This window comes from Hemitrygon akajei, chromosome 24, assembly GCF_048418815.1.
Source record: "Hemitrygon akajei chromosome 24, sHemAka1.3, whole genome shotgun sequence".
Classification (NCBI taxonomy): domain Eukaryota; kingdom Metazoa; phylum Chordata; class Chondrichthyes; order Myliobatiformes; family Dasyatidae; genus Hemitrygon; species Hemitrygon akajei.
The window spans coordinates 47,368,400-47,432,312 of NC_133147.1; the positions used below are offsets into that span (position 1 = coordinate 47,368,400).

Genomic DNA, 63,913 nt, shown 5'->3' on the forward strand with positions numbered 1-63,913 from the left:
AGCCAACTCCTCGCAGATCGGATTTGACGCAAACAATGCACTCGGTGGACAAACAAAACTAATCTTCTAACTTCTGAATCCAAATCACTCTAACACACACACAAACTCAGCAGGAAGGCCAGCGACTTTGGAGAGGAATGAAGTTTCAGGCCAAGACTGGAGAGGAAGGGGTAGGGAGGCAGAATGAGAAGGTACAGGTGGAGGGGAGTCCAATTTAACTGGCGATTGGTGAGAGCAGGGTGGGAATGATGTAAGAAGCTGGGAGGTGATAGGTGGAAGAGTGAAGGGTTGAAGAAAGAGGAATCTGATAGGAGAGGAGACAGGGAGGGAGAAGGGGCGCCAGAGGGAAGTGATGTTGAGGCTTTATAAGGCACTGGTAAGGCCACACTTAGAAGTATTGTTAACAGTTTATCATAGAAAGGATGCGCTGGCATTGGGGAGGGTTCAAATGATGCCAGGATTGAACAGCTCGCCACCTGAAGAGCGTTTGATGGCTCTGGGCCCCTGCTCACTGGAATTCAGAAGAATGAGGGGTGACCTCATTGAAACCTACTGATCGTTGAAAGGCCTCGACAGAGTGGATGTGGAGAGGATGTTTCCCATGGTGGCGGAGTGTAAGACCAGAGGGCACAGCGGGGGGTGGCGACCAGGAGGAATTTTTCTTTGGCCAGAGGGTGGTGAATCGGTGGAATTCATTGCCACAGGCAGCTGTGGAGGCCGAGTCTTTGGGTATGTTTAAGGCAGAGGTTGATAGATCCTTGACTGGTCAGGGCCTGAAGGGATACGGGAGGAAGACAGGAGACTGGGGGCTGAGAGAGAAAATGGTTCAGCCATGATGAAATAGCGGAGCAGACTCGATGGGCCAAATGGTCTAATTCTGCTCCAATATCTCCTATCCCATGGTATTGGGTAGGTGAGGAGAAGAGGAGACAGAATGGTGAATGGAAAACATGAAACGATGGTGCTGGAGCTTCCAAATCACCACAGACACCGTGCATCAACCTTCAGAATCAGCCTGCCATGAGGGAGCTCATCGAAGGCATTTACTAACATCCAGGTGGACAACAGCCATAACCCTACTCTCCACAATAACTTCCTCGAAAAACTCAGATGGGTACACACGGCCTGTGCCACACACAGCCCCTAATCATCCACCAGGTTTTTCCGAACGGGAATTCCCAACATAACAGGCTGTTCTTCAGTGGGAAGCTACAGGCCATTATCCAGATTTGAACACTCCAGCCAGCAGAGGATTCCTTACATCTGTAAACTCGATTGGCTTTTTCCCAGAGGAGTGAGGCAAGAACTCCTGGCACTCTGTTGCCGTAGATTCAGATGGCTCGTAACTGTGGTAAAAGAAACGGATGACAGTGGTTATAAGGTGAATCTCCCTCCACACCGTCCCATCACACACTCCCGGGGTCAGACACAGAGTGAAACTCCCTCCACACCGTCCCATCACACACTCCCGGGGTCAGACACAGAGTGAAGCTCCCTCCACACCGTCCCATCACACACTCCCGGGGTCAGACACAGAGTGAAACTCCCTCCACACCGTCCCACCACACACTCCCGGCGTCAGACACAGAGTGAAGCTCCCTCCACACCGTCCCATCACACACTCCCGGGGTCAGACACAGAGTGAAGCTCCCTCCACACCGTCCCATCACACACTCCCGGGGTCAGACACAGAGTGAATCTCCCTCCACACCGTCCCATCACACATTCCCGGGGTAAGACACAGAGTGAAGCTCCCTCCACACCGACCCATCACACACTCCCGGGGGTCAGATACAGAGTGAAGCTCCCTCCACACCGTCCCATCACACACTCCCGGGGTCAGACACAGAGTGAATCTCCCTCCACACTGTCCCATCAAACACTCCCGGGGTCAGACATAGAGTGAAGCTCCCTCCACACCGTCCCATCACACACTCCCGGGGTCAGACACAGAGTGAAACTCCCTCCACACCGTCCCATCACACACTCCCGGGGTCAGACACAGAGTGAAACTCCCTCCACACCGTCCCATCACACACTCCCGGGGTCAGACACAGAGTGAAACTCCCTCCACACCGTCCCATCACACACTCCCGGGGTCAGACACAGAGTGAAGCTCCCTCCACACCGTCCCATCACACACTCCCGGGGTCAGACACAGAGTGAATCTCCCTCCACACCGTCCCATCACACACTTCCGGGGTCAGACACAGAGTGAAGCTCCCTCCACACCGTCCCATCACACACTCCCGGGGTCAGACACAGAGTCAAACTCCCCCCACACCGTCCCATCACACACTCCCGGGGTCAGACACAGAGTGAATCTCCCTCCACACTGTCCCATCAAACACTCCCGGGGTCAGACATAGAGTGAAGCTCCCTCCACACCGTCCCATCACACACTCCCGGGGTCAGACACAGAGTGATGCTCCCTCCACATCGTCCCATCACACACTCCCGGGGACAGACACAGAGTGAAGCTCCCTCCACACCGTCCCATCACACACTCCCGGGGACAGACACAGAGTGAAGCTCCCTCCACACCGTCCCATCACACACTCCCGGGGTCAGACACAGAGTGATGGGGGAGCGGATGAGTGAGAGAAGAGTACGATGGAGTACGGGGTCAATGGGGGGTGCAGAGAGAGGGGAGAGACAGTGGGGGGGGGAGGGTCTTCACTCACCTGTCTGCATATATCAGTTTTTCATTGGTCACCACACTTTCGTTGTCCAGGTTCTCCGGCGCATCCACGTCCTCCCATGATAACCGTTCCATCTCCATTCTGTTGCCTTACGTGCGTCGCTTCCACCAGAATCCGCTGACGTCTTGCTCAGGGACAACAGGAATTCAGGAACACCCTGGGCTGGAATGAGAACAGGGGTTTCAGTAATGCTCAGGTGGAAAGAGTGGACAGGTCAAATTCCTGCAGACATCCTGACCGGAATCATATCCCGTCTCCAGTGATCGCATCCCTCACACTAACAACTGAGACTTCAGGTAGGACCATGAATCTGCAGACTCACCTGTCTATGACACACCGTCCCATCACACACTCCCGGGGTCAGACACAGAGTGAATCTCCCTCCACACTGTCCCATCACACACTCCCGGGGTCAGACACAGAGTGAATCTCCCTCCACACTGTCCCATCACACACTCCCGGGGTCAGACACAGAGTGAAGCTCCCTCCACACCGTCCCATCACACACTCCCGGGGTCAGACACAGAGTGAAGCTCCCTCCACACCGTCCCATCACACACTCCCGGGGTCAGACACAGAGTGAATCTCCCTCCACACCGTCCCATCACACACTCCCGGGGTCAGACACAGAGTGAAACTCCCTCCACACCGTCCAATCACACACTCCCGGGGTCAGACACAAAGTGAATCTCCCTCCACACCGTCCCATCACACACTCCCGGGGTCAGACACAGAGTGAGTATCCCTCCACACTGTCCAATCACACACTCCCGGGGTCAGACACAGAGTGAAGCTCCCTCCACACCGTCCCATCACACACTCCCGGGGTCAGACACAGAGTGAAGCTCCCTCCACACCGTCCCATCACACACTCCCGGGGTCAGACACAGAGTGAAACTCCCTCCACACCGTCCCATCACACACTCCCGGGGTCAGACACAGAGTGAAACTCCCTCCACACCGTCCCATCACACACTCCCGGGGTCAGACACAGAGTGAAATTCCCTCCACACCGTCCCATCACACACTCCCGGGGTCAGACACAGAGTGAAACTCCCTCCACACCGTCCCATCACACACTCCCGGGGTCAGACACAGAGTGAAACTCCCTCCACACCGTCCCATCACACACTCCCGGGGTCAGACACAGAGTGAAACCCCCTCCACACCGTCCCATCACACACTCCCGGGGTCAGACACAGAGTGAATCTCCCTCCACACCGTCCCATCACACACTCCCAGGGTCAGACACAGAGTGAAGCTCCCTCCACACCGCCCCATCACACACTCCCGGGGTCAGACACAGAGTGAAAGTCCCTCCACACCGTCCCATCACACAGTCCCGGGGTCAGACACAGAGTGAAACCCCCTCCACACCGTCCCATCACACACTCCCGGGGTCAGACACAGAGTGAATCTCCCTCCACACCGTCCCATCACACACTCCCAGGGTCAGACACAGAGTGAAGCTCCCTCCACACCGCCCCATCACACACTCCCGGGGTCAGACACAAAGTGAAACTCCCTCCACACCATCCCATCACACAGTCCCGGGGTCAGACACAGAGTGAATCTCCCTCCACACCATCCCATCACACACTCCCGGGGTCAGACACAGAGTGAAACTCCCTCCACACCGTCCCATCACACACTCCCGGGGTCAGACACAGAGTGAAACTCCCTCCACACCGTCCCATCACACACTCCCCGGGGTCAGACACAGAGTGAATCTCCCTCCACACCGTCCCATCACACACTCCCGGGGTCAGACACAGAGTGAATCTCCCTCCACACCGTCCCATCACACACTCCCGGGGTCAGACACAGAGTGAAACTCCCTCCACACCGTCCCATCACACACTCCCGGAGTCAGACACAGAGTGAAACTCCCTCCACACCGTCCCATCACACACTCCCGGGGTCAGACACAGAGTGAAACTCCCTCCACACCGTCCCATCACACACTCCCGGGGTCAGACACAGAGTGAAACTCCCTCCACACCGTCCCATCACACACTCCCGGGGTCAGACACAGAGTGAAACTCCCTTGACACCGTCCCATCACACACTCCCGGGGTCAGACACAGAGTGTATCTCCCTCCACACCGTCCCATCATACACTCCCGGGGTCAGACACAGAGTGAAAGTCCCTCCACACCGTCCCATCACACACTCCCGGGGTCAGACACAGAGTGAAGCTCCCTCCACACCGTCCAATCATACACTCCCGGGGTCAGACAGAGAGTGAAACTCCCTCCACACCGTCCCATCACACACTCCCGGGGTCAGACACAGAGTGAAGCACCCTCCACACCGTCCCATCACACACTCCCGGGGTCAGACACAGAGTGAAACTCCCTCCACACCGTCCCATCACACACTCCCGGGGTCAGACACAGAGTGAAGCTCCCTCTACACCGTCCCATCACACACTCCCGGGGTCAGACACAGAGTGAAACTCCCTCCACACCGTCCCATCACACACTCCTGGGGTCAGACACAGAGTGAAACTCCCTCCACACCGTCCCATTTCACACTCCCGGCGTCAGACACAGAGTGAAACTCCCTCCACACCGTCCCATCACACACTCCCGGGGTCAGACACAGAGTGAAAGTCCCTCCACACCGTCCCATCACACACTCCCGGGGTCAGACACAGAGTGAAAGTCCCTCCACACTGCCAGCAGTGATCACATGACACATCGTTCCTCTGGGCAGCTGTCATACAAACATGAGAAGCATTATCTATGCACTATTTATAACTCTCGGCAAACGCAAGTGACTTCAATACACTCGATTCTCATATAAGCTCTGTTTATTCAGTAAACAATGGAATTAAAGTGCCAGATTGTTACTTTTGGTGTTCTGAACCTTTATCACGGACCAGGTATATAACTGAGGGCTGAGCTGATAATTCAGGTCCTTTTATATACAAATTATTAATTTATGGGGATCTGAGATGGAATCAGTTCTTCGAGCCTAGCAACCGCCCCCCCCCCTCCCCCAAATGTAATCGCTAACCTGCTAACTGGTACATCGATGGAGAATGTGAGAAAGCAGGGCGCCCAGAGAAACCCACGCAGACACGGGGAGGACGTACACACCCCAGACAGGCAACGGCAGGATTTGAACCCATGTCACAGGTACCGTAAAAACCACCATGCAGCCCAACTCCCACCTACCTGTGTGTCTGCGTGTGTATGTGTGGTTCTGTGTGCCACTGACCCTGTCTGTCTGGCTCAGTGTTCCTGTGTGTAGGGGTGTGTGTCTCTCTCTCATATTCACACCAAGAGCCACAGCCAGCAAGGGGAAACCTGCCACACACACACACACACACACACACACACACACACACACACACACACACACACACACACACACACTCACACTCACTCATCAACACCGACAAGACCTGCCCCGATTCTTAAAAGGAACAATGTACAAAGTCATAAACTATTATCAGACCCCATCCCGACCGGTACCGTAACCCGGTGTCACACAGTGACGGACCCGTCCCCACCGGTACCGTACCCCGGTGTCACACACTGACAGACCTGTCCCCACCGGTACCGTACCCCGGTATCACACACTGACAGACCCGTCCCCTCCGGTACCGTACCCCGGTGTTACACAGAGACAGAACAGTCCCCACCGGTACCGTACCCCGGTGTTACACACTGACAGACCCGTCCCCACCGGTACCGTACCCCGGTGTCACACAGCGACAGACCCGTCCCCACCGGTACCGTACCCCGGTGTTACACACTGACAGACCCGTCCCCACCGGTACCGTACCCCGGTGTCACACAGCGACAGACCCGTCCCCACCGGTACCGTACCCCGGTGTCACACAGTGACAGACCCGTCCCCACCGGTACCGTACCCCGGTGTCACACAGAGACAGAACAGTACCCTCCGGTACCGTACCCCGGTGTCACACAGAGACAGAACAGTACCCTCCGGTACCGTACCCCGGTGTTACACAGAGACAGACCCGTACCCTCCGGTACCGTACCCCAGTGTCACACAGAGACAGACCCGTACCCACCGGTACCGTACCCCGGTGTTACACAGAGACAGACCCGTACCCACCGGTACCGTACCCCGGTGTCACACAGAGACAGACCCGTACCCTCCGGTACCGTACCCCGGTGTCACACAGAGACAGACCCGTACCCACCGGTACCGTACCCCGGTGTTACACAGAGACAGACCCGTACCCACCGGTACCGTACCCCGGTGTCACACAGAGACAGACCCGTCCCCACCGGTACCGTACCCCGGTGTCACACAGAGACAGACCCGTACCCACCGGTACCGTACCCCGGTGTCACACAGAGACAGACCCGTACCCACCGGTACTGTACGCCGGTGTCACACAGAGACAGACCCGTCCCCACCGGTACCGTACCCCGGTGTCACACAGTGACAGACCCGTACCCACCGGTACTGTACGCCGGTGTCACACAGAGACAGACCCGTACCCACCGGTACTGTACGCCGGTGTCACACAGAGACAGACCCGTCCCCACCAGTACCGTACCCCGGTGTCACACAGAGACAGACCCGTACCCACCGGTACTGTACGCCAGTGTTACACAGTGACCGACAATCCCCACCATACGTCCCTGAAAAGTTTCTACAGATGTACCATGGAGAGAATTCGAACTGGTCCAGATCCTGCCGCAAGATCGGATCGTCTTCCTTGCTTTCCACTACAACCCTCATATTGGTGTCGTCTGCAAATTCTCTGATCTAGTCAAGTCACTTTTATTGTCATTTCGACCATAACTGCAGGTACAGTATACAGTGTTACGCCTGTGTCCCCCCTCGTTTTTGAGAATCGCAAGATCGCTATTAAGTCAGGTCAGGAGACCCAGGAAATGAGAGAGAGAGACGCAGAATCCACAGGGGGTTTGGAATGTCCTGGCCCCTCAGCGATACAAAGCTACGGGAACCGGCCATTGTCTCTTGGAGACGGAATTGTGTATTGAGCATTGCGCTATTCATCGACGTCCTCAAGGAATGAGCAACGTGGGCTGGTTGGGGGGATGGCATCCTCCCAACCTGATTGACATCTGAGACCCCGTGAGTAAGGATAAAAGAGGGTCTGGGGAACAACCCCTTTCAGACGCACCAGGAGAAACGACCGAAATCCCGTGACAGCGTAATAGCGAAAGCCGGTGGAAAGCCCACGTGCGTCCTTTTCCATTTGCCTCAGAATTGGTGGGACTGACCACGGAAGACGGCTTTGCTAAAAGGAAAAGGACACCAATGACATTTCGAAGGATCGACATCATAGAAAGGAAAACAGGCAAGTTCTAAACCCCGTCTCTCTCTCCAACCAAAAGCTGCAGCCTAAATGAACTTGAGTGACTTTTATATTTCCATCGGACAATACATTATCCCCTAGACAACGATAGAGCTATTTCTTATTGATTATTATTATACCCGCGCTTTTAGATTTAGTATTGACGACGTGTATTATCTGTATGTTTGCATTGATATTATTTTTGTGTATTTTTATCAATAAATACTGTTAGAAATAGTACCATCAGACTTCAACGGACCTCTCTATCTTTGCTGGTAAGTGACCCAGTTACGGGGTTCGTAACAACAGTAAAAACGAGACAACGTTTTTCAGGACCATGGTGCTACGTGAACAATACAAAAACTACACTGAACTACGTAAACCAACACAAAAACTACACTAGACTACAGACCGACCCAGGACTGCATAAAGTACACAGAACAGTGCAGGCATTACAATAAGTAAACAAGTCAGTAGGCACAGCATAGCTCAGTGGGTTGGTAGTCCGATGTTACATAAATAATCAGCTGAATGGTGGCGTCTGGGATTCCGTCCGTTTCTGTACTCCCGCCGAGTATTTCGTTACCACAGATGTAGTCCAATTTAATGTCCATTGGAGAGCTAGGGCTTTGCATTTTTCCTGGCACGGATTCCTGCCCTCTCACCTCGCTCCCGCTTCCTCGCACACCGTTTACGACGTCCCCACCTCCGGCCACCGGCATCAGGCTGCGGGCCCGATTCCCTCAGCAAGCGGACATTATCGTCCAGACCGTTGAAACAGACAACAACGGACCAGTGCCGATCCCCGCAGCACTCCACTGGTCACAGGCTTCCAGTTCGAGAGGCAACTATCTACTACCACCCTCTGGTTTCTCCCACGGAGCCAATGACTGGTCCCGTTTACCACCTCAGCCTGAATGCCGAGCGACTGAGCCAATGACTGGTCCCGTTTACCACCTCAGCCTGAATGCCGAGCGACTGAGCGACTGAGCCAATGACTGGTCCCGTTTACCACCTCAGCCTGAATGCAGAGCGACTGAGCGACTGAGCCAATGACTGGTCCCGTTTACCACCTCAGCCTGAATGCCGAGCGACTGAGCGACTGAGCCAATGACTGGTCCCGTTTACCACCTCAGCCTGAATGCCGAGCGACTGAGCGACTGAGCCAATGACTGGTCCCGTTTACCTCAGCCTGAATGCCGAGCGAGCCGAGCGACTGAGCCAATGACTGGTCCCGTTTACCACCTCAGCCTGAATGCAGAGCGACTGAGCCAATGACTGGTCCCGTTTACCACCTCAGCCTGAATGCAGAGCGACTGAGCCAATGACTGGTCCCGTTTACCACCTCAGCCTGAATGCAGAGCGACTGAGCCAATGACTGGTCCCGTTTACCACCTCAGCCTGAATGCAGAGCGACTGAGCCAATGACTGGTCCCGTTTACCACCTCAGCCTGAATGCCGAGCGACCGAGCGACTGAGCCAATGACTGGTCCCGTTTACCACCTCAGCCTGAATGCAGAGCGACTGAGCCAATGACTGGTCCCGTTTACCACCTCAGCCTGAATGCAGAGCGACTGAGCCTTCTTGACCGAACTCCCGTGCGGGATCTTGTCAAACGCCTCGCTAAAGTCCACGTAGACAACATCGACTGCCTTGCCTTCATCAACTTTCCTGGCAACTTCCTTGAAAAGCTCTATCAGACTGTTTGGACACAACCTACCACGCGCAAAGCTATCACTAATCAGTGAATTCAATCCCAGTACTTACTTATGCGGCCCCTTCTAATAACTTCCCCACAACTGCTGTCAGACTCACTGGTCTATGATTTCCTGGTTTATATTAGAGCTTTCGTAAACAGCAGAACAGCGTTTGCGTCTCCTCACTTGTCTCTAAGGGTGATTTAAATATCTTTGCAGGAGCCCCTGCGATTTCTGGACTTGCCTCCTCCAAGGGAGCACCCTGGGATTCACCCTGATTTGCCTCAACACAGCCAACATCTCCTCCTCTGTAGTCTGTACAGGGTCCACAAAGTTGGTGCCCCTTTGGTCCTCCTCTGTGTCTGTCTTCTGAGTAAATATAGATGCAAAGAATTAATTTTAAGATCTCCCCCGTCTGATTTGGCTCCACGCACGGATTACCACCCTGATCTTCCAGAGGGCCATTTTGTCCCCCGCAATCATTTTGCTCTGAACTTATCTGTAGAAGCCCTTGGGATTCTCCTTCACCTTGTCTGCTAGGGCAACCTCATCCCTTCTTTTGTCCCCCTTTCTTCCTCCTAAGTGTTGCCTTGCATTTCTTACACTCCATAAGCACCTCATTCATTCCTACCTGCCTATATCTGCTGTGCATCTCCTTATTTTTCTTAACCGGGGCCTCAACCTCTCAAAAAAAAAACCAAAGTTCCGTAAACTTTTAGTCCGACGGGAACATACAAGCTCTGCACTCTCAACATTTCACTCCTGAAGGCCTCCCACTTCCCAAGTACACCTTTGCCAGAAAGCAGCCCGTCCCAGTCCACGCTTGCCAGATCATTTCTGATACCATCAGCTCTGGCCTTTCTCCAGTTCAGAATCTCAACCCCTGCACCATATTTACTTTGAAACTAATGGCATTATGATCACTAGGTGCCAAGTCTTCCCTACGGAAACTTCTGGCACCTGCTCTGTCTCATTCCCTAATAGGAGATCAAGTATCGCACTCTCTCTCCTTGGGACTTCTATATACTGATTAAGGAAACTTTCCAGAGCATATTCCTAGTCGAAATGCAGAAAGTTTAAATCGCCTGCTGCAACAACAGCAGTCTGCAAAGTCGTTCCTCTCAATCTCTCAGATCTGTGATAAAGCTCCATTAACATGGTCGTACATTACTTACTTCTCAGTTCCCCCCATAACACCTGGCCAGGTGAGTTCTCCAGCCTCTCCTGACTCGGCACTGCCGCGACATTTTCCCTTCCTTTAATCCCTCCGGCTCTGTCACGTCGAAAACAACGGAACCCCGAATATTGAGCTGCCAGTCCTGCCCCCACTCAACCAACTCACTAATATCACAATTCCATGTACTAATCCACACCCAGAGCTCTTCTTGCACTGAAATATACATAGGTCACGACGTTAGACCCACCTTTTGGTCCCCACCTTTGTCTGAAGTCTTAATGACATACGACTCCATAACCTTTCCACCAATTGTTCTGGCACTTCTGTTCCCAACCCCCTACAACTCCACAGTAACTGATCAGTTACAGAATTTTAAAATAATTTTTATATTTTATTTTGTAATACATTTTAATTTTATTATTTTAATGAAAATTTTTTAAATCGCACATGTTAATTCATACTTTTGTTTTTTTTTAAACTTTGATTATCTTAAATTATAATTATATGTAATTTAGCATTTTTTCGTATTGCACTATAAAACAACACATTTCACGGCGTATGTCAGTGATAATAAACCTGATTCTGATTCACGTTTCCAAGGGAACAGCGAAGCCCGCTCCCCCCACCCCCCGTAACTCTAACCACTGCCTCAGTGGCCTTCCAGTGAAGGTTAATGATCAAACAGCCTTCTGGTTCATTCTCAGCACAGAAGACCACAACTGCAAGAACTTTTCTGAACAATTCCTGAAACTTGATATCCCACATTACCCAGGAAGACCTGGGCATTTACAGTTTTACACTGATCACACACTCCCCCGGGGTCAGACACAGAGTGAAGCTCCCTCCACACCGTCCCATCACACACTCCCGGGGTCAGACACAGAGTGAAACTCCCTCCACACCGTCCCATCACACACTCCCCCGGGGTCAGACACAAAGTGAATCTCCCTCCACACCGTCCCATCACACACTCCCGGGGTCAGACACAGAGTGAAACTCCCTCCACACCGTCCCATCACACACTCCCGGGGTCAGACACAGAGTGAAACTCCCTCCACACCATCCCATCACACTCCCGGGGTCAGACACAGAGTGAATCTCCCTCCTCACCATCCCATCACACACTCCCGGGGTCAGACACAGAGTGAAACTCCCTCCACACCGTCCCATCACACACTCCCGGGGTCAGACACAGAGTGAAACTCCCTCCACACCATCCCATCACACTCCCGGGGTCAGACACAGAGTGAATCTCCCTCCTCACCATCCCATCACACACTCCCGGGGTCAGACACAGAGTGAAACTCCCTCCACACCGTCCCATCACACACTCCCGGGGTCAGACACAGAGTGAAACTCCCTCCACACCGTCCCATCACACACTCCTGGGGTCAGACACAGAGTGAATCTCCCTCCACACCGTCCCATCACACACTCCCTGGGTCAGACACAGAGTGAAGCTCCCTCCACACCATCCCATCACACACTCCCGGGGTCAGACACAGAGTGAAGCTCCCTCCACTCCGTCCCATCACACACTCCCTGGGTCAGACACAGAGTGAAGCTCCCTCCACACCGTCCCATCACACACTCCCGGGGTCAGACACAGAGTGAAACTCCCTCCACTCCGTCCCATCACACACTCCCGGGGTCAGACACAGAGTGAAGCTCCCTCCACACCGTCCCATCACACACTCCCGGGGTCAGACACAGAGTGAAACTCCCTCCACACCGTCCCATCACACACTCCCGGGGTCAGACACAGAGTGAAGCTCCCTCCACACCGTCCCATCACACACTCCCTGGGTCAGACACAGAGTGAAGCTCCCTCCACACCGTCCCATCACACAATCCCGGGGTCAGACACAGAGTGAAGCTCCCTCCACACCGTCCCATCACACACTCCCGGGGTCAGACACAGAGTGAAGCTCCCTCCACACTGTCCCATCACACAATCCCGGGGTCAGACACAGAGTGAAGCTCCCTCCACACCGTCCCATCACACACTCCCGGGGTCAGACACAGAGTGAAACTCCCTCCACACCGTCCCATCACACACTCCCGGGGTCAGACACAGAGTGAATCTCCCTCCACACCGTCCCATCACACACTCCCTGGGTCAGACACAGAGTGAAGCTCCCTCCACACTGTCCCATCACACAATCCCGGGGTCAGACACAGAGTGAAGCTCCCTCCACACCGTCCCATCACACACTCCCGGGTTCAGACACAGAGTGAAACTCCCTCCACACCGTCCTATCACACACTCCCGGGGTCAGACACAGAGTGAATCTCCCTCCACACCGTCCCATCACACACTCCCGGGGTCAGACACAGAGTGAATCTCCCTCCACACCGTCCCATCACACACTCCCGGGGTCAGACACAGAGTGAAACTCCCTCCACACCGTCTCATCACACACTCCCGGGGTCAGACACAGAGTGAAACCCCCTCCACTCCGTCCCATCACACACTCCCGGGGTCAGACACAGAGTGAATCTCCCTCCACACCGTCCCATCACACACTCCCGGGGTCAGACATTCTAGCTACTGAACACGAGTTGCTCTGGAAGCCACCACGTGTCAGCAGGTACATTGAGCGGGACGCCATCGCTTTCCCTCAGCCCGAAGTCACTTCAACCCCACCTGAATTTATTACCCCCAAACAAAAGCTGAACACTGCAATCGCCAGGGAAACTCAGCATCTTCGGAGGGGGACGAAGAGTCGGGACCCTCCATCAGGGACTGGAATAGACGGGGGCAGACTCTATAATTCCCCTGCTGGCTGTCTATCTCAGTGTACATCTGAGCTCCAATTCCCGCTCATCTCCGGGGGGGGGACCTGCGTACAGTCTTACCGAAGTGATCACCTGGGGGTGATCCAGGGTGCCCCGGGGGGGGGGGGGGAGGCAGAGCGTCGCCACTCTTCCAGCCCCAACACAGCGCGCCCAGAGACTTACCAACCCGAATCTGTGCATCTTTGGACTGGGGGAGGAAACTGGGGGGAGCCCACACCGTCATGAGGTGGGGGGGGGGGGGAATAAACGTACGACCGGCGGCAGGAGTTGAACCCCGGTCGCTGGTGCTGTAACCTCTGCGCTGTGCACCACGGTTCCCTTTACTGCCAAATGTGACAGCAAATGATCTTTTTACAACCCCGGAGATGTTTGTCACCGTTGCTGTGGCAACTAAAGTCTATTAGTAAAATGTGTTATTTTTCTGTCCTTGGATCTTTTATGAAAGGGCACCAAAGTTTATAATTTCGTACATTGCACAAGGGACGATAGCAATACTATTTAGAAATTATGTTATATTTCAAGTCATTTTTAAAGATCAATATTAATAATTTTTGAACATTTCTATAATGATTCTGTCTGTTATATTTTACTAATGGCCAAACAATAAGTACACATAAATAAGCAAATGGACTCTTTTTAAAAAAAAAATAAAGTCCATAATTAGTGTAACTAATTCATTAATTATCATCTCTGCTCAAAGTTACCGTGGCACGAGACTTTTTTAAATTACTCCCAATTTGGTCACATGCTCTCAAAGGGGCTCACTGCCTCGACTCAAACCCTAACCCCTGAACATGGACTCCCACCTTCACCCCTCATCATCTCGGAAGCAGCGCGCGGAGCTCAGAACCCGGACAAGCTTTGCGGCAGATTGTGACATCGAAGCCGCGGGCAACACACACACACAAAACGCTGGGGGAGCGCGGCAGGCCAGGCAGCACCTACGGGAGAAAGTACGGTCGACGTTTCGGGCCGAGACCCTCTGTCAGGACCCGGTCTTGGCCCGAAACGTCGACTGTAGTCGTTTGCAAAGACGCTGCCTGGCCTGCAGATCTTTCTCTTGTTCGAAACAGCGAGCCATCAGCTCCCCCCACCCCCCCCGCCCACCGTCTCTCCCCCTCGATAGTGAGGGGAGGTGTCGGAGTGTTGGGGTGGACAGTAGTTTCTGACGGACTCTGGGGGCTTTGCTATTGCTTACATGGGGGTGGGGGGGTCTGCTGCTTTTGCTGGAGCAGGAGGGGGGAGAGGGTTGACGCTTGCCACTTGTGCAGGGGTGAGGGAGGGGGGTCTTTGAGGTTCTAAAGGTTCTGCCATTCATTCTTTCGGGTTCTTCCTTTTCCGTGGAAGTCAGTGAGCAGGAAGTGGTCTTGGTGATGGAGTTGGCCTCTCCCGTGCCCAATCCTTCTCCAACGTTCCCTCATGATGGTGGTGGTCTTGGCGACACTGAGGGAGTAGGGCGTGGCGGGAAAACGCCGAGGGTCTTCTAGCGGCTCCTGGAGTGGAACGACGACAGCCGGGCACGCTCGTTCCCTGTCGCGCGCCAGCGTTCTGCCCCGTACCAGAGTGTGGACAGGGCACGGCCTCACCGTGGTGTGGAGGCTGTTCTTGGCTGATAGGGCAGTCTAAACCTCTCCTGCCCATGAACCTGCCCCTGCCACTTCCTCTGACGCCACCACCCTCCGTGTGAAGGAGTTGTCCCATCTCACCTTAATCCTGGGTGGACAAGGTTTAGACTGCCCTGCCCTGAGGCAAAGACTCTATCAATGGTGTTATAACCTCGGGGTAGCCCCTCTGGCGATGGGGCTGATTCTGGGGCAGCTCTCCCACCTCTGGTCCCCACCAGCCACTCAGCTCTCACCTGTGGTTCCAAGTGGCTGTTTGCGTGTGACAGCGGCCGCACCCGGGTACAACACTTTGACAGACGGGCTAAACCAGGTGAGGGTAGTCAACCCAGGTGGGGTAGGGACCTGCCTGTCCTAGCACGCGAAGTCAGCTCCGGCAGACCTGGGGGGGGGGGGGGGGGGGGGTGGCGGGCGGCTGAGATCCACCGTGAGGTCCGACGGCCGGGAGTTTGGCACGGCGACGCTCCCCGGAGAGCGAAGAGGAGACGAGGCACAGGAGACGTCACGGTCATCCACTGCAACCAAGGAAGACACTGGACCAGGCTGAGAGAGTGGAGCAGCCCCGGAGGAAGGGGCACTCTCCCACATAGGTCTCCTGCCATTGCTGCATGCGACTGACAACCAACGTCTGTCCTCGGCCTCGCTCGCCCCAGGAAGATCAGTCCCTGCCCGTCCGATCTCTCATCAAAATCTCCGGTCCCGGCAAATCTTTCCTGCCACCCCTCCCAGCTTAATGACTTTCACCCTGTATCCGGGTGGCCGGAACTGCACACAGAACCAAGTGTTCGGTCTCAGCGGACTCTTCTACGGGTTTAATACAACGTCCCAACTCCTGTACGCGATATTCTGACCGAAACGCCTTCACGGGTAAAACCCTGCCAACCATCGAGCACATCTACATGAAACACTGTAATAGGAAAGCAGCATCCATCATCAGAGACCCCCACCACCCAGACCAGGCTCTCTTCTCGCTGCTGCCATCAGGTAGAAGGTACAGGAGCCTCAGGACTCGCACTACCAGGTTCAACTACCCTTCAACCATCAGGCTCTTGAACAAAGGAGATAACTACACTCACTTGCCCATCCTTCTCACTTTAAGGACTCTTTATCTCATGTTCTCGTTATTTATTTATATTTGCATTTGCACAGTTTGTTGTCTTCTGGTCTTTCACTGACCTTGTTGTAGTTACTATTAGCTGAGCACGCCCACAAGAAAATGAATCTCCGGGTTGTATATGGTGACTGACGTACACAGTTTGATAATAAAGTTCACTTTTAAACTTTTTCTCTCTTCGTCATTCTGTCGGCCTGCGCCATCACTTTTGGGGACCCGCGTGCCCGTACGCCGAGGTCTCTCCGTTCGACAACACCCCCCAGGGCCCTAGCCATTCGCTGCACAAGTCCTGCCCCGGCTTAACTCCCCAAAGCTCGACACCTCACACTTGTCCGAATTAAACTCTGTCTGCCATCCCTCGGCCCACTTCCGAGATCCTGCTGCAAATCCTGCTGATCCACCCCCAACCCCCCCCCACCCATCACTATCTTGAGTGGTCCCTCACACTCAGCGTCTGTGAGGCCAGGCGGCCTGTGATTGTGGGAAGTCGAGGGAACGCACGCCAATCCTGATCGGGGGTGAGCAGCTTCAAAGCTCTGCCTGCCGACATCTGTGAAGGCCTGACCCGGGCCTGGCCCGACCCGTGCGTGCCAGCGGCTATATTCCACCAGGAGTTCGGGATCGGAACTGCAGCAAACAGTTCTATCGGGTCGCATCACCGTCCGGTCCGGAGCCCAGGATCGGGAAAGGCTGCGGAAGGTCATAAACTCAGCCACTCCGTCACGGGCACATCCCTCCCCATCATCGAGGACATCTTCAGACGGCGACGCCTCAGATAGGCAGCACCCATTAAGAAGAACCCTCCCCACCCAGGACACACCCTCTTCTCATTGCTGCCATCAGGAAGGAGGTACGGGAGCCTGAAGGCACACACTCACCGATTCAGGAACAGCTCCTTCCCCTCCCTCTGCCATCCGATTTCTGAACAGGCAATGAACCCATGAACACTACCCCACTATCTCTGCTCGCTTTTGCATTACTTAATTTGTAATATGCTGTATATTTATTATAATTTATAGTTTTATGTATTTCACTGTCCTTGACACAAAACAGCAAAGTTCACAACGTAAACTTTGTTCAGTAATTGTAACTTGTTCAGGTTCAGTAATACTAAACCTATCTTTGGTTCGGCCTACTGCACCAGCCCGACACCTGATCCCAGGAGCACACTACTTGTCGCAGGCCTCCAGTCCGGAGAAACAATCTCCCGTGACCACCCTCCGCCTCCTTTCTCCTACCCGCCCGGGAACCCTAGACCCCAAAAGGTCTCAGCTCCCAGACCAGGCTACCGCGCAGGACGTCAAAGTTCCAAGAGAAGCCCATACAGACAACATCTCCTGCCCTCCCCATGTCAACGCTTCAAAAAAAATCAGAATTGCGTTTCACGATGTGCGATTGATTATGCACAAATCCCTAATGTAGAAGGGTGCATGGGGTCTCACTGGAACCTATCAAATATGGAAGTACTCTGCCACTCGATCATGGCTTGTCCCTCTCAAGCCCACTCTCCTGCCTTCTCCCCACAACCTTTGGCACCCCTGACGAATCAAGGACCTATCAGGTTATGCCGATGGCATTTTAGAGCAACACTGCAAGTCCCCCGCCTGGGTCCGTCTGCCCACACCGTCACTCTCCGATGTAGAAGGATTCTTCACTGCTGTTTCTGTAACCGTTTTGTTTGACCAGTCAGGGCTGTTGGAGGACCGGTGGACCACTCTTCGTCTGACCTGTTTGGCGTGGGTGACCCTACCAAGAGCCACCACACAAGGCTATGACGCAAGCCCCCAAACCCTATGACAAGCTCGCGGTCTTCTTGGAGGAAGAGCCCATCAACCTCCACTTTAAATATACCCAAAGACTTGGCCTCCACAGCCACCTGTGACAAAGAATTCCACAGACTCAACCCCTCCGGCACAATAAATTCCTCATCTCTGTTCTAAAGGGGCGTCTTTGTCCTCTGAAGCAGTGCCCTCTGGTCCTGGACCCCCCCCCCCCCCCCCACTATACGAAACAGGCCTTTCAATATTTGATGGGTTCTAATGACTTCCTATCTCATTCTTCTGAATTCCAGTGAGTACAGAACCAACCCCATTAAAGCACTAACGCCAACCCCATTAACCTAACACTAACCCCATTAAACTAACACTAACTTCATCCACCTCCATTAACCTAACAGTAACTCCATTAACCTAACACTAACCCCATTAACCTAACAGTAACCCCATTAACCTAACAGTAACCCCATCCACCTCCATTTACCTAACACTAACCCCATTAACCTAACAGTAACCCCATCCACCTCCATTAACCTAATAGTAACTCCATTAACCTAACACTAACCCCATTAACCAAACACTAACCCTATCCACCTCCATTAACCTAACAGTAACCTCATTAACCTAACACTAACCCCATTAACCTAACACTAACCCCATCCACCTCCATTAACCTAATTGTAACTCCATTAACCTAACACTAACCCCATTAACCTAACAGTAACCCCATTAACCTAACAGTAACCCCATCCACCTCCATTAACCTAACACTAACCCCATTAACCTAACACTAACCCCATCCACCTCCATTAACCTAATAGTAACTCCATTAACCTAACACTAACCCCATTAACCTAACAGTAACCCCATCCACCTCCATTAACCTAACAGTAACTCCATTAACCTAACACTAACCCCATTAACCAAACACTAACCCTATCCACCTCCATTAACCTAACACTAGCCCCGTTAATCTAACATTAACTACATTAACTTAAACACTAATGACCTTATCTTCAACCCCATTCGCCTATTCCTTTGAAAGTCTAATATTATTCATCTTAACTTTCCCTATAGTGTGTTAATGCCCATCACGTCAACACCAATGGCCCCCACCCCAAGAGTCAACTCTCTGGCCCTTGCTTCCCCCCCCCCCCCCCGTATCGTCCATTTATCGGGCAATGTCGAGATGGACCATACCTGACCACCCTCCATGGTCGGAAGGAGAGGTGGGAGATGGGGAAGGGGAGAGAGGGTGAGGCAAGAGGAAAAGACCAAAGAGGAGAGAGGGGATGTGGAGGAAAAGAGGGAGGAGAGGCCCGGGAGAGGATGGAGGGTGGGAGGAGTAAGAGAGGTGGAGGGAGAGGAGGAGAGGCGGAGGGAAGAGAGATGAGAGGTGAAGGAGGGGAAGAGGGGAGGGAAAGAGGGGAAGGGAGGAGAGAGGGGGGAGAAAGGGAGAGGGGGAGTTGGAGAGAGGTGAATGGATGGAGGGGGAGTGGGAAGAGAAAGGAGTGGGGTGTGGGAGGGGTAAGAGTGGGGGAGGTAGGGGAAGAGAGGGGGCAGGGAGTGAGGGAAGGAATGGGGCAGGAAGTGAGGGGGGAAGGAGAAAGGGAGAGAGGGTGTAATGAGGGGAGGGTGGAGGGAGAGGGGAGGAAGGGGGAGGGTGTGAGGTTAGGGGGAGGAAGGGAGGGGGGCAGGATGGGGAGGGGGAAGCAAGCAAAATTCTCCCTCCAGAGCACTTGAAGGCCAAACATCCGAGAACCGCCGACAGGGCCGGTGGAGTTTGGGTAAGCGTCAAGGGGGGAGAAGTCCCATTGACCTCAGTATCCTTATAATTAGGGTTGAGGGGGGTAACAGGACTAAAGTTAGGAGGCGAGGAAGCGGCCTTTAAGGCCACATAACTCGTTCGGCCACGTGTGAATCAGAGAGAGGGGGGGGGGGAGGGAGGGAGGGAGATATATATAGAGAGAGAGGAGGCGGCGAGAGGTCCCAGCTACCCCCAAGAAAGCACAGTACGATCCCAGTCCACGCCGGAATTGAGAGAACCGGGATCAACCCGGGGCTGATTCAAAACTCCCCACAGAAACACAACAGCAACTCACTCACTCTCTCCGCAGGCTCCCGCTCGGTGGGACAGGTGAGGGGGAGGGGGGGGTTAAGCTTGAACCCCTCCGCGATCCTTCTGCAGCCGGACTTGACACGTGGTCGCGATTCCCGAGAAAGGAAAAAGTCTGAGGGAAAACTTTTGCGAAAAGTTTGCCCCTGCCCTGCCTTGGAGAGTCCACACGAGCGGGGTCCCGTCCCGGAACGGCGGCGGCGCGGGAAGCTTGGGAGCGTGTGTGTGTATATATATGTATATATCTGTATATAAATATATATATATATGTTTTCGTACTCTGAAATCGTACCAAGAAACACACACACATATATATATATACACACACACGCGCGCACGGCTGTTGCGCCTTAGACTGAGCCGTCTCTGAAAGAGCCCGTTTCCGATTACATCAGTTTCTGACGCAACTCTGCTCCTCGGAGGATCTCGCCTCGCAGCCTCAGCTAGAGGAATTGCTTTGGTGGGGGGTGGGAGGAGTGTACAGGAAGATCCCAGGGTTACCCCCTTTCTCCCCCTTCCCCGCTCTGTCAGGACCACCCCCCAGCTCAGAGTGGAGTTACCGAAGTGATACAGTTTAGCTCAATGGTGACCACATAGGGAACGGGCCCCTTCGGCCCGCCGGGCGGTGCTGCCCCCCCTCTCTCTCCCTCTCACTTTGCGCGCGTTACTCACGGCGCCCGCAGCATGTCTTGCGGCTCGGTGAGAAAGCCCGGTCAGGCCGCGCTCCGAGTGGCCGAGGACGTCCGGTTCCCGCCGGGGGTGGGGGGGGAGCGTGGGAAGCTCCGAACGGTCACAACCGGCTGGACGCAGAGCCGAGAGGCGGCAGACCGAGTTCGAGCCGGAAAAACTTCACTTCGGAATCGGAAGGCAGAATACAGGGTTAATGTCAGGACTGCTGGCAGTGCGGGGGGGACACAGGGGTCTTGGCGTCCATGTCCATAGATGAGAGGGTTGATAAGAAGGTGTTTGGCGTGAGGTAATGTTGAAGTTCTGAAAGACCACAATTGGAATATTGTGTTCAGTTCGGGTCACCTCATTCTGGGAAAGAAGCTTTAGAGAGGGTGCCGAGGAGATTTATCAGCGTTAGAGAGCATGTCTGATGTGGAAAGTTGATCAAGTTAAGGGCTCTTCATTTTGGAGTTAAGGAGGAAGAGAGGCGACTCGATAGAGGTGTACAAGACGATCGAGTGGATAGCCCAGGGTGGAGATGGCTAATATGGAAGGGGCATAATTTTAAGGTGAACACAGCACAATACAGACCCTTCGGCCCACAATGCTGTGCCAACATTTTAACCTTCTCTGAGATCAACCTAACCCCTCCCTCCCACATAGTCCTCCATTTTTCTATCATCCATGTGCCTATCTAACCGTTTCTTAAATGACCCTAATGTATCTGCCTGGAACACCACCCCTGGCAGGGCATTTCACACACCCACCACTCTCTGTGTAAAAAAAAATCCTACCTCCATCTCCTCTATACTTTCCTTCAATCACTGTAAAACTGTGCTCCCTCGTAGTAACCATTTCCACCCTGGGTAAGCACCTCTGGCTGCCCACTCTCATTGTCTCGGACACCTCTATCGAGTCAGCTATCATCCTCCTTTGCTCCAAAGCGAAAAGCCCTAACTCACTCAAGCCGTGCTCCCTAACCTGGCAGCATCCTCCGCGCCCCCTCTAAAGCCTCCACATCCTTCCTATAATGAGGCGAACAGAACGGAACGCAATACTCCTAGTGCGGTCTAACTGGAGTTTTATACAGCTGCAACATTACCTCACAACTCTTGAACTCTGTCCCCGACTAATGAAAACCAATCGTCCCCCCCCCCTCACCACCCAATCAACTTGCACAGCAACTTGGAGGGATCTATGGAGGTGGACACACAGCCAAGAATCTTGCCGTTAGCCCTGAACCCTGCCTTCTCGGGTGACCTTCATCCCACTTCACTGGGTTGAACTCCACCCGCCACTTCTCAGTCCAGCTCTCTTCACCCTGTCAGCATCCCGTCGCGACCTACGACAACCACCCACACCTTGCACAGCTTCAACAACCCTTCTGTCATCTGCGGGGGGACTGGGGGGTGCCAGAGGTAGTTGTTTTGTTTTACGCAGAGGGGTGGGTGCATGAAACACAGTGTGTGTGTGTGGGGGGGGGGATTATGGTAGAGACTGATACATTAGGGACACTTAAGAGACTTAGATAGGCACGTGGGTAAAACAAAAATGGAGTGTAATGTGGGGGGGGCGAAGGGTTACATTGATCCTGGAGAAGGTTACATGGTCAGCACAACACTGTGGGCTGAAGGGCCTGTACTGTGTTTGTAGTCTGCTCTCTACAATCGAGATGATGAGGCTGAATTATACTGATCGCTTCAGCCTCTAGGTAGTTATACAGTACAGAGAGGCCCTTCGGCCCGGAGTCCATGTCCCTCCCTGCATACTCAGGTGCCTGTCCAGGAGCCTCTTAAAAGCCTCAATTGTGCCTCAGAATCAGGTTTATTAATTTCATTTTTAAAACTGTTCTGTGGCAGCGGATGTAAAATTACTGTAAGTTACAAAACTGAACAGCACAGAAGAGGAATCGTGAGGGGGTGTTCACGGACCGTTCTGAAAACAGACGGCGGAGGCGAGGAAACTGCTCCTGAACCGTTGAGTGTGGGTCTTCAGGCTCCTAACCACCCCCCTGAAGAGGGCACGTCCCGGACCGTGAGGGCCCTTAACGATGGATGCGGACTCCTGGAGGCATTGCCTGTTGAAAATGTCCTCGACGGAGGGGAGGCGGAGCTGGCTGAGTATCCGTCTTCCGGCAGTGTGCACCCTCCTGCACACTGGAGCCTCCACACCAGACGGTATCGCAGCCTGTCACGGTGCACCGTGTTGCTGAACCTCACCGCCTCTCTGGCAGCGCATTCCACCCCCCTCCTGCCATCCGGCAAAAGGTCCCGAAGCACTCGGGCTCCAACGACCAGACTGTGCAACAGTTCCTTCCCCCTGGCCATCAGACTCCTCAATACCCAGAGCCTGGACTGACATCTACATCATTTATTATTATATTGAAATTTGTCCTCTACTGTGCCTATTGTCTTGTTTATTAATTAATGTGCACTTTATGTAGTCCTGTGTAGGTCTGTAGTCTAGTGCAGTTTTAGTGTTGTTTTTATATAGTCTAGTGTAGCCTTGTGCTGTCTCACATAGTCTAGTATAGTTTTGTGTTGTCTCACATAGTCTGGTGTAGTTTTTTGCTGTCTCACATAGTCTAGTGTAGTTTTGTGTTGTCTCACATAGTCTAGTGTAGTTTTGTGCTGTCTCACATAGTCCACTGTAGTTTTGTGCTGTCTCACACAGTCTGGTGTAGTTTTGTGCTGTCTCACATAGTCTAGTGTAGTTTTGTGCTGTCTCACACAGTCTGGTGTAGTTTTGTGCTGTCTCACATAGTCTAGTGTAGTTTTGTGTTGTCTCACATAGTCTGGTGTAGTTTTTTGCTGTCTCACATAGTCCACTGTAGTTTTGTGCTGTCTCACACAGTCTGGTGTAGTTTTGTGTTGTCTCACATAGTCTAGTGTAGTTTTGTACTGTCTCACATAGTCCGGTGTAGTTTTGTGTTGTCTCACATAGTCCAGTGTAGTTTTGTGCTGTCTCACATAGTCCAGTGTAGTTTTGTACTGTCTCACATAGTCCAGTGTAGTTTTGTGCTGTCTCACATAGTCCAGTGTAGTTTTGTGTTGTTTTTACGTAGTCTAGTGTAGTTTTGTGGTGTTTCACATAGTCCAGTGTAGTTTTGTACTGTCTCACATAGTCTAGTGTAGTTTTGTGCTGTCTCACATAGTCCGGTGTAGTTTTGTGCTGTCTCACACAGTCTGGTGTAGCCTTGTGTTGTCTCACATAGTCTAGTGTAGCCTTGTGTTGTCTCACATAGTCCAGTGTAGTTTTGTACTGTCTCACATAGTCCGGTGTAGTTTTGTGCTGTCTCACATAGTCCAGTGTAGTTTTGTGCTGTCTCACATAGTCTAGTGTAGTTTTGTGTTGTTTTTACGTAGTCTAGTGTAGTTTTGTGGTGTTTCACGTAGTCTAGAGTAGTTTTGTGCTGTCTCACATAGTCCAGTGTAGTTTTGTGCTGTCTCACATAGTCTAGTATAGTTTTGTGCTGTCTCACATAGTCTAGAGTAGTTTTGTGCTGTCTCACATAGTCTAGTGTAGTTTTGTGTTGTTTTTACGTAGTCTAGTGTAGTTTTGTGGTGTTTCACATAGTCTAGAGTAGTTTTGTGCTGTCTCACATAGTCCAGTGTAGTTTTGTGCTGTCTCACATAGTCTAGTGTAGTTTTGTGCTGTCTCACATAGTCTAGAGTAGTTTTGTGCTGTCTCACATAGTCTAGTGCAGTTTTTGTGTTGTTTTTATGTAGTCTAGTGTAGTTTTGTGCTGTCTCATATAGTCTAGTGTAGTTTTGTGCTGTCTCACATAGTCTAGAGTAGTTTTGTGCTGTCTCACATAGTCCAGTGTAGTTTTTGTGTTGTTTTTACATAGTCTAGTGTAGTTTTGTGCTGTCTCACATAGTCTAGTGCAGTTTTTGTGTTGTTTTTACGTAGTCTAGTGTAGTTTTGTGCTGTCTCACATAGTCTAGTGCAGTTTTTGTGTTGTTTTTACATAGTCTAGTGTAGCCTTGTGTTGTCTCACATAGTCTAGTGTAGTTTTGTGCTGTCTCACATAGTCTAGTGTAGTTTTGTGCTGTCTCACATAGTCTAGTGTAGTTTTGTGTTGTTTCATGTAGCACCATGGTCCTGGAGGAACGTGGTTTCGTTTTTACTGTGTACTGTACCAGCAGTTTATGGTCAAAAGCGACTTGCCTTGATTTGACTTGGATAACCTCACCCTGCGCATCTCCTTTATACCTACCCCCTTTTGCTTTAAATGCTTACCCTCTGGTACATTGAGGGTAAAATAGTGCTAAATGAAAACACCACGCCCAAGTTTTACAAAGCCCGTCCGCTTCCCTATACCATCTGTGATGAAGTAGCCGGTGGGCTAGATCATCTGCAGGTTGCACAGAGCCCATGGGCAATGTCAGTGGTCCCTGCAGACGGTCTGTCAGGATCAGAGGTGATTTTAAGGTCACTATCAGCCCAGTACTGGAAGTAAACGAATACCCTCTGGCCTGGCTAGAGGACGTCTTGCAAACCTTTCTGGAGGGAAGCTCGTCAGCAAAGTGGAGTTCACTGAGGATGAGGATGGAAGAAGAATCCGAAGTGTTTCTCACTCACAAAGGGCTTTATCGCTACAACGGGCTTACTTTCGGAGTGGGTATCTGCACCTGCTGTCTCGCAGAAAGCCACGGACTAGGTGTTGTGGGGCAGCCCAGGGCCCATCATCGTACCAGTGAGGACGACCAAATCCCAAGATGGTGTTAAAAAAGATTAGAAGATGATGAGTTCAGAGCACGACACAAGTGCAAGTCCTCACTGTGGTCAAGGCAAGTGCACTGAGATTCCATCAGCAGCAGATGCCCCAAGGCGAGAGGATCCTCGTTAGGATTACTATAGCAGGTTCGTGCCAGACCCGGCTACTGCGTTCCTGCCCGTTACCGCTGACCAGGAAGAAATGACAATTGTTACGTCCGTGGCCCCCTCCTTTTTTGAGAATCGCAAGATCACTATTAAGTCAGTTCAGGAGACCCAGGAAATGAGAGAAAGACATGCAGAATCCACAAAGAGTTTGGAATGTGTCCTGGCCTCCGAAAGGTGGAACCATTGATAACAGCTATTGTCTCTTGGAGATGGGATTGTGTATTGAATACTGTACGATGCATCAAAGCCCCCAGGCAATGAACCGAGGAGGGGGGGGGGGGGGTTGGTGGAGGGATTGCATCATCCCAACCTGATTGACATCTGAGACCCTGTGAGTCAGGATAAAAGAGGGTCTGAGGAACAGCCCCTTCAGACGCACCAGAAGAAATGCTAGAACTCCTGTAACAGCGAAAGCCAGTGGAACCAGCCCACGTGCGTCCTTTTCCATTTGCCTCGGAATTGGTGGGTCTTGCCACGGAAGCGCGGCTTTAGCTAACCTCGAAGGGGAAATCAGTCCCCCAACGACTCTCGAAGGATTGACATCATAAAAGGAATGGGCAAGTTAAACCTCCGTCTTTCTCTCCAACCAAAGGCTGCAGCCTACAGCTTGGCTGAACTAAAGTGACTTTTATATTTCCATCGGACAATACATTATCCCCTAGACAGCAATAGAGCCATTTCTTATTGATTATTATTATACCCGCACTTTTAGATTTAGTATTGACGACGTATATTATCTGTATGTTTGCATTGATATTATTTTTGTGTATTTTATCAATAAATACTGTTAAAAATAGTACCATCAGACTTCAACGGACCTCTCTATCTTTGCTGGTAAGTGACCCAGTTACGGGGTACGTAACACAATGGACACAGCAGCGTGAGGTGACTTTCCGAACGACAACGGAAATGCTGACGTTGGGCACTGGTCGACACCATCCAGTGACGTTTGCCTGTGAATCCTCGCTCTGCGGCACAGGCTCAGTCACGCCACGTGTTGGGATTGAACTGTTGCATCACGTTGAGAAGAAGCTGAGCAGAGCCTGACAGAGAAGGGGTGTAAAACGTTCCGAGCAGTACCCTCATTCCTCGTCATCACCCGCTCCTGTCCGTTTTCAACCCACAGGCAGCAGCACGAATGCAGAGATCTGTTTCTCTGCTTCTTGGACGACACAATTACAGAATCAAATTCTACAAGACCATAGCGCCATGAGATATAGGAGCAGAGTGAGGCCATTTGGCCCATCGAGTCTACTCTATCATTTCATCATGGCTGATCCAATTTTCCTCTCAGCCCCAAATCTCCCGCCTTCTCCCCGTATCCCTTCATGTCCTGACCAATCAAGCATCTATCAACCTTAAATATAAGACTCAGCCTCCACAGCTGCCTGTGGCAATGAATTCCACAGATTCACCAGTCTCTGGCTAAAGAAATTCCTCCTCATCTCCGTTCTAAAAGGACACCCCTCGATTCTGAGGCTGTGCCCTCTGGTCCTAGACTCTCCCACCATAGGAAACATCCTCTCCACATCCACTGTATCAAGGCCTTTCACCATTCAATAGGTTTCAATTAAGTCACCGTTCGTTCTCTGAATTCCAGTGAATACAGGCCCAGAGCTACCAGACAGAATCATTTTCGTGAACCTCCTTTGAACCCTCTCCAGTGTCATCCTTTCCAAGAAAAGGGACCCAGACTTGGTCACAACACCCCAAGCGAGGCCTCGCCAGCTCTTTACGAAGTTTCAACATCACATCCTCGCCCTCTTGAAATGAACGCTCACGTCCCATTTGCCCTCCTCATCACAGGCTCGACCTGCAAATTAACCTTCAGTGAATCCTGCACCAGGCCTCCCAACCTCCGTTTCCCAGAGGACCGCTGATCATGGAGAAGCTGACGGATTGTCCCGTTTACCCTTGGGTGCCGAGATACACCCTGGGGAGGTTGTGGGCACGTAATCAATGATGCGACCTGGGGTCACCGGGCATTGTGGGTCTTTCTGCGTCAGACCCTCTGGCCCAGGCGACCCGGCCGGGGTTGATCAGGCCCTGGCCCACGGATCACACCGCTTGATCCGGAGACTCTGTGACGGTCCCGGGGGCTCCATTCTTTGCAGACCCCAAAACGCCAGGGAGAGGGTAGAGCAGTCAGCAGAACCTCTACACCCCACCTCAATAGGCTGACATCACACCCTATGAGGGCAAACATGGTCTATCCTTCAACATGATTCTGCTTGGCAAATTATTCCACAGAAGTGGTTTGCCGTTGCCTTCTTCTGGGCAGTGTCTTCACGAAAGGGTGATCAATACTCTTCAGAGATTGTCTGCCCGGCGTCTAGTGGCCGGGACCTGTGAAACGCACCGGCTGAAATGAACTTGATTGAAAGAATGGTCGGCATCTCCTGCTCCCGGTTGACGACACACAGATCGCCGTTCGTATGCCCCGAAGAGGGCTCCACTCCCGCGCTGGTGATGCAGAGCAGGCGGGCAAGAGGCAGCACCGTTCTCCACCGGCCGTTACTTTGTTATCTGTAGTCACACGTTCAAAGGGACCCAGCCGCACCGAATCCCAACTGAAATGGTTTGAGAATAAGGACAGAGTTAAGGAAAAACTTCTTCTCCCAGAGAGTTGTGGGGGTCTGGAATGCACTGCCTCGGAAGGTAGTGGAGGCCAATTCTCTGGATGCTTTCAAGAAGGAGCTAGATAGGTATCTTATGGATAGGGGAATCAAGGGATATGGGGACAAGGCAGGAACCGGGTATTGATAGTAATTGATCAGCCATGATCTCAAAATGGCGGTGCAGGCTCGAAGGGCCGAATGGTCTACTTCTGCACCTATTGTCTATTGTCTATTGAAAGACAGGCGGAAGTCGCCGGGTTTCCCACACCAATACGAGAAGCCTGGCGCGGCCCGTGGAACAGCTTTCTCAGTGATAAGCAGTTTGGAGAACAAATTAGCCCTGTTAAATCCGACATATTTTACCTGTCAGACATATTTTAAACTCTGAACTTATTAAACAAACAATAGGGAGGGACCGCAATCTCACATCAAGCGAAGAATTTATTACCGCTTTGCTTGGAAAACTGGAACTGCCTCCTCTGGGAGGCGATCTCTGACGGAAGACCTGCGCAAGGGTCTCGGCCCGCAACGTTACCTGTTTCCACAGATGCTGCCCGACCCGCTGAGTTCCGCCGGCATTTTGTGCGCTCGGATTTTCCCGGCCTCTGCAGACCCGTTCTTGTCTGCGACCGTGTGTCTCGTCGCCATAGGAAACAACTCGGCCGCGGGGCGGAATTTCGGCGCGGGAGATCGGGCGTGTGTCACGCCGCCGGCGCCTGGGGCAGCAGGGAAGGCCCTCCAGGGTTCCCGGCGGCGTTCACCCGGCAGCCTCCTGTCGGTTCTAACCGCTGTCAGTCAGGCCGTCCCGGGTACACCACCGAACCTCTCTTAGTCTGGCTTCTAGCGTGGGTGACCCTACCAAAACATAAGGCCCCGACTCCAGCTCCGGGTCACGCAAGCCTCCGAGCCCAACGGGAAGGTGGTGGTCCTCTTGGAGGTGGGGACGGGGTGACCGTGAGAGATGTTGGCACCACGTTACGAACTGCAGAGTGACACAACAGCTCAAGCAAGACTTCAGGGCGACTGGTGATGTTCCCACCTCATCTAGTTGGCTTCTGAAGTTAGTGATATCGGGGGGTGGTCGCGGAGCTCCGCGCTGACCATCAAATGCTCCCAGTGGCGTGCGACTCAAATAGCCTCTGACAATCATGTCCACCTCCCGGCCTTCACGTGTGGCTCAGCCGCTAACCGTTTCTACCGACAGGGAGGGGTTACTGCGCCCTAAACCCAGCCCCCTTCGGGTAAATGGGGCTCGTCAGCCGTCCAGAAGAAGGGGAACCTCCGCTGCCCTGCGGGTGTACCCGCTCACAGGGGAGGCCGGGGAATGATCGGAGCTGTTGTCCCTAAGGCCAGTGAGGAGTTCAGCGCTGGCCGGCAACTCCCGGTGACCTCCATTGGTGCCAAACTGTATCGTCTCTGCCGTTCATCGGATGCGCGGAGACGGCAGCGGGGTGCCGCCGCCTAGGCTTGCGCGTCCGGACCGCTGGGACGCGACACCCGTGGCCGACCCTGACCTACGGAGGCCTCACGTTTAGTGGAACGTGGTTTTAGATAAGCTGTTCACCTGCTATCAAAAGCTCTGTTGTGAAACGTAAATTCCTTGTATGTGCACAGGTACTTGGCGATTAAAGTCTGATTCTGATTATCCTTCGGAAAGCCTTCGATTATTTTTAACCAAGTTGCGACAAGATATTCAAAATCTCACTGGTTTGCATCAGTCGCAGAGACCTCACTAAATACCCAAAGTAACAACGTTAAGTGTTTTTTCATTGCTGGTTGGAAGATAATTATATTGTAAATATTGTAAATAAAAGATTCTAGCCCAGAGCTTTGAAATAGTTTTATTTTTCATATACACCCGTAACATTATATTTAACATACAATACCTACAACCTGTTAGAACATAAATATTAACTGTATATTAGAATTAGTACAGCTGACCAAAAAAAAAAACTTTAGCAACTAACGGAGACTGTGGAGGGTGGGAGGGGGTGGCACAGAGGTAAATGGAAGCCACAAGAGGGCCACAAACAGAAAACGGTTTGAGAAGCAGGTGCATTCGCGGAAAACGCCAAGGCGTTCTACAGGTGTGACGAACAGTGGGTTGACTAGGTTGAGGGTAGGACCAATCAGAGACAACAGGTGCCTAAAGTCGGAGGAGATTGGGGTGATACTTTGGTTCAGTAGAGGGGCTTCCAACCTTTTTTATGCCATGCACCCCCCCCCCCACCGAGGGGCTCAGGGACCCCTCCCCCCCCAAGTGGGAGGGACCTTCCTGATGGTGAGGACAGCGTAAAGCAGGCTGATGTTGTCAGAACGTGTCGACGTTCAGGAAGAGGATGTGCTGGAACTTTTCAAAGTTAGCACCGATAAGTTCCCGGGACCGGGCAGGGTATACCCTAGGTTGGTACAGGAAGCGAGGGAAGAGATTATTGTGCCTTTGGAAATTATCTTTGTCTCCTCGCTGGCCACAGGAGTAGAAGCAGATGATTGGACGGTGGCAAAAGTTATCCTTTTGTTCAAGAAAGGGAGTAGGGATATTGCTGGGAATGATAGACAGTGAAGATTGGAGAGACAGGATTGACGAGCATCTGGAGAAGCAGAGTCTGATTAGGGATACCTCGTGCTTCAAGATCCCGATTGAATTCTCAAAGAAGTGACGAGCCACATTGATGAAGGTCGAGCAGTGGATGTGTATATGAACGTTAGCAAGGCATTTGACAAGGTTCCCCATGGTAGCCTCATTCACAAAGATAGGAGGCTTGGGACCCAGGGAAACCTGGCTGCGTGGATTCAGAATTGGTTGCCATCGACTGGAGTGTATTTTGCCCGGAGGTGGGTAATCAGTGGTGCTCCACGGGGATCTGATCTCCACGGGGACCCCCCCCCCCACACTCTTTGTGATTTTATAAATGAATTGGAAGGGTGGATTAGTAGTGGAGCTATGCAAATCATAGAATGTTACAGTGGGGCAATTATAGGATACAGGGCAGACGGAGTTCATATGGAAAAGTGTGAAGTGTTTCACTTTGGAAGGGTGAGTTTGAAAGCAGCGTGACAGGACAGAGGGAACTTGGGGGTCCACGTCCATAGATCCCTCAGTGTTGTGGTGTAACCTGACAGGGTGATTAAGAAGGTGTGTGCTGTGTTGGCCTTCTATAAAACCCGGGATTAGACCACACCTGGAATATTGTGTTCAGTTCTGGTCACCTCATTATAGGAAGGATGTGGAAGCTTTAGAGAGGGTGCGGAGGAGATTCACCGGGATGCTGCCTGGATTAGAGAGGGTGCAGAGGAGATTCACCGGGATGCTGCCTGGATTAGAGAGGGTGCAGAGGAGATTCACCGGGATGTGCCTGGATTAGAGAGGGTGCAGAGGAGATTCACTGGGATGCTGCCTGGATTAGAGAGGGTGCAGAGGAGATTCACCGGGATGTGCCTGGATTAGAGAGGGTGCAGAGGAGATTCACCGGGATGCTGCCTGGATTAGAGAGGGTGCAGAGGAGATTCACCGGGATGCTGCCTGGATTAGAGAGGGTGCAGAGGAGATTTACCGGGATGCTGCCTGGATTAGAGAGGGTGCCGAGGGGATTCACCAGGATGCTGCCTGGATTAGAGAGGGTGCAGAGGAGATTCACCGGGATGCTGCCTGGATTAGAGAGGGTGCAGAGGAGATTCACCGGGATGCTGCCTGGATTAGAGAGGGTGCAGAGGAGATTTACCGGGATGCTGCCTGGATTAGAGAGGGTGCCGAGGGGATTCACCAGGATGCTGCCTGGATTAGAGAGGGTGCCGAGGAGATTCACCAGGATGCTGCCTGGATTAGAGAGGGTGCAGAGGAGATTCACCAGGATGCTGCCTGGATTAGAGAGGGAGCAGAGGAGATTCACCGGGATGCTGCCTGGATTAGAGACGGTGCAGAGGAGATTCACCAGGATGCTGCCTGGATTAGAGGGCACGTCGTGTGATGATAGGCTGAGTGAACACGGGCTTTTCTCTTCAGAGCGAAGGAGACGATAGGAGACATTTTGCCACAGCAGAATTGTCTAATGTAATAGGGCATCATTGAGAGAATCTGCAGATGCTCTGCCGTCTCCCTTATACTTTCCTCCAATCACCTTTAAATTATGGTGACACACGCACACATTGACCCCGGGGGGCTGAGTTCCTCCAGCTCCTGCATTTTGTGTAGATTAGCATAATTTTAAGGGAGATTGGAGGAAAGTATGAGGGTGGTGGCAGAGGTACGTTTGTTTTTCAAAAAGGAGCGAATGCATGAAACTCTCAGCCGGGGTGGTGACAAGAGGCAAATACACTAGGGGCATTTGTGAAACTCAGACAGGCACATGAATGACAGAAAAACGGAGGGCTGGATTTACCTTGGGCATTAAGGTCGGCATATCATTGTGGGCCGAATGGCCTGTTCTCTGTAAGTGGGGAGCGTCCTGACTTGTAGACAGGGGCGGGGGAGGGGGAGGTGAACGTGGCGGACCTGGGCAGGCGTGGAATGGCCTGTCACACTCCTGACACGTAGAAAGGGGAAAGATCCTGGGGTCTTTTCACCACGGGACAACCCACCCCTTAGAGCTTCCACAGACCAGCCTCGCACCCTCATCAAGCACGGTAACCCAAGGGGCGAACCTCAGCGATCAGAACATCGGACAGGCAGAGAAGCGAACTCCAGAACTGAAACCATGTAATTTATTTACCTGTTGTCCACGTGGAGGTGTGATTCTCGGGAATGGTGGGAGGACGGAGGTTTCAGCCGACTTTGCGCCCCCTTGTGGACAGGTGAGGTTCGGAAGGTGGTGCCCCCACCTTCAGAATGCAGCACGTCCACAGCAGCCAATCCTGCCGCCCCGCCCAACCTAACGTCCAGCCCCACCCCCTCCACCATGTGACGGATATCTACACAGCAAGATCCCAAAAGTATGGGAGAGCGGGGAGGGACACGGGAGAAGAGCTAGAGAAAAGTTGACGAGATGGGGAGGGCGGTGGGGGAGGGGAGGGGAGGGGGAGAGGGGTGGACGGGCGAGAGTGTGAGAGGGAGGGTGAAAGGGGGAACAGGAGGGGAGAGTGGACACCTACAGACACACACCACATCCCCGGGTTCGTGTTTCTGGAGCGTTCGCGCCCCCATCTCTACGACCACCCCTCCCACAGTCGAACATCCCGGCCTGAGACCCACTCTCCGGCCGTTCCGTGGACCGAGTGTTAGCGGCGATCCCGGATCTCAGCCCCGGGCCCCGCCGTCGGTGTTTCTCTTGGGCCGGCCCGGTGTGCGCGGCTCCCGCCAGTAGTCCTGGCAGAGGCGTTCGATGGCCGATCCGTCCGAGAGGCGGCTGCCCGGGTCCGGGGAGGAGGCGGCGACGAAGGGACCCGGCGCTGGGAGCTCGGGCTCCACCGCTGCCCGCTCTAGCACCCGTAGTTCGAGGCGGGCTACGGTCTGGCTGAAGCCGTTCTCGGTGGCGATGCAGTGGTAGACGGCCGAGTCCCGGGGCTCCAGCGAGCGCAGCAACAGCCCGAGGTCCGTGCGCAGCAACCGCGGCTCCCGGCCCAGCTGGGGTGGAGGGGGTGAGGGTAGGGAAGGGAGGTGGAGATGGGGGGGGGGAGGGGATGAGGGGGAGGGAGAGGAGGGGGGAGGAAGGAAGGAGAGGGGGAGAGCAAGGGGACGGGAAAGTAGAAGGTAGAAGTAGGGGAGAGGGTTGGAGTGAAAAGGGAGGAGGAGGAGAGGAGAGGGTTAGAGAAAGTGGGAGTGGAAGGAGAGTGGAGGGAAGGGGGCAGGGTTGGAGAGGGGGAAGGAAAGGGGGAGTGAAGGGGAGAGGGGCGTGGAGGGAAGGGGAGGGGGATCGGCAAGGGTTGGGGTGTCACGGGGAAAACAGAGAACAGATCAACAGCAGCAACAGCCGGAGCTCCCCCCGAGCAGAGAAAGCGTGAAAAACACAGACAGACACGTTAACAGAGACCTTACGCTGTCAGACACTCTCTCTCTCACTCTCTCTCTCTCTCTCACTCTCACTCTCACTCTCACTTAAAAACACACAGACACGTAAACAGAGACCTTACGCTGTCAGACACTCTCTCTCTCACTCTCTCTCTCTCTCTCTCTCACACACACACACACACACACACACACACACACACACACACACACACACACACACACACACACACACACACACACACACACACACACACACACACACTCATTCTCACACCCTCTCCACTACCTGTTACCCCGTTCCGAACCACCGCTCCGGCTCCTTTTCCTCATCCCCTTCGCACACTCCGCCCCCTCCATCGACCGGGAACCTGGCCCCCTCCAGCTCTCCCACACTCACAGCACCGCCAACAACGTCCCCCCGCCCCGAGTGTCCGTACCAGTTTCCTCCGGGCGGCGGAGGGCCGCTCCACCAGCCACTTGGTGGTGGCTCTGGGCGATCGCGGCCGGCACTCCAGGAATGTGCTGCTCCCCTCCACACCGAACTGAATCGTGTTCGAATCCAGCCTTCCCACTGCGGGCAGAGAGAAACCCGGTCACCGGCAGCTCACCGTTCCCCGGGGAACTCAACCCACAGTACCCGCCTCCCTAGGTCAGACCCACATCGGGAGCACCGTGCACAGTTCCCATCTCCGTATCCCTGGGTCAGACCCACACCGGGAGCACCGTGCACAGTTCCCATCTCCGTATCCCTGGGTCAGACCCACACCGGGAGCACCGTGCACAGTTCCCATCTCCGTATCCCTGGGTCAGACCCACACTGGGAGCACCGTGTACAGTTCCCATCTCCGTATCCCTGGGTCAGACCCACACCGGGAGCACCGTGCACAGTTCCCATCTCCGTATCCCTGGGTCAGACCCACACCGGGAGCACCGTGTACAGTTCCCATCTCCGTATCCCTGGGTCAGACCCACACTGGGAGCACCGTGCACAGTTCCCATCTCCGTATCCCTGGGTCAGACCCACACCGGGAGCACCATGTACAGTTCCCATTTCCGTATCCCTGGGTCAGACCCACACCGGGAGTACCCGGCACAGATCCCATCTCCATATCCCTGGGTCAGACCCACACTGGGGGCACCCGGCACAGATCCCGTCTCCGTATCCCACGGTTCCCGTCTACCTGGTGAAACAGATACCATCCCCACTGGTTCTGGAGGGCGTTCTCAGGCTCCCTACCTTTCATGTGGAAACCCTGGCACTGACGAATGGGGTCACCATTCCTGACGTCCTGCCGTCTGCTCCGACTGCGGGATGGGGTGGTTGGGGGGCGGGGGGGAAGGATGGAGATAGGAGGAGAGAATTGATTATCTTGATAGTTCGCCCGATTCCCCTCCAACACTAAATCCCCCCATTCTGTCCTGTCCATTCCCCTCTGTCCCCCTTCACCTACCATCTAACCCCTCCTTACCCCTCTGTCCCCCCCACTATCTGTCCACACCTCTCCCTTCATCCTGTACTCTCTCTCTCCGCCCCACCCCTCTGTCCCCTGCCCATCACCGATTACCCCTGCCCCTTCTATCCTCTTGCAGACCCGTGCGCTCCACCCTCTGTCCCCTCCTCGCTTCGCCCTCCAACCAGCCTCTCCTCACCTCCCCATCCCTTCTATTTCTCTCTCCCCTCTCTGTCACATCCTCCCTCCCTCCCGCCTCTCAGTCCCCTTCCTCCCCCTTCCCTCCCTCTGTTCTCTCCTTCCCTGCCTCCTGCAAACTCTCTCCCCTCCCACCTCCCCGTTATTGACTCACCGTTTGGCCGCCGGGCTGTACCGGGAACAGGCCCGTCCGTCCCAGGCGCAGTAGGGGTCCCGTGCCAGGCAGCAGTCGGCACATCCCCGGCCGTAGAGCGCACAGCGGTGCAGGGAGACCTGCGTGACCCCCACCTCCGACGACACGTACAGCTGCTGCTGTGGAGCGGAGAGAGAGAGAGAGAGAGCGTTAGCACCCCGGGGGTGGGGGCGGAAAGGGGGAACGGGCTGAGGTCTCGTAAAGCATCGGTCAGACCGCACGGAGTATTGGGAGCAGTTCTGGTCTCCTTATCTTGGAAGGGTCGTGTTGGAGACGGTGCATGAGAACGATCCTGGGAATGAAAGGGTTAACGCGGGAAAGGCGTTTGAAAGCTCTGGGCTGAAGTTGACAGGGGATCTCACTGAAACGGAATGAATATTGAAAGGCCTCGACAGGGTGGACGCGGACAGGACGTTTCCTATAGTGGGGGGCGGGGGGTCCATGACCAGAGGGCGCAGCCTGAGAATAGAAGGACGTCCCTTTCGAACAGAGATGAGGAGGAAATTCCACAGGTTCCATGGTGAACCTGTGGAATTTGACACCACAGACGACCATGGAGGCCAGGTTTTTGGGTGTATTTAAAGCGACGGGTTCTTGATCAGTGATGGTGGCAAGGGATACGTGAAGAAGTCGGGAGAATGGGGTGTTGAGAGGGAAATGATGGGCCAAGTGGACTAAAACTGCTATGGTCTAACGGTGAGAGGGCAGGGAGGTAGGGACTGAGGAATGAGGCAGTGATGAGGGGGGGGGGAAGGAACAGATAGGAGGGAGGGTGAGGCGAGTGCGAGGAATCCTTCCCCATTCCACAACCATCCTATGCGATCCTGGTTCACGTGTCCTTACTCGTTTCGAGGAGATCTGAATGTCCTTCACCGCCGCGGGAGTCTGCAATGGCACAGAGATTTGAAGAGGGTTAGAGCACGACAGAGCCTCCCTCTAACCCCAAGATCACCCAGAGCAGGGGGGCTCTCCCTCTCCCCTCTCTACCCCCCCCCCCCCCACTCCCTCTCAGCTTCCAGTAGAGATTAAAATTCAATGTCCCTAGGGTCACCAGTGACCAGAAACTCAACCGGACCAGCCACGAGAACAGGCCAACGGTTGGAGTGCTTTGGTGAGGGAGCCTCCCCCAACATCCCAAGGCCTTTCCCATATCTACAAGTCAGGAGCGTGACCGGACGCTCCCCACTTGCCCGGCTGAGTTAGTCTGTGCTCTCTGCATCCACCACATTAGCTTTCCCACAACTTGTCTGGGTAAGTGTGGCTCCAACGACTCTCAAGGAGAATGATACCATCGAGGGCAGAGACTGCACTGTACCCAACCCCAGAAACGCTCCCTCCCCCCCTCCACCACAGTGCTAACTTTCCTCCCCATCCCAACTGGAATGCTTCTCCTCGTTCCCTGTCCCAACAAAGAATCAGCGGGCTCACGCCCCCCCCCCAATCTACCCCAACCGAGAATCCGTGAACTATCACCTCTCGCTCCCCAGCCCATCTTGGAATCAGTCCCTGGTGGACCCTCAACCTTCTATCCCCAGCCCAACGGGGGGCTGGTGGACCCTCAACCTTCTCTCCCCAGCCCAACGGGGGGCTGGTGGACACTCAACCTTCTCTCCCCAGCCCAACGGGGAGCTGGTGGACCCTCAACCTTCCCTCCCCAACCCAACGGGGAGCTGGTGGACCCTCAACCTTCCCTCCCCAACCCAACGGGGAGCTGGTGGACCCTCAACCTTCTCTCCCCAGCCCAATGGGGGGCTGGTGGACCCTCAACCTTCTCTCCCCAGCCCAACGGGGAGCTGGTGGACCCTCAAACTTCTCTCCCCAGCCCAACGGGGAGCTGGTGGACCCCCAACCTTCTCTCCCCAGCCCAACGGGGGGCTGGTGGACCCTCAACCTTCTCTCCCCAGCCCAATGGGGAGCTGGTGGACCCCCAACCTTCTCTCCCCAGCCCAACGGGGGGCTGGTGGACCCTCAATCTTCTCTCCCCAGCCCAATGGGGAGCTGGTGGACCCTCAACCTTCTCTCCCCAGTCCAACGGGGGGCTGGTGGACCCTCAACCTTCTCTCCCCAACCCAACGGGGGGCTGGTGGACCCTCAACCTTCCCTCCCCAGCCCAACGGGGGGCTGGTGGACCCTCAACCTTCTCTCCCCAGCCCAACGGGGAGCTGGTGGACCCTCAACCTTCTCTCCCCAGCCCAACGGGGGGCTGGTGGACCCTCAACCTTCTCTCCCCAGCCCAACGGGGAGCTGGTGGACCCTCAACCTTCTCTCCCCAGCCCAACGGGGGGCTGGTGGACCCTCAACCTTCTCTCCCCAGCCCAACGGGGGGGCTGGTGGACCCTCAAACTTCTCTCCCCAGCCCAATGGGGAGCTGGTGGACCCGCAACCTTCTCTCCCCAGCCCAATGGGGGGCTGGTGGACCCTCAAACTTCTCTCCCCAGTCCAACGGGGGGCTGGTGGACCCTCAACCTTCTCTCCCCAGCCCAACGGGGGGGCTGGTGGACCCTCAAACTTCTCTCCCCAGCCCAACGGGGGGGGCTGGTGGACCCTCAACCTTCCCTCCCCAGCCCAACGGGGGGCTGGTGGACCCTCAACCTTCCCTCCCCAGCCCAACGGGGGGCTGGTGGACCCTGCACTGCTCCGCAATCCAACTGGGAATCAGTGGATCTTCCCCATCCCAAATGGATATGGGTGGACTCCCTGCTGCCCCTGTCCCAAACGTGAATCAATAGACTCTCCACGTCGCAACTGGGAATCAAACGATCCTCCCCGTTTCCAATGACACTGGTAGATCCTCCCCTACCTGGGACTCTCTCCACCCCACTCCTCAATTCAGCTGTGAATTGGTAGACCTACTATCACCTGGAAATCAGTGGACATCTCCAGCCACCTCCCCGCCCCCCCCCCCCAACATCCCTCTCCGACCCACTTACTCGGAAAACCTGAACCTCCTCCAGGGTCACTTCCTCCATTTTGCCCTTGGAATCCGTCAATACGACCACCTTCTGGACCGTGCCCAGGTCTGTGGGGTGGGGTGGGGAGACCAGACACAAAACTTGAGGGTGAAGGTATCGCCCCACAGCTCCCTCCTCACTGCCACTCCCAAAGTGCAGGGCTCCCTCCACAGTGTCCTGCACACCCTCCTTCCCCCAGTGCAAATCTTCCTCCTCACTGTCCCTTCCCTAGCATGGAGCCCTCTCCTCACAACCCCTCCCCAACGTGGAGATCCCTCCCCACCACCCCTGCCCCATCACAAAGCTCCCTCCTCACCACCACCCCTCCCACAGCATGGATTTCTCTCCTCAGCGCCCCTCCCCCAGCACAGAGCTCCCTCTACAATATCCCTTCCTACCACGGAGCTCCCTCCTCACCACCCCTCCCCCAGCATGGAGCTCCCTCCTCACCACCCCTCCCCCAGCATGGAGCTCCCTCCTCACCATCCCTCCCCCAGCATGGAGCTCCCTCCTCACCGTCCCTCCCCGAGCATGGAGCTCCGTCCCTCCCCCAGCATGGAGTTCCCTCCTCAGCGTCCCTCCTCCAGCACAGAGCTCCATCTACAATATCCCTCCCTACCACGGAACTCCCCCATCACCATCCCTCCCCCTAGTGTGCAGTTCCCTCCTCAATGCCTCTCCCGCAGCATAGAGCTCCCTCCTCAACCTCCCTGCCCCCCCCCCCCCCCCAGCATGGAGCTCCCTCCTCCCCACCCCTCCGCCCACCTGTGCCGAGGAACAGCACCTCGTAACGCCCGTCCACCGCGTCGACCCGATCGACGGCCAGGGCAGTGAACCGGTAGGGAGTACCGGTCCTGAGCACCAGGGGGCGGCCGTGCGTGGGCTGCACCGCGTTGTACATCAGCGGGTGGGTCCGCACGAAGTGAAGGAAGCCGTCCCGATAATCCTTGCTGGTGCGGACGTCCGGCGTGAACTTGCCCCCTGCGCACTGAGGGAGGAGAGGGATCAGACCCCCGGCTCACTGCCTCCCTCCCTCCATCCGCCAGCACCTTCAACCACCGCCGAAACCGACCTCGCGAAACCTTTTATCCCCCGCTCCCGCTATAGGACAGACACGGAGATAGTGGCGAGGGCAGAGAAGAGATTGACCAGGATGCTGCCTGGATTAGAGAGGGTGCAGAGGAGATTCACCAGGATGCTGCCTGGATTAGAGAGGGTGCAGAGGAGATTCACCAGGATGCTGCCTGGATTAGAGAGGGTGCAGAGGAGATTCACCAGGATGCTGCCTGGATTAGAGAGGGTGCAGAGGAGATTCACCAGGATGCTGCCTGGATTAGAGAGGGTGCAGAGGAGATTCACCAGGATGCTGCATGGATTAGAGAGGGTGCAGAGGAGATTCACCAGGATGCTGCCTGGATTAGAGAGGGTGCAGAGGAGATTTACCGGGATGCTGCCTGGATTAGAGAGGGTGCAGAGGAGATTCACTAGGATGCTGCCTGGATTAGAGAGGGTGCAGAGGAGATTCACCAGGATGCTGCCTGGATTAGAGAGGGTGCAGAGGAGATTCACCAGGATGCTGCCTGGATTAGAGAGGGTGCAGTGGAGATTTACTGGGATTCTGCCTGGATTAGAGAGGGTGCAGAGGAGATTCACCAGGATGCTGCCTGGATTAGAGAGGGTGCAGAGGAGATTCACCGGGATGCTGCCTGGATTAGAGAGGGTGCAGAGGAGATTCACCAGGATGCTGCCTGGATTAGAGAGGGTGCAGAGGAGATTTACCGGGATGCTGCCTGGATTAGAGAGGGTGCACAGGAGATTTACCGGGATGCTGCCTGGATTAGAGAGGGCGCAGAGGAGATTCACCAGGATGCTGCCTGGATTAGAGAGGGTGCAGATGAGATTCACCAGGATTAGAGAGGGTGCAGAGAAGATTCACCAGGATGCTGTCTGGATTAGAGAGGGTGCAGAGGACATTCACCAGGATGGTGCCTGGATTAAAGAGGGTGCAGAGGACATTTACCGGGATGCTGCCTGGATTAGAAAGGGTGCAGAGGAGATTTACCGGGTTGCTGCCTAGATTAGAGAGGGTGCCGAGGAGATTTACCGGGATGCTGCCTGGATTAGAGAGGGTGCCGAGGAGATTCACCAGGATTAGAGAGGGTGGAGAGGAGATTCACCAGGATGCTGCCTGGATTAGAGAGGGTGCACAGGAGATTTACCGGGATGCTGCCTGGATTAGAGCGGGTGCAGAGGAGATTCACCAGGATGCTGCCTGGATTAGAAAGGGTGCAGAGGAGATTCACCAGGATGCTGCCTGGATTAGAGAGGGTGCAGAGGAGATTCACCAGGATGCTGCCTGGATTAGAGAGGGTGCAGAGGAGATTCACCAGGATGCTGCCTGGATTAGAGAGGGTGCAGAGGAGATTCACCAGGATGCTGCCTGGATTAGAGAGGGTGCAGAGGAGGTTCAGGAGAGATTTACCAGAATAATACCTGATGAGAGAGAGTGTCTAATGAGGACAGGCTGTGTGAGCTGGGGCTTTTCACGTTGGAGTGGAGGGTGAGAGGTGACTTGATAGAGGTGTCCAAGATGATGAGAGGCAAAGTTCGAGAGGACTTTACCTCAAGGCAGAAATTGCTAATACGAGGGGGCACGATTTTAAGACGATTGGCGGAAAATATTGACGGGACGTTAGAGGTCGTTTTATTTACACATAGAGTACTGTATCGGGATCATGGAACATCCTGCCAGGGGTGGTGTTGGGATATTTCAGAAACTCTTAGATAGGTACGTGTACGATAGAAAAAATGGAGGGATATGTGGGCGGGGAGGGTGAGGCCGAACGTGGGTTATGTTAAAGGGTCAGCACCGCATCTTGGGCCAAAGGGCATGTACTGTTCTGTAATGTTTGATGTTCTGTGTAGCCATGGTCGAGACAATAAATCACTTTGACCGACAGACTTAATGTCTCAACGTCACATTCAAGTCCCTCAATTTATATTTCAGTTCCCCTTACTCCCTCCTCATTGCCCCCCCCCACAATGCAGAGCTCCCTCCTCTCCACCCTTCCCACAGCACAGCGATACCTCCTAATCGCCCCACCCGCAGCACAGCGATACCTCCTAATCGCCCCTCCCGCAGAACAGCGCTCCCTCTGCACAGTCAGGGTGGATAACTGCAGTGCATTTCGCAAGTGCTCTCTGGAGGCGCTGTGGAAGAGGGAGGGAGCGCCTTTGCGGGAAGAGAGAGGAGGTTGAAGAGAGAAGGGAGGAAGGGGAGAAGGAGGGGGTAAGGAAGGGGGAAGGGAGAAGGAGGAACAGAGAGGGGGTAAGGGGAGGTTAAGAGCGGGGGTAAGGGGAGGGAGAGAGAGGGGAAGCGGAGGGGAGTGTTGTGTGTCTTGGGGAGTGGACAGGACAGAGGAGTGTGTGAGGGAGGAGGGATGAGGGAGGTGCCGGAACGGATTGTGGGGCCTCCTGCGGCCGTTTCCCTGTCCCACCAGCAGAGGGAGGCAGCGAGCCGCACCCGGCACCGAGACCCGGCGGCAGCTTCCCAGCTCCCCCGGAAAGCTGAAGCGACAGCACGAGACCTCACCCCTTCATCTGTCCCCCCATTTCCCTCCCACCCCTTCATCTGTCCCCCCATTTCCCTCCCACCCCTTCATCTGTCCCCCATCCTCCCACCCCTTCATCTGTCCCCCATCCTCCCACCCCTTCATCTGTCCCCCCATTTCCCTCCCACCCCTTCATCTGTCCCCCAATTTTCCCCCACCCCTTCATCTGTCCCCCCATCCTCCCACCCCTTCATCTGTCCCCCCATCCTCCCACCCCTTCATCTGTCCCCCCATTTCCCTCCCACCCCTTCATCTGTCCCCCCATCCTCCCACGCCTTCATCTGTCCCCCCATTTCCCTCCCACCCCTTCATCTGTCCCCCCATCCTCCCACCCCTTCATCTGTCCCCCCATTTCCCTCCCACCCCTTCATCTGTCCCCCATCCTCCCACCCTTCATCTGTCCCCCATTTCCCTCCCACCCCTTCATCTGTCCCCCATCCTCCCACCCCTTCATCTGTCCCCCCATTTCCCTCCCACCCCTTCATCTGTCCCCCATCTTCCCACCCCTTCATCTGTCCCCCCATTTCCCTCCCACCCCTTCATCTGTCCCTCATCCTCCCACCCCTTCATCTGTCCCCCCATTTCCCTCCCACCCCTTCATCTGTCCCCCCATCCTCCCACCCTTTCAACTCCAGGAAGCTGTGACTCTATTGACTCATCCTCTTTGTTATTTGTCTGTCTCTTTCCTCCCCCCCTCTCTCTGTGTCTCTATTCTGTCTCCCCCTTTCCCTCCCTCAACTCTCTCACACTCCACTGGAGGTCCCTCTCCGTCCCTCCACCAAGGGAAGCTGGGTGTGGCCACTCTGCCCTGACAGGTTGCTGCTAGACCCCCCCACTTCTCCTTGCCCCCCCCTGCTCACTCCCAACCCACGCCCCCCCTCCCCATCCCTCGGTAAGGGGAGGGACAGCCTATGAACTCACCGCGCCCGGCCGGGGGTAGGGCACGCGGCCGGTGTAGGGCCCCCACTGGAAGTGCCGCCCCTCGCGGTGGGCGAAGGGGCCGTTGAAGACCGTCCGGACGTCCGACAGGGAGTAGACGCAGACCGCCGAGCCTCGGAACACGGAACTGGAGGCAGAGCACAAGAGTGAGGAGGGAGAAGAGAAAGTGAGGGGGGAGAGGGAGGAAGGGCAGAGAGGGGAGGGGAGAAAAGGGGGAATGAAGAAGGCCGGGGCGATAGAGTGGGGCGGGGGGGGGTGAATCCACTCACCCCGAGGTGGAAAAGACGCCATAAATCCGTGGATTTTTCTTGTCCTGGGTCGGCTGAATGAAGACATCGGCTGTGGGTGGAGTTGAGGGGGAGATGTGACGTGGGTTTGCCTTCCATTGCCCCCTCACCTTCACTCACTCTCATCCTCCCCCAGTCACCAGTCCCATCTCCTCTCACACCTCTCCCCACCCAAGCCTCCCTCTCTCCTTCCTTTTATCCCCTCCTGTACAGCTCTCCTTCCCTCTCACCTCACCCCCCACCCCACCTTCCCTCCTCCCTCATCACTACCCCCTCTTCTTTTGCCTCCAACCCCTTCCTGTCCTCTCTCCCCCTCCCCTCCTCCTCCTCCTCCCTTCCTTCATGACTCACTCAGCTCATCGAAGGTGGTCTCCACGCCATCGGGCCCCGCCACCCCCGCACACCAAGCGGGCCTTCAGGAAGCTCGTCCACTTGTTGACCAGGGAGCGTTGTCCTCCGCCGTCGTTCTGAGGCAGGAGGGGAGCGGGTTAACTCAGCCGCGAGGGAGGGAGGGATGTTCCCAGCCCCAGGCGCGCCCAGCCCTAGAGGGACAGGACACTCACTCCCACCACCAAGCGGGGGACGGGAACCAGAGTGCCAGAGCGGACCAGCAGAGTGGTTGTACAAAGAAATCAGGACCACGAGGGTGAGCTTGGCGCTAATGTGTCGGGAGCTCAGGGCACGGACCGACTCCTGGGATTATGTCATTGTAGCCGTGAGTGAGACTTGTTACAGGAGGGGCTGGACTGGTAGCACGATATCCCTGGATCTGTTGTTTTAGACATGATAGAACCGGCAGGGGCTAAGAGAGGAATTGTGGCTGGACTAGTAAGGGAAAATGTCAGGGCAGGACAGACTGGAGGGGGTCTATGGGTGGAACTGGGAAATGAGGAGCTAAATTAACAGGGCTAAATTGCAGCCCACCCAACACTCTGGGGGATTTAGAGGAACCAGTTTCTGGAGAGATTGCAGACTGTGGCAAGGTTGTGATAGTGAACTTTCCACATATTGACTGGGACTTCCAGGCTGTGATGGACGGGAAAGAGCCCATCAGACGTGTTCCGGGAAATCTCCTTCATCGGTACGTAGAAGTCCCAATGGGAGAGTGGGTCTGCCGTTAGAGAATGCGATAGGGCAGGCGACAGAAGAGAGGAACACCTTGCGTTTACTGATGAAAATGCCCCTAGTTTCGAGATGATTATGGAGAAGGGTAAGCCTCATCCCTGGGCTGAGATTCGAAGTCAGAGGAAGGCCAGTTGTGATGGTATCAGAAAGGATCTGGGAGGTGTTTATTGGAACAGGCTGTTTTCTGGCAAAAGTGTAACTCGCTAAGTGGGAGGCCTTCAAAAGTGAAACTTCCGAGAGTACAGTTTGTACGTTCCTGTCAGAGTAAAAGGTTTAGGCAACCTTGGTTTTTGAGAGACATTGAGGCCCTGGTTAAGGGAAAAAAATGAATTGCATAGGAGGAACAGGCAGGCCGGAACAAATGAGGGATTTGAGGAGGGTAAGAAATGCATGAGGAAGAAATCAGGAGGGCCGAAAGAAAACGCGAGGTTGCCCCAGCAGTCACGGAGAAGGAGGATCCCAAGGGGTTCTACAGATATGTTCGGAGCAGAGGAACTGCCAGGGTCACGGTTGGACCTCTGGAAGATCTGTGTGGATTACTATTTGCCAGAAGAGGTCGCACTGGATTTCTGTATCGACATTTACAGGAGACGGACAGTCGATAGAATGAGGCAAAGCAGCGGTGAGTTCATTGACCCTGTACCGATGACAGAGGAGGAGATGTTTGCTGTCTTGAGGCAAATCAGGGTGGATAAATCACCAGGGCCCGAGAAGGTGACCCTGTGGGAGGCAAGTGCAGAAGCTGTAGGGGCCCTAGCAGAGATATTTAAATCATCCTTAGTGACAGGAGAGGTGCCAGAGGACTGGAGGATAACCGATGTCGTTCTATTGTTTAAGGACAAACCAGGGAATTAGAGACTGGTGAGACTGACGTCGGTGGTGGGAAAACCATTGGAAGGTTTTCTCAGGGACCAGATGTGTAAGATCGAGGCACATGAACGTCAGCGAGTTAGACCAGCGGGAAGAATTTCAAAAGAAGACATAGAGCGAGCGCTGGAGTAGAGGGAGTCAGAGTAGGAGGTCTTTGGCTCAACGGGGCTTCACCAATAACGAGGTAGGTTAATGGTGGAGAATAGGAATAGGGAGTATGTCTGTCAGACCGGTGTTCTGTACCGGGAGTCAGATGTGTACCGGGAGACTCCCAGCCTCCCGGATGGCCACATCTGCGCCCGGTGCGTCGAGCTGCAGCTCCTTAGGGACCCCGTTAGGGAACGGGAGATGCAGCTCGATCACCTTCGTCTGGTCAGGGAGAGTGGGGAGGTGATAGAGAGGAGCTATAGGCAAGTAAACACACCGGGACCTCAGGAGGCAGGTAAGTGGGCAACAGTCAGGAGAGGGAAGGGCAAGAGTCAGATACTAGACAGCACCCCTGTGGCTGCCCCCCTGAACAGTGATTACTCCTGTACTGTTGGGGGGGGGGAACGGCCTACCTGGGGGAAGCAGCAGTGGCCGTGCCTCTGGCGCAGAGACTGCCCCTGTGGCTCAGAAGGGTAGGGAAGGGAAGAGGATGGCAGCAGTGATAGGGGACTCTATAGTCAGGGGGTCAGACAGGCGATTGTGGACGCAGGAAAGAAACTCGGATGGTAGTTTGCCTCCCAGGTGCCAGGGTCCGGGATGTTTCTGATCGCGTCCAAGATATCCTGCAGTGGGAGGGAGAACAGCCAGAGGTCGTGGTACATATTGGTACCGATGACATGGGTAGGAAAAGGGAAGAGGTCCTGAAAACAGACTACAGAGAGTTAGGAAGGAAGTTGAGAAGCAGGACCGCAAAGGTAGTCACCGTGGGATTACTGCCTGTGCCACACGACAGTGAAAATAGGAACAGAATGAGGTGGAGGATAACTGTGTGGCTGAGGGGTTGGAGCAGGGGGCAGGGATTCAGATTTCTGGATCATTGGGATCTCTTTTGGGCAGGAGTGACCTGTACAAAAAGGACGGGTTGCACTTGAATCCCAGGGTGACCAATATCCTGGCGGGGAGGTTTGCTAACACTACTTGGCAGAGTTTAAACTAGAATTGCTGGGGGGTGGGAGCCGAACTGAAGAGACTGGGGAAGAGGATGTTGGCTCACAAATAGAGAAAGCTTGGAGACAGTGCGAGGGGGAGGATAGGCAGGTGATAGAGGAGAGATGCACTCAGACCGATGGTTTGAGATGTGTCTATTTTAATGCAAGAAGTGTCGTGAACAAAGCGGATGAGCTTAGAGCGTGAATCAGTACTTGGAGCTTCGATGTTGTGGCCATTTCAGAGACTTGGATGGCTCAGGGGCAGGAATGGTTACTTCAAGTGCCAGGCTTTAGATGTTTCAGAAACGACAGGGAGGGAGGCAAAAGAGGTGGGGACGTGGCACTGTTGATCAGAGACAGTGTCACGGCTGCAGAAAAAGAGGAAGACATGGAGGGATTATCAACAGAGTCTCTGTGGGTGGAGGTTAGGAACAGGAAGGGGTCAATATCTCTATTGGGTTTTTTTTGTAGACCACTCAATAGTAACAGGGACATCGAGGAGCAGATAGGGAGACATTCTGGAAAGGTCTAATAATAACAGGGTTGTCGTGGTGGGAGATTTTAATTTCCTCAATATTGATTGGCATCTCCCTAGAGCAAGGGTTTTTGGTTTTTTTATTAGTTTTTTTAATACATTTTCTACATAGCTACAGATAAAAAAAACCCCGGATCAAAATGAAGAACATTGATACAGTGCAGAAATAAACATACAATAATAATATGATACAAAGAAAGATAATTGAGAAAGCACCCAAATTGAAGACATGTAAAATTAGTATCCTCCCCAAGCCCCGCAACAAAAAAAACTCCAGACCAACCACAACACAATATAGAGAATATAAATCAGGACAATCAAACCCCCAAAACTGTAAATACACTTAGCAACAGAAGATATTAATGCCTACTACAAAAAAAAGGAGCTGAAAGCAAGGGACCGAAAAAAAACCTTAGTCAAGAGGAAGGTTATGAAAGTACTCAATAAAAGGTCCCCAGATCTTATGGAACTTTAAATCCGAATTAAGGACTGAATAATAAATTTTTTCAAGGTCTAAGCAGGCCATAATGTCGTTAAGCCATTGAGCATGCGTGGGCGGGGCAACATCTCTCCATCTAAGGAGGATTAAACGTCTAGCCAGGAGAGAGGCAAAAGATAATATTCGACACTTAGTCGAACTCAGACGTAAATCTGTCTCACCCCAGAAACCGAACAAATTAAAGGGTTAGGTTCTAGAGCAAGGGGTTTAAATAGGGTGGAGTTTGTTAGGTGTGTTCAGGAAGGTTTTCTGACACAGTATGTAGATAAGCCCACAAGAGGAGAGGCTGTACTTGATCTGGTATTGGGAAATGAACCTGGTCAGGTGTCAGATCTCTCAGTGGGAGAGCATCTTGGAGACAGTGATCACAATTCTATCTCCTTTACCATAGCATTGGAGAGAGATCAGAACAGTCAAGTTAGGAAAGCATTTATTAGTGTAAGGGGAAATATGTGGCTATCAGGAAAGAACTTGGAAGCATAAATTGGGAATAGATGTTCTCAGGGAAACGTATGGAAGAAATGTGGCAAATGTTCAGGGGATATTTGCGTGGAGTTCTGCACAGGTACATTCCAGTGAGAGGGAAAGGATGGTAGGGTACAGAAACCATGGTGTAGAAAGTCTGTTGTAAATCTAGTCAAGAAGAAAAGAAGAGCTTACGAAAGGTTCAAAAAACTAGGTAATGGTAGAAATCTAGAAGATTATAAGGCTAGCAGGAAGGAGCTTAAGAAGGAAATTTGGAGAGCCAGATGGCGCCATGAGAAGGCCTTGGCAGGCAGGATTAAGGAAAACCCCAAGGCATTCTATGTACGTGAAGAGCAAGAGGATAAGATGTGAGAGAATAGGACCAATCAAGTGTGACAGTGGAAAAGTGTGTATGGAACCGGAGGAAATAGCAGAGGTACTCAATGAATACTTTGCTTCAGTATTCACTATGGAAAAGGATCTTGGCGATTGTAGGGATGACTTAGCGCAGATTGAAAAGCTTGAGCATATAGACATTAAGAGGATGTGCTGGAGCTTTTGGAAAGTTGGATAAGTCACCAGGACCAGACGAGATACACCCTAGGCTACTGTGGGAGGCGAGGAAGGAGATTGCTGAGCCTCTGGCGATGATCTTTGCATCATCAATGGGGGCAGGAGAGGTTCCAGAGGATTGGAGGGTTGCAGATGTTGTTCCCTTTTTCAAGAAAGGGAGTGGAGATAACCCGGGAAATTATAGGCCAGTGAGTCTTACTTCAGTGGTTGGTAAGTTGATGGAAAAGATCCTGAGAGGCAGGATTTATGAACATTTGAGAGGTATAATATGATTAGGAATCGTCAGCATGGCTTTGTGAAAGGCAGGTCGTGCCTTACGAGCCTGATTGAATTTTTTGAGGATGTGACTAAACGCATTGATGAAGGTAGTGCAGTAGATGTAGTGTATATGGATTTCAGCAAGGCATTTGATAAGGTATCCTATGCAAGGCTGATTGAGAAAGTAAGGAGGCATGGGATCCAAGGGCACCTTGCTTGTGGATCCAGAACTGGCTTACCTACAGAAGGCAAAGAGTGGTTGTAGACGGGTCATATTCTGCATGGAGGTCGGTGACCAGTGGGGTGCCTCAGGGATCTGTTCTGGGACCCCTACTCTTTGTGATTTTTATAATTGACCTGGTTGAGGAAGTGGAGGGATGGGTTAGTAAATTGCTGATGATACAAAGGTTGGGGGTGTTGTGGATAGTGTGGAGGGCTGTCGGAGGTTACAGCGGGACATTGATAGGATGCAAAACTGGGCTGAGAAGTGGCAGATGGAATTCAACCCAGATAAGTGTGAGGTAGTTCATTTTGGTAGGTCAAATATTGATGGCAAAATATAGTATTAATGGTAAGACTCTTGGCAGTGTGGAGGATCAGAGGGATCTTGGGTCCAAGTCCATAGGGCACTCAAAGCTGCTACGCAGGTTGACTCTGTGGTTAAGAAACCATACGGTGTATTGGCCTTCATCAATCGTGAGATTGAGTTCAAGAGCTGAGAGGTAATGTTGCAGCTATATAGGACCCTGGTCAGACCCCACTTGGAGTACAGTGCTCAGTTCTGGTCGCCTCACTACAGGAAGGATGTGGAAACCATAGAAAGGGTGCAGAGGAGACTTACAAGGATGTTGCCTGGATTGGGGAGCATGTCTTATAAGAATAGGTTGCGTGAACTCAGCCTTTTCTCCTTGGAGTGACGGAGGATGAGAGGTGACCTGATAGAGGTGTATAAGATGATGAGAGGCATTGATCGTGTGGATAGTCAGAGGCTTTTCCCCAGGGCTGAAATGGCTAACACGAGAGGGCACAGTTTTAAGATGCTTGGAAGTAGGTACAGAGGAGATGTCAGGGGTAAGTTTTTTACTACACAGAGAGTGGTGATTGTGTGGAATGGGTTGTCGGTGACGGTGGTGGAGGTGGATACGATAGGGTCTTTCAAGAGACTCCTGGACAGGTACATGGAGCTCAGAGAAATAGAGGGCTGTGGGTGACCCTGGGTAATTTCTAAAGTAAGTATATGTTCGGCACAGCTTTGTGGGCCAAAGAGCCTGTATTGTGCTGTAGGTTTTCCATGTTTCTATTTGGATAGTCAGCATGGTAGGTCATTTCTATCCAATCTTGCAGAGCTTTTCACGGAAGTTGCCAGGAAAGTTGATGCAGTCGATGTTGTCTACATGGACTTTAGCAAGGCGTTTGACGAGGTCCTGCGAGGGAGGCTGGCCAAGGAGGTTCGGTAGCTCGGCGTTCAAGACGAGGTAGTAAATTGGATTATTCTGGACATGGGTTTAGTGGGAGAAGCCAGAGAGTGGTAGTCGATGGTTGTCCATCTGACCGGAGGCCTGCGACTGGCGGAGTGCCGGACTAGTGCTGAGGTTGTTTCTGTATCGGCGGCCTGGTCGATAACGTGGTTAACTGAAGCAGCAGTTTTGCAGATAACATCGAGACTGGGGGTGTAGTGGACAGCGAGGAACACTATTGGAGCTTGCAGGGGGATCTGGACCAGCTGGAAAACTGGCCTGAAAAATGGCAGATGGAATTTAATGCAGACAAGTGCAAAGCAGGACCGACCAGGGGAGGTGTTACACAGCGAATGGCGGGGCACTGAGGAGGGTGGATTTGGGAATACAGGTCCACGATTCATTGAAAAGGGCATCACATGTGGATAGGGTTGTAAAGAAAGCTTTTGGCTCAATGGCCCTCAGAAATCAAAGTGCTGAGTACAGGAGATGGGATCTTATGTCGAAGTTGTACAAAACACGTTGGTGAGGCCTAGTCTGGTGTATTGTGGGCAGTTCTGGTCACCTGCCCTCAGGAAAGATGTAAGTAAGGGTGCAGAGAAAACTTACAAAGATGTTATTGGGTCTGGAGGGCCCAAGTTAGAAGGTAGAGTTGAATAGATTAGGATTTTATTCCCCAGAATTGAGAGGAGATTTGATAGAGGTCCGCAAAATGATGAGGGGTATAGATAGGGTAAATGCAAGCAGGCTTTTTCCACTGAGTTGGGGGAGACTAGAACTAGAGGTCATGGGGTAAAGGGGAAAGGTGCAGTGTTTCAGGGGAACATGAGGGAAACGTCTTCACTCAGAGGGTGGTCCAGTGTAGAAGTGGCTTTGATCTCAACGTTTAAGAGAAATTTGGACAGGTACATGGATGGGAGGGGTATGGGGGGGCGGGGGGGGGGTATGGTTCAGGTGCAGGTCGAAAGGACTAAGCAGATTGATGATTCAGCACAGACTAGATGGGCCGAAGATGCTCCCATGACTCCAACCTTCCCACACAGATCCGTGAACTCACCAAGCACACCCGCCCGATCCGGGAGTAGATCTGCCGGCTCCCGGCTTCCAGCGACTTCTCCCGGAAAAAGAAGTACACCTTGTCGTCCGTGCTGTCCGCACTGTCCGGGATCATCCGGGCACGGATGAAGATCGGATCTGCGGGGAGAAGGGAGAGGGAATCACAACTCTGGCCTCGCGGACAGCTCCTTCACTGCGGACGAGAGGAAGAGGGCGGGAGTGGGCAGGGCAGCGTGGAGGGGGGTGGGCAGGGCAGCGTGGAGGGGGGTGGGCAGGGCAGCGTGGAGGGGGGTGGGCAGGCAGCACCGATGCTCTGGAGCACCAGGGTCCCGGGTTCAATTCCCACCGCGCTGTCCGTAAGGTGTCTGTTCGTTCCCGCCGAGAACGTGTAGATTTCCTCCCTCTCTCCAAATGCAGAGAGGTTAGTTGGGTGTAATTCAGCAGACTGAACTCAACGTGCTGTATCTCTTAAGAAAAATAAAAGGTTTGGAGTACGGGCAGAGAAATGGCAGATGGAATACAGTGTAGGGAAGGGTATCGCCTTCACTATGGTCAGAAACTAAAGGGGTAGACCGTTTTCTAAAGAGCAAGCAAATTCAGAAATCAGAGATGCAAAGGGATTCGTGCAGGATCCCCTTGAGGTTAATTTGCAGGTTGAGTCGGTGGTGAGGAAGGCAAATGCAACGTTGGCACTCATTTCGAGCGGACTAGAACAGAAAAGCAAGGATGCTACGTTGGGGCTTTATAAAGCACTGGCGAGGCCTCACTGTGAGCAACCTTCTGCCCCTTAGCTAGGAAAGGAGGTGCTGGCATTGGAGAGGGTCCAGAGGGGGGTTCGTGAGAACTATCCCGGGGATGAAAGGGTTAATGTTTGAGTTGCCTCTGATGGCTCTGGGGTTGTACCTGCTGGAATTTAGTAGAATGGGGGTGGGAAGGGGGCACCGTTCTGTGCTGGGACTTGAGAAACTGAGTTACAGAGAAAGGTTGAATAGGTTAGGACTTTATTCCCTGCAGCGTAGGAGAATGAGGGGAGACTTGATAGAGGTATATAAAATTATGATGGGTATGGATAGAGTGAATGCAAGCAGGCTTTTTCCACTGAGGCTAGGGGAGAAAAAACCCAGAGGACATGGGTTAAGGGTGAAGGGGGAAAAGTTTAAAGGGAACATTAGGGGAGGCTTCTTCACACAGAGTGGTGGGAGTGTGGAGTGAGCTGCCAGATGAAGTTGTAAATGCGGGCTCACTTTTAACATTTAATAAAAACTTGGACAGGTACATGGATGAGAGGGGTTTGGAGGGATATGGTCCAGGTGCAGGTCAGTGGGACTAGGCAGAAAAATGGTTCGGCACAGCCAAGAAGGGCCAAAAGGCCTGTTTCTGTGCTGGAATGTTCTATGGTTCTAAAACCAATCAAATATTGAAAAGCCTAGACAGAGTGGATGTGGAGAGGATGTCTCCTATAGTGGGAGAGTCTATGACCAGAGGGCACAGCCTCAGAATGGAGGGACGTCCATTTAGAACAGAGAAGAGGAGGAATTTCTTTAGCCTGGGGGTGGTGAATCTGTGGGATTCATTGCCAAGTCACTGAGCATAGTTAAAGAGGGGGTTGATCTATTCCTGGTTACTCAGGGTATCAGGAGAATGGGGTTTGAGGAGGGTAATAAGTCAGCCATGATGGAAAGGTGGAGCAGACTCTCGATGGGCCCAATGGCCTAAACCTGATCCTATGTCGTATGGTCTAACTTTTAGAACGAAGTTAAATGTTTCTGTAGCGTTACACTTGTCCTCTCAGTGTCAATCACCAAAGGTTCTGCAGCTGCTAGAACGCACACAAAATCAGACAGGCACAGTAACGTAATGGTTAATCACGATGGGTGACCGAGTTCAAATCCCGCCACTGCCTGTAAAACGAGGAATGCTCTCCCCGTGACCGCGTGGGCTCCCCACGGCCAGTAAAAACCGCTCAGTGGGTGCATTGGTCATTGTAAGTTGTCCCGTGATTGGTGGGGTGGAAAGGCCACATTATATCCAATAACTACACAAACCGCTGGGGGAACTCGACAGGTCGGGCAGCGTCTGTGGAGGGGAACGGACAGTCACCGTTCCGGGCTGAGCCCCTTCATCAGTCCTGACAAACGGAGTCCTGGGAAGGCCCAGTAGCGTAGCGCTGTTGCCGTACCAGCAACTCGGGATTATTTCCGCCGCCGTCTGTACGTTCTCCCCATGATCTGTGCTGTATTGTAGGCGGGGTCAGTTTATCGTCTCACACGCAGAGACGAGTTCCTACCGCTGACTCACGTCTCACCGCGTGGGCCTCCTCCTGTTCCCTCCCTCACTCCAAAGCAGCACGGGTTAGGGAGCCGTGGGCACCTGGCACAACGCTCGCTGATTTGATTTGACGCAAACGGGGCAGTTCACCGTCTTCCGATGGACATGTGACTAACCTTTGAAATCTTTATCTCTACATGTGAGGGGAAGGGTGCGAGGGTTAAGATGCTTCCCTTACACTCACTGGCCACATTGTTAGGTGCACCTGCTCGTTGATACAAATAACCAATCGGCCAATCACGTGGCAGCATCTCAATGACACGGAGCACGCAGACACGGTCAAGACCAATCACCAGAAAGGGGAAGAAATGTGATCTAAGTGACTTTGACTGTGGCATGATTGTTGGTGCCAGATGGGGTGGTTTGAGTATCTCAGAAACTGCTGATCTCCGGGGATTTTCACGCACAACAGTCTCTAGAGTTTACAGAGAATGGTGTGAAAAACAAAAAAACATCCAGTGAGCGGCAGTTCTGTGGGCGAAAATCTCTTGTTTCTGAGAGAAAATGGCCGGACTGGTTCAAGCTGACAGGAACTCAAATGACCATGGTTTACAACAGTGGGGTGCAGAAGAGCATCTCTGAACGCACAACACATCGAACATTGAAGTGGACGGGCTACAAGAGCAGAAGAGCACACCGGGCTCCACTCCTGTACCTGATAGCGGGGCCACTGACCGCACATCAGTGACTCTGATCATGTCAGAGTCCCCTCGATCTCATCTGATGCCCCCCTCAATAACCTGCAATTGACCTCATCAACAGGATCCTGATGCTCCTCAGCTCTGACCAGCAGGCTTATAAACACCTCCCACGTGAGAAATGCAAACCCCCCCCCCCCCCAAATTCTGTCCTTTGTCCCCAAGGTGCAGTCTGATCCTGTTCCGAAGCTGAGTTGTGATCGATGTTTCCTAAATGCTCCCCTCCCCGGCCAGAAACAAGCAAGAGAAAATGTGCGGATGCTGGAAATCCGAGCAACACAAACAAGATGCCGGAGGAACTCCCCTGGCTAGGCTCTTTTCCCAATCAGGATTAAGTCGCAGGGAGCTGGCTACTTCCAGAATCCCCTCCCATATCGCGTGGCTCTCCCGCTTACCGTTAAGCCACCTCGAGTCGTGCTGTTCCGTCCGGATGGCCGGACCATCTCCCAGACTGCGGAATACCGCTGCGTCCATCCCCATAAAGTCGACGTGGACCCCGGCATAGAGACTCCCGTCTAGGGAACGTTGGCGGTGAGGGAGGAGACATGGCAGGTGTCAGATCGAGGAAGGTGCTTTTACTTGCTACCTATTCCGGGATTGCAATTCCCACCTCCTCACCGCACCTCCCTCCTCCACCTACCACCTACTCCCTCCTCACTGCCCACCAGCCTCACCTCCTCACGACCCCTCCCTCACGCACCGCACCCTCCTCCTCACCATACACTCCCTCACACCACTACCCCTCCTCACTGCCCCTCCCTCGTCACCAACACTACCTCCTCACTGCCCCTCCTCCTCACAGCACCCTCCTCTCACCAAGCCTACCTCCCTCCTCTCCCGCCCCCTCCCTCTTCACCAACACTACCCCTCCTCACTGCCCTCCTCACCTCACCGCCCCTCCCTCTTCACCAACACTACCCCTCCTCACTGCCCCTCTTCACCAACTCTACCCCTCCTCACTGCCCCTCCCGCCTCACCGCACCTCCCTCCTCACCAACACTACCCCTCACTCACTGCCCCTCCCTCCTACCAACACTACCCCTCCTCACTCTGCCCCTCCTCACCGCCCCTCCCTCTTCACCAACACTACCCCTCCTCACTGCCCCTCCCTCCTCACCAACACTACCCCTCCTCACTGCCCCTCCCTCCTCACCAACACTACCCCTCCTCACCGCCCCTCCCTCTTCACCAACTCTACCCCTCCTCACCACCCTTCCCTCCTCCCAACTCTACCCCTCCTCACCACCGCTCCCTCCTCCCCAACTACCCCTCCCTCCTCCCCAACTCTACCCCACCTCAGCACCGCTCCCTCCTCACCAACACTACCCCTCCTCACTGCCCCTCCCTCCTCACCAACACTACCCCTCCTCACCGCCCCTCCCTCTTCACCAACTCTACCCCTCCTCACCACCCTTCCCTCCTCACCAACTCTACCCCTCCTCACCACCGCTCCCCCTCCCCAACTCTACCCCTCCTCACTGCCCCTCCCTCCTCACCAACCCTCCCTCTTCACCAACTCTACCCCTCCTCACCACCGCTCCCTCCTCCCCAACTACCCCTCCCTCCTCCCCAACTCTACCCCTCCTCAGCACCGCTCCCTCCTCACCAACACTACCCCTCCTCACTGCCCCTCCTCACCAACACTACCCCTCCTCACCACTGCTCCCTCCTCCCCAACTCTACCCCTCCTCACCACCCCTCCCTCCTCACCAACTCTACCCCTCCTCACCACCGCTCCCCCCTCCCCAACTCTACCCCTCCTCACCACCGCTCCCCCTCCCCAACTCTACCCCTCCTCACTGCCCCTCCCTCCTCACCAACTCTACCCCTCCTCCCCATCTCTACCCCTCCTCACTGCCCCTCCCTCTTCACCAACTACCCCTCCTCCCCAACTCTACCCCTCCTCACCGCCCCTCCCTCTTCACCAACTCTACCCCTCCTCACCGCCCCTCCCTCTTCACCAACTCTACCCCTCCTCACCAACCCTCCCTCCTCCCCAACTCTACCCTCCTCACCACTGCTCCCTCCTCCCAACTCTACCCCTCCTCACCACCCGCTCCCCCCTCCCCAACTCTACCCCTCCTCACCACCCTTCCCTCCTCACCAACTCTACCCCTCCTCAGCACCACTTCCCTCCTCACCAACACTACCCCTCCTCACCGCCCCTCCCTCCTCACCAACTCTACCCCTCCTCACCACCGCTCCCCTCCCCAACTCTACCCCTCCCTCACCACCCTTCCCTCCTCACCAACTCTACCCCTCCTCACCACCGCTCCCCTCCCCAACTCTACCCCTCCTCACTGCCCCTCCCTCCTCACCACCCCTCCCTCTTCACCAACTCTACCCCTCCTCACCACCGCTCCCTCCTCCCCAACTCTACCCCTCCCTCCTCCCCAACTCTACCCCTCCTCAGCACCGCTCCCTCCTCACCAACACTACCCCTCCTCACCGCCCCTCCCTCCTCCCCATCTCTACCCCCTCCTCACTGCCCCTTCCTCTTCACCAACTCTACCCCTCCTCCCCAACTCTACCCCTCCTCACTGCCCCTCCTTCTTCATCAACTCTACCCCTCCTCCCCATCTCTACCCCTCCTCACTGCCCCTCCCTCTTCACCAACTCTACCCCTCCTCCCCAACTCTACCCCTCCTCACCACCGCTCCCCCTCCCCAACTCTACCCCTCCTCACTGCCCCTCCCTCCTCACCAACCCTCCCTCTTCACCAACTCTACCCCTCCTCACCACCGCTCCCTCCTCCCCAACTACCCCTCCCTCCTCCCCAACTCTACCCCTCCTCAGCACCGCTCCCTCCTCACCAACACTACCCCTCCTCACTGCCCCTCCTCACCAACACTACCCCTCCTCACCACTGCTCCCTCCTCCCCAACTCTACCCCTCCTCACCACCCCTCCCTCCTCACCAACTCTACCCCTCCTCACCACCGCTCCCCCCTCCCCAACTCTACCCCTCCTCACCACCCTTCCCTCCTCACCAACTCTACCCCTCCTCACCACCGCTCCCCCTCCCCAACTCTACCCCTCCTCACTGCCCCTCCCTCCTCACCAACTCTACCCCTCCTCCCCATCTCTACCCCTCCTCACTGCCCTCCCTCTTCACCAACTACCCCTCCTCCCCAACTCTACCCCTCCTCACCGCCCCTCCCTCTTCACCAACTCTACCCCTCCTCACCGCCCCTCCCTCTTCACCAACTCTACCCCTCCTCACCAACCCTCCCTCCTCCCCAACTCTACCCCTCCTCACCACTGCTCCCTCCTCCCAACTCTACCCCTCCTCACCACCACTCCCCCCTCCCCAACTCTACCCCTCCTCACCACCCTTCCCTCCTCACCAACTCTACCCCTCCTCAGCACCACTCCCTCCTCACCAACACTACCCCTCCTCACCGCCCCTCCCTCCTCACCAACTCTACCCCTCCTCACCACCGCTCCCCCTCCCCAACTCTACCCCTCCTCACCACCCTTCCCTCCTCACCAACTCTACCCCTCCTCACCACCGCTCCCCCTCCCCAACTCTACCCCTCCTCACTGCCCCTCCCTCCTCACCACCCCTCCACCAACTCTACCCCTCCTCACCACCGCTCCCTCCTCCCCAACTCTACCCCTCCCTCCTCCCCAACTCTACCCCTCCTCAGCACCGCTCCCTCCTCACCAACACTACCCCTCCTCACCGCCCCTCCCTCCTCCCCATCTCTACCCCTCCTCACTGCCCCTTCCTCTTCACCAACTCTACCCCTCCTCCCCAACTCTACCCCTCCTCACTGCCCCTCCTTCTTCATCAACTCTACCCCTCCTCCCCATCTCTACCCCTCCTCACTGCCCCTCCCTCTTCACCAACTCTACCCCTCCTCCCCAACTCTACCCCTCCTCACTGCCCCTCCTTCTTCACCAACTCTACCCCTCCTCCCCATCTCTACCCCTCCTCACTGCCCCTCCCTCTTCACCAACTCTACCCCTCCTCACTGCCCCTCCTTCTTCATCAACTCTACCCCTCCTCCCCAACTCTACCCCTCCTCACTGCTTCAGCCCTGGCGTGGTGCTCCCTCCTTGCCACACCACCTCCCCCCACCATCTCACTGCCCCTTCCACAGCATGGCATCCTCCCTCACTGCTCCTCCCCCCTTGTGGCCCTCCCCATAGCGTGGCACGCCTTCCCCATCACCCAACCCTCCTCATTCCCCCCCCCTCGCCACCCATCCTATAGTGTGGTGATCTGTCCCCTTCCTCCCAACGATGCACTCCCCAGCCTCACTCACTGACTAGCGCGGCCATACTCTCGTCCCGGGGGTCGAAGGGACACTTCCCTTTCCCGGATTCCGTCCTGCCGGTGACCATGCGGAAGATGTATTCCTGGAAAAGGACACATGGGAAGCCGTCAGCTTGCCAGGGTTCTGGGGCAAAGATTCTGGGAACCGGTCGGCAGGGGAGGGGGGGACAAAGTTAAAATACAGAAAAACCTATGTAAACAGTCACGCCCGGAGACAGCCCCCTCTAGTGGATGGTGCCTGGCATCGGACCTTCAGCTTCTCCTCGGACAGACATTAAATCCAGCAGACTTCACCCCCTCCGCAATCCTTCCCCCCTCCCAAAAAAGATGGCTTGTCGATCCAATTTCAATCTCAGTTCGCATTTTCCCAATCTTCACCCCTCAAACGAGGTGTCGACATTGGCGAGGGCCCAGAGGGGGTTCCAGAGAATGATTCCGGGAATGAAAGAGTTAACGCGGGAGGAGCTTTTGCTGGCTCTGGGCCTGTGCTCACTGGAGCTTAGAAGGATGAGGGCGGATACCTCGTTGAAACCTAAAAATGAATCGTAGGTCCTCGACAGAGTGGATGTGGAGAGGGCGTTTCCTGTAGTGGGGGAGTCGAGGGCCAGAGGACACAGCCTCACAGTTAGAGGGACACCCATTTAGAATGGAGGTGAGGAGGAATTATTGAGCCGGAGGATGGTGGGTCTGTGGGATTCAGTGCCATAGGCAGACGTTGTCGCTGGTCTATTTAAAGCAGAGGTTTAATCCTGGTTCTTGATTCGCCAGGATGTCAAAGGTTACGGGGAGAAGGTAGGAGAACGGGGTCGAGAGGGATGATAAATCAGCCATGATGGAAGGGCGGGGCAGACTCAATGGGCCAAAAGGCCTCATTCTGTGCCCATGGTTCAGGGTCTTACTGAATTCCTCTCCCCACCCCCACAGCTCTGATAGTGGGGACCTTTCTTTCGGTCTCAAGGACCCACTTTCCAACATTGCAGAGACCAGCAAAAAGACTTTCTATTCAGAGTTACAGCGCAGTGAAAGGCCACTCAAACCAACGAGCCCAGATACACAACTACACTCACGTGTCTACTGACGGGTACGAGGAACGTTTAAAGCAGATTGAATTGACTCTATTTCTTACATCCTTCACATAAATGAAGAGTAAAGATCTTTATGTTGCATCTCCATCTAAATGTGCCGTGTGCAATCATAGTGATTTATAATATTTTATAATAAATAGAACACTCAAATCATCAGTCTGACGGCCTGGTGGAAGAAGCTGTCCTGGAGCCTGTTGGTCCTGGCTTTTATGCTGCGGTATCACTTCCCGGATGGGAGCAGCTGGAATAGATGGTGGTTGGGATGACTCAGGTCCCCAGTGATCCTACGGGCCCTTTTTACACACCTGTCCTTGTAAATGTCCTGAGCAGTGGGAAGTTCACAACTACAGATGCGCTGGGCTGTCCGCACCACTCTCTGCAGGGTCCTGCGATTGAGGGAGGTGGTTCCCAGCACCAGGCAGTGATGCAGCCAGTCAGGATGCTCTCAACTGTGCCCCTGTAGAAAGTTCTCGGGATTTGGGGGCCCATACCAAACTTCTTCAACCGTCTGAGGTGAAAGAGGCGCTGTTGTGCCACAGCCAGTATGTAACGTGAGGTCCTCAGTGTGGTGAACTACATATACCTGTCTGGACACGCCCCCCCACTGACTGCTCCTGTGGCTCCTCCCATGGACCCCGGTATAAAGGCGATTGGGGCCTGAGCCCTGGCCTCAGTCTCCAGGATGTAGCGTGGTGGTCAATTGCTGCTTGTTCTTTCTTCCAGTCAATAAGAGCCGATATCTCGCCTCACGTCTCCGAGAGTTATTGATGGCGCATCACTCAGTGACGCGGATGCCGAGGAAGCAGGAAAGATTAGCTTTATTTGTCATACGTACAGGAGCGAGGTAGATCAGCTGATTGAGGGGAGTCACAGCAACAACCTCACACTCATCGCCAGTAAGACCACAGGACTGATCGTGGACTTCAGAAAGGGCAAGACAAGGGAACACACACCCGTCCTCAGAGGGATCCGAGGAGTGAGCAGTTTTAATTTCCCGGGTATCGATATCTCTGAGGATCTGTCCTGGGCCCAGCGTATCAGTGCAGCTGCAACAGCAGCTTTATTTCATCAGGGGTCTGAGGAGATTTGGGACGTCGCCAAAGGTACTCGCAAACTTCTACAGATGTACCGTGGGGAGCATTCTAACTGGCTGCATCCCCGCCTGGTATGGGGGGGGTGGGGGAGCACTGCACGGGATCGAAATAAGCTGCAGAGAGTTGTAAACTTCGTCAGCTCCATCGTGGGCACCGGCCTCCATAGTGTCCAGGACATCTTCAGGGAGGGTTGCCTCAAAAAGGCAGCGTCCATCGTTAAGGACCCAGGAGATGCCCTCCTCTCATTGCTTCCATCAGGGAGGAGGTACAGGGGCCTGAAGGCGCACACTCAATGATTCAGGAACAGCTTCTTCCCCTCTGCCATCAGGGAGGAGGTACAGGGGCCTGAAGGCGCACACTCAACAATTCAGGAACAGCTTCTTCCCCTCGGCCATCTGATTTCTGAATGGACTTTGAACCCTCGAACACTACCTCACTACTTTATCTTTGTATTTTTCACTATTTATTTTAATTATTTTTATTATATACACACTTCTTACTGTAATTTACGGATTTTATTATCATGTATTGAATTATACTGCACCGCACAACAACAAATTTCACGACATGTGCTGCCGATATTAAACCTGGCTCTGACCTACAGCAAAATACGTTGTTTTGCGTCAAAGAGAAAACACTCCAGGGATGTGCTGGTGTCAAGTGTCGCCAAACTTTGGGCGCCAACGTAGCGTGCCCGCAAAGCCGTGTACGCGGGACTGCGGGAGGAAACCTGAGCATCCAGAGGAAACCCACGTAGTTACAGGGAGAAGGCACAAACCCGGCAGGAATTGAACCCGGGTCGCCAGCCAGCGCCGTCACAACATAACGCCAGCCACTACGCCACCTCATCGCCACCTAATTTTTGCAGGGAGACCCCTCATTCCAGATCCTCTCAGAACGAAATAAAACAACTTCTCCACACACGCGCGCGCACATCCCTTGGGACGTATTTTCAGCCCATCACCCTCGTGCTCAGCCTTGGCCTGCACGGACCAGGTAGGCCGCAGAGCCTGTTTCCACGGTGAATGACTGACTTGATGGTGTCACAGCCTTGACAAAGATCTTTAACAAAACAAGAGCGGGGACACTGGTTTCCGTGATGTGCTGGGCCGTGTCCGCAACTCTCTGCGGTCCCGGACGGAGCAGTTGCCGTGCCAAGCTGTGGTGCGTCCGGATCAGATGCTTTCTGCGGGGCTGCGGTAAAGATCGGTGAGGGCCGATGGGGGGCCGGATTTCTTTCACCTCCTGAGCGTTGGTGACTTCTACGTGGTCGGCCGGGTCAGACTATTGACCATGTTCAGTCCAGGGAACGTGAAGCTCTCAACCGTTGAGGCAGACAGGAGTGTGTGCACCCCCCCCCCCCACCCCTCCTCCTGAAATCAATATCCAGCTCTTCTGTTTCATTGATGTTGGGGGAAATCCTGACCCCAGCTCTTCGTTATTTGAGATATGGTGATATCATCAGCAAACTTAACACCATGAGACATAGGAGTACAATGTGGCCGTTCAGCCCATCGAGTCTGCTCTGCCATTCCATCATGGCTGATTTAGTATCCTCCTCAACCCCATCTCCTGCCTTCTCCCCATAAACTTTGACACCCTGACTAATCAAGAACCAGCCATCTCTGCTTTAAATACACCCAGTGACTTGGCCTCCACAGCCATCTGTGGCAATGAATTCCACAGATTCACCACCCTCTGGCTAAAGAAATTCCTCCTCATCTTTGTTCCAAATGGACATCCCTCTATTCTGAAGCTGTGTCCTCTGGCCTTAGATTCTCCGGCCATAGGAAACATCCTTTTGATATTTGATAAGTTTCGATGAGATCCCACTCCCCCCCCCCCCATTCTTCAAAACTCCATCAGGTACAGGCCCAAAGCTCTCTGCACGTTAACCCTTTCATTCCCGGGATCATTCTTGTAAACCTCCTCTGGACCCTCTCCAACATCAGCACATCCTGTCTTAGACAAGGAGCCCCCAAACTACTCAGAATATTCCAAGTGCGGCCTGGCCAGGGCCTTATGAAGCCTCAGCCCAACATCCTTGCTTTCATACTCTCGTCCTCTCGAATGAAAGCTGACGTGCTACTCGCCTTTCCTCACCGCCTGCAATTTAACCCTTCAGGGAATCCTGCTCGCAGACTCCAAGTGCAACTCTGATTTTTGAATTTTCTCCCCCATTTAGAAAACGGTCCGTGCCTTCATTGCTTATACCGAAATGCATGTGGCCATACACTTCACAACAATGTATCCCATCAGCCACTTCTGTGCCCATTCTCCCTGTCCAAGTCCTTCCGTAAGCCTGTCTTCTTCCTCAAAACTACCTGCCCCTCCACCTATCTTGGTACTGCTTCCAAACCTGGCCACAAAGCCATCACGTCTTGTGGTGAAC

The 63,913-nt window shown here is 53.9% G+C and overlaps 2 protein-coding genes across 2 annotated transcripts in view; both read right to left on the reverse strand.

The window, feature by feature from the left end:
* The window catches only part of LOC140716061 (sodium-coupled neutral amino acid transporter 3-like), a 72,519-nt gene extending 51,826 nt beyond the window's left edge, over positions 1–20,693 (reverse strand). The window contains 3 exon segments of the mRNA XM_073028747.1: positions 1,262–1,346; positions 2,685–2,864; positions 20,304–20,693. Coding sequence (XP_072884848.1) covers positions 1,262–1,346; positions 2,685–2,782 — 183 coding nt within the window. The 5' untranslated portion in view covers positions 2,783–2,864; positions 20,304–20,693.
* Positions 20,694–30,312: 9,619 nt separating this feature from the next.
* Positions 30,313–59,421, reverse strand: LOC140716060 (semaphorin-3F-like). The gene is given in 14 exon segments (XM_073028746.1): positions 30,313–34,047; positions 34,869–35,002; positions 35,669–35,736; positions 36,235–36,392; positions 37,117–37,158; positions 39,204–39,292; positions 39,990–40,212; positions 43,757–43,901; positions 44,044–44,113; positions 44,413–44,441; positions 44,443–44,528; positions 52,037–52,173; positions 55,457–55,576; positions 59,332–59,421. Coding segments are annotated over 14 exon segments (1,707 nt in total). The 5' UTR covers positions 59,411–59,421; the 3' UTR covers positions 30,313–33,720.
* Positions 59,422–63,913: the final 4,492 nt, after the last annotated feature.